The 67,923-nt window shown below is 37.1% G+C and overlaps 2 protein-coding genes and 1 pseudogene across 4 annotated transcripts; 1 reads left to right on the forward strand and 2 right to left on the reverse strand.

Moving 5' to 3' along the window:
- Positions 1 to 9,102: 9,102 nt before the first annotated feature.
- Positions 9,103 to 29,407, reverse strand: LOC110933018. 3 transcript variants are annotated; one of them, XM_035980378.1, is made up of 7 exons: positions 28,959 to 29,407; positions 28,120 to 28,367; positions 27,916 to 28,037; positions 16,875 to 16,928; positions 14,155 to 15,301; positions 9,920 to 9,973; positions 9,103 to 9,406 (listed from the first exon to the last, which is right to left on the reverse strand). In XM_035980378.1, the coding sequence occupies exons 5-7, from the start codon at positions 15,299 to 15,301 to the stop codon at positions 9,390 to 9,392; spliced, it is 1,218 nt and encodes a 405-aa protein (XP_035836271.1). In that variant the 5' UTR covers positions 16,875 to 16,928; positions 27,916 to 28,037; positions 28,120 to 28,367; positions 28,959 to 29,407; the 3' UTR covers positions 9,103 to 9,389. The 3 variants fall into 3 exon arrangements, 1 of the variants encoding a protein (XP_035836271.1); XR_004873391.1 differs by lacking the exon at positions 14,155 to 15,301 and having other exon boundaries at positions 27,916 to 28,367; positions 28,959 to 29,393; XR_004873390.1 differs by lacking the exons at positions 9,103 to 9,406; positions 9,920 to 9,973; positions 14,155 to 15,301 and adding an exon at positions 16,058 to 16,361 and having other exon boundaries at positions 28,959 to 29,387.
- A 3,112-nt stretch (positions 29,408 to 32,519) lies between these two features.
- LOC118484344 lies at positions 32,520 to 38,601 on the forward strand (annotated as a pseudogene).
- A 20,643-nt stretch (positions 38,602 to 59,244) lies between these two features.
- On the reverse strand, positions 59,245 to 66,464 carry LOC118484345. Its single transcript, XM_035980379.1, has 2 exons — positions 65,940 to 66,464; positions 59,245 to 59,428 (listed from the first exon to the last, which is right to left on the reverse strand). The coding sequence occupies exons 1-2, from the start codon at positions 66,396 to 66,398 to the stop codon at positions 59,351 to 59,353; spliced, it is 537 nt and encodes a 178-aa protein (XP_035836272.1). The 5' UTR covers positions 66,399 to 66,464; the 3' UTR covers positions 59,245 to 59,350.
- Between the last annotated feature and the right edge of the window lie 1,459 nt (positions 66,465 to 67,923).

The following is a 67,923-nucleotide window of genomic DNA, read 5'->3' on the forward strand; positions in this document are numbered from 1 at the left end:
TCAAGTATCACAACCAGTCAAAATAGATCCACAGGCGGATCAAAATAAAAAGGAATAAATTGTTCAACAGATTACGCATCCCAACAGCTTGCGAGACTCTAAGATGCTCAGGAGAAACCAGCCTATTGCGTATAGCACCTGCACTTAATCTTTTTGGGGAAAATACGTCAGTTTGCACTGGTAAATACAATTTAACCGACTCATTTTGAAAACATTTGAAAATTTGGTTTTAAATGCACAAGGCACAAAACATTTTCATAACTTGGGAATAATTAAACAGAGTTAAACTTGTAAAAGATTTACATGTTTGTTGACCGTTCGGTCGCCCGAGTCGTGTCGGGTTTAAGGTTAAATGACACACCACATGGTATAAGTCCGCGGCGGTAAGCCAACGTTAATACCTTAATAATAATAGACAAAATACCGGGTGTACGCCTACATCCGGCAGTCGAGGTCGTGGCCATAAATGATGCCAAGGATATCCGGGACATGGTCATTAAGCTCCCAAAGGCACAAGAAACAAACAACACTAAATTTTAAACGGGTCCCATTGGTAATACCCAACTACTAATGAGATGGAACCAACCGCCCGACCAAGCGGTATTTTATATACCGTACCCCCAAGCCCGTATAGGGAAAATAAGTTAAAAGTATTTACCTGAGCAAGTATAACCACAAAATCAAAAATGCACGTGTCTTTTACTGGGCTCCTATTCTGGAACGAAGGTTATTGTTGGTGCACTTGTGTCTGTACTTTGTCTGTATTCGGTCTGTATGTACGATGTCCTATTTAGTGTTGTAAGTTGACCAAGTCAACCATCCTCCGGTTTGACTTGGACAACAGTTTGTATATTGAAAGATGTTCTGATCGAAGGATGATGTAGAGATCGAAGGATGATTTGGATCCTTCGATCTCATCGAAAGATATGCTTCGAATGATAGACCTCGAAAGACTATCCTTCGAGGTCCTTGCTAATCCTTCGAAAGCATTGTATCCGAAAGATGATCCTTCGGACCATCTATCGGATCCTTCGATCTGGCATCATGGGCTGGGTATATATATACCCATGCAGTGTTAGTGTGAAGTAGTTCTGCCATTTGCACATCCGAGAGATAGAGAGCTTTGAGAGCATTCTGTCCAGGACTCACACTCACACACTTAGAGAGTTTATAGAACATTTCTGTAAACATTGAGCTTGTAACCGAACCCTCATTGCATTAATACAAGTTGTGTTAATCGGTGAACTTGTGTGTTTGTTTCTCTACTTGCTACTAACTCGGTTTGCTTGCTAGCTTGGATTCCGCACTCGCTAGTAGGTTTGTATAACAAGGTTTAGGTTCGAAATCCTCCGCGAAAAGGGACCTACAAGTGGTATCAGAGCCTCGCTCTTTACCTTGTTTAAAACCGGGTTTTTACAAGTTTTGGTGTGTTGAAACACTTGGTTTTGCACCTGTTTTTACTTGTTTTCTTGCATTTTCTTTGAGTAAAAACGTGTCTAAACTAACCGGGAGTGTTTTAAAGTGGGTTGGGTAACTTGAAAACTTGTTTTTGAGTGATTTGGTGAATTCCGGCAATATTCCGGTTAAGGTTCCGGTCACCGGTTTCTGGGTTAAGTTTTCCATTTTTGGCATATTTTATTTCAAAATCTTGGTTGGTAAGAAAGTTGTCAGCCTGCCATACTCTTTGCCGAAAGTTGACCTTACCAACCTGTCACCTTTTCACCAACCTTTCACATCAGATCAGTTTGTGTCAGAACCTCTCGAAAGATATCTTTCGACATCGAAAGACTATCCTTCGACAAAGACTATCCTTCGACATCTGTCGATCAAGGAAGGCTCGAAAGATTGTTATCCTTTGATCCATCCTTCGAAGTCTGAATCATATCCTTCGAGAAAGGAATCTAATCGAAAGACAAGTGTCCGAAAGATAAGGATCTTTCGTATTGGTGAATCTTTCGAGATCTGTTGTTCGAAAGATAAGGATTTAACACGAAAGATAAGGATCTTTCAAAAGGGAATCTTTCGAGTTCTTGAATCTTTCGAAATCATTGTTCGAGAGTCAACAGTAATCCTTCGAGTACTGTTGATCCTTCGAACAAGGTTGTATCTTTCGATTGTGGTCTGTTTATTGTTAACAAGTTTCTGTGATTTCAGATCTTTCGACCAGGATCTTTCGGTTGTGTTATCTTTCGGATCATTCATTCTTAGCATTTATTTTGCTTATCTATCATGAATCCGAGTTGGTGGGGAAATCCGGCTCCAGACAGTGGAAAATACATGAATACCAGTCAATCTCCATCATGGGCAGAATCTCCGGTATCTACATCCTCACAAACAAATGCCACTCCAGCTGGTCAATGGGCGTTTGTTTCAAATCAAACTCCGAGTATTCAAAGTCTTCTTCTAAGCGAAAGTGAAACCGGAAGTTTGAACAGGCCTCCAAAGTTGATGCATCTTAATGAATATCCGGGATGGGTTGATCGTTTCCATACATACATTCTTGGTCAAAATACAGAGTTGTGGTTGCGGTTCACTACGGAATTCGATCAATCTATCGAGATTGCTGCTTCTTCGACAGCTACATTTGCCGATCTTCCTGATGATCAAAAGAAGACGTATGACTTAGAAAAGAAAGCATACGCTATTCTCACTCAAGCACTGAGCAAGGATATTTATCATCAGTTCGTCAGTTTCAAGACTACGAAGAAGCTGTGGGATGCATTGAAGACAAGAGGAGTAGGTAATGAAGCCACACGTCAACTACAACGAGATCTACTGAAGAAAGAATTCGATGGCTTCACATGTATGGATAAGGAGTCCTTGGGAGATATGACAAGCCGTTTCTATCACCTACTTACTGAGCTGACCAACTTTGAAGTCACAACGACTCCAACAGAGGTGGTAAAGAAGTTTGCTGATGCATTGCCTCCTCAATGGAATAACTTTCTGGAAATCTTGAAGTACAACGGAACGTTGAAAACTACAAATATCAACGATTTCGTGCAGCTTCTGGAGAACAAGGATCAGGAAGAAACGTTGAAGGCAAAGAGAGTTGCAGTGCCACAGAATCCAGAGATGTATTATGGCACCTCCACTACTTCATCTGCAAAAGCCGGTTCACATGCTCCACTTCAAACGGCGTTTGTCACAAGCACAGATATGTATGGCAATCCAGTGCAAGTTCCTGTAAAGCCGCCTCCAACCACAGATCTGTATGGAAATCCAATACAACCACCTCCTCCTCCTCCTGCTCAACAATCACAATATGCGTGTTATGGAGGAACATCATCTGCTGCAGGTCAACAATCAAAGTCAAGTACAGTACAGCTCGACACGTCAAGCTTCTCTAAAATCAGTGTAGAAGTAGCTAAGGAACACATGGAGCTGCTTAACACTGTAGTGAGCGCGTACTGTGGGTTGATAGAAGGTCAGATTGGAAACATTAATCTGACACAAGAAGATTACAGGCAGATTGATAAGGAAGAGATGGACTTGATGGATATCAAGTGGGCCTTTGCGAGTGCAGTGAGAAGAGCAAAGGATTGGATGGAAAGTACTGGCAGAACCAGCTTGGAAAGTAAGCGAGACACCAAGTATGGGTTCGATAAGCAGGCTGTTAAGTGCTTCAACTGTGGTGAACGGGGCCACTTTAAAAGGGAATGTACAAAGCCAGCACAGCACGGGAATCAAAATCCCTTCAGAAACCGAGGCAACCAGCAGAATCAGAACAGAAACACTGAGCGTTCATTGGTGCCTGCAAATAACCAAACCAACCGAGCACTTGCAGTTCAGGTGGATGAAGGTTGTGACTGGTCAATCCAGTTGGGTGGTGATGCTCCTGATGAAACAGCATGTTTTGCTCAAATTGTGAAAGAGTTAGTTCACACCAGTGGTAGAGAATCTTCTGCCAGTGGTGGTGAATCGTCTGAAGATGAAGACTCTTCTGGTTATAGCAGGAGTGCTGATGAAGAATCATCCAATTCTGGTGATGATTATGTGGGTGAGACATCGAATGCAGCAATCGATGCAGATATTGATGAACTCTTGGAGGAAGCTGCAGCAGAAACTCAAAGAAGATCTATTCTGGTGGATCAAGCTGCTTATACTTCGTCTTCTCTCCATTCAGCCTTTATGGCTAATGTCGACGGTTCATCAAGTCAGGTATGTGTCGATGAACCCACTGCTGTTAATTGTGATGAATGTGCTAGGTTGCATGCTAGATGTGCTGATCTGGAGAAAAGTATGTCTGAGTTGCAAGGCAAACATGATGCTTTACAAGCTAGTTTGTTTGACTTGCAAGACAAACATACTACTGTGAATGAGAATTTGAGTGACTTGCAAAGTAAGCATGACGCTTTGCAAGAAAAATATGATGCGACCTTTCTCCACAATCAGAAATTGACTGTGGATCTCTCAAAATGCACAGAAGCCAACATGTTTCATGAAAACCATGAAAAAGAATTTAAGTCAATGATTGAAACATTAAAGAAAGATAAAACTGAATTGACAAAAATGGTTTCAAGAAAACAGACGGACATTAATTTGTATATCTCTCGTCTTGAAACAATGCAAAAAGAGATGGCTTGTGTGAAAACTGAAAGTGATGCGATCCAACTCAAGCTAGACAGTTATTTGAGCTCTAGCTATGTGTTAGATCACATCATTGATGTTCAGAAGGAAAAGAGAGATGTCACATGCATAGGGTACAAGAAGTGTCCACCACCAGTGAGACATAATTATGATGCCATGCCTGATGAAGAGGACAGGGTTTTCTTTGAACCTTCTGTGCCTCTGGATGTTAAGGAGTTTGCTGCAGGACTCGGATACCAAAAGGAAGTATCCTCAGATTCAGATGTGTCAGCAGATACATTTGTGAGTGCTGAACAGAATCAAGATCCTCCAGTTGTGATTGAGGATGCTGATTCGTCTGATGATGAATCTGACGATACTGTCCCAGCAAAGTCTGATGCGGTAGCCAAAAATGAGGACATACCTCTTGAGAATCACATTCTATGTGATCCCCCTGTTCAACCCGCTAAGACTGTTGCAACTGAGTCCTCATCTGCAGCAGAGCCGGAGAGTGTGAATTTGCTGTACACTCTAGTTGGTGATGATAAAATTTACTCAGACAAAGATTTTCCCATTAAGAATGTCAATCAATCCTTAATCTGTAAAGTCTTTGAGAATTCGACGAGTAAGTTCTTGGGAAAGGCAGGACCTAAAGTTACAGTTACACAGTGTCCTCCTATTCCAAAAGCTGAAATCCGAAAGCAATTTGGCAACAAGAAACTGCCAACAGTGCCAACACAGCAAAATCACACCAAACCCAAAGGTAAAACACCGGCTCAAGCTAACAAGAAGCCGAACCAAAAGAAGAGGAAAAATGTTAACTTTGTGAAATCGACGGGAACAGACAAAATTGAAAAGTTTGAAAATCAATCTAACTTAGATTTTGTAAAGAAAACTTTTGTCGAGAAAAGAAATGAACCAAGTAGTTCAAAGCCTAGTACCTCGGGTTCACAAAGTTCAACATCATCGGCTAGACGATCACAGGATTCTTCGGGGTTTGTAGAACGAAGATCATGTTTTGAGTGTGGAACCATTGGGCACATTATTAGAAACTGCCCATATCTTCATAAACAAAAAGGAAAGGTTGATGATCCCCGTGGCAAAACTGACCGTAAGCCAACTGTTTCCACAAAACAAGATCCCCGCCTTGTAAAAGAAAGGGAAAAGAAACAGAAACGCCAACAGGTCAAAAAGATAGAAAAAGCGATTAAAACCGATGCGGTTCAAAAACAATCTGTAGTTGTAAAACCAGACAATTCTAAAACTTCAAATCATCAAGAAGTTAAAATTTTAAAGAAAAACACTGGTGAAACCAAACAGACTTGGAAACCAAAAACGGTTGTTGAATCAGGGGGGACCATCACAATTCACCAACCATCAAAGACAAGAAGTTATTGTCATTGATGAAAATGGAAGACCCAAGACCACAATGGCTTGGGTCCCCATCTCCAACTAATTCATTTGAGTTCATGTGCAGGGTGCTTCAGGAGGAACTATCAGTAGTCATTGGATTGTTGATAGTGGGGCATCCAGGCACATGACAGGCGACATGAAGCTTCTCTACGACGTTAAATCTATTAGAGGAGGTTATGTTGCTTTTGCTGGAGATAAAGGTGGATATATAACGGGTGAAGGAATGATATCTAACGGGATTGTCAGCTTTGACAAGATCAATTTTGTGCAACAACTTGATCACAATCTTCTTAGTGTTTCTCAAATTTGTGACAAGAAATTTTCAGTACACTTTGATGCTAATGGATGTTATGTGCTGAAACCCGGCTTCAAAATTCCAAAAGAATGGATTCTCTTGTCGGCTCCAAGGATAAATGATTTGTACGTCCTTGACATGAGCCAGGCTATTACTACGTCTGCACAAGCAACTTGTTTCGTTTCCAAAGCCACAGAAAAAGACACTATCTCTTGGCACAGACGAATGGGTCACATTCACTTACGAAAAATGAATCATTTGGTTTCAAATGAATTGGTGAATGGTGTTCCCCTCAAAAATTTTCATCTTCAAGACGTCTGTGTTTCGTGCCAGAAAGGAAAGCAAACAAAGAAGAAGCACCCTACAAAGAAGATCAACACAGTGGCAGTTCCTCTTGAACGTTTGCACATGGATTTGTTCGGTCCTGTCAAACACAAGAGTATTCGGGGTGATCAATACTGCCTCGTTGTTACTGATGACTATTCAAGATTTTCTTGGGTTGCGTTCATGGCACACAAGAGTGAAACCTTTGGCATTATCAAAAACTTGATCATTCAGATTGAGAATTTGTATAAGTTGAAGGTTAGGCGGATACGTAGCGACAATGGTACTGAATTTAAAAATCATTCCATGGCGGAGTTCTGCACTTCAAAGGGTATTCTTCATGAGTTTAGTGCAGCCTATACTCCTCAACAGAATGGTGTCGCTGAACGTAAGAACCGCACATTGATCGAGACTGCTAGGACAATGTTGGTAGAGTCGCAGCTGCCCATTCCATTCTGGACTGAAGCTGTGGCCTCTGCATGCTATACGTTGAACAGAGTCCTTACAGTCAAAAGACACAACATGACCTGCTTTGAGCTTCTTCAAAAACGGAAACCAGATTTGTCCTATCTCGAACCGTTTGGAGCTCCTTGCACAATCATCGATCCTAATGGAAAGTTTGGGGCAAGAGCAATTGATGGATACTTTCTTGGGTATGCCACCCCTAACTTACGAGTCTGGAATCTAGAGACCAAAAGGGTCGAGGAATGGTCTGAGGTCAGAGTACAAAGGCACACCTTGCCAGTCAAAAATCCGGGTCAACCTTGGATGTTTGAATACGATGACTTTTTCAATTCGATCAATGTTGAAGCCGTTGAAGAAAATGCTGCGGCTAGGATGTTTTTCGAGAGTGACAATGCAACAGTTTCACCGGTGGTTCGTCCAATTCTTGTTAATCAAGAACCATCTTCTTCGGTGAACAACAATACTCTCAACAATGAGGATTTTCATGATGCAAACGAATTGAACGAATCTTCAGAGGATGATGAATTTCTAGATGCAGATCAAGAAGCCCCAACAACAGCAGTTCATGGTACCTCAGAGGGTACTCCTCCAGTGGATACACATCGAACAGCTGAGACTACTGCATCATCTTCTTCGTCAATTCCGGGTCTTGAATTGGTTGTTGATCTTAATCTTAACAACCTGGGTATAAATGTTCCAGTTCCAGATAATCCAGAAACAAGGATTCATAATACCCATCCTCAACAAAACATCATTGGAAATGTGCAAAGTGGCGTACAAACAAGAAACATGTTGCGAAACAATAACAATGCAGGCTTGTATGCAGCTATTTGAGAATCCGGGCAACAAAACGATTGGTCTTTCGCGTGTTATGTTTCACAGGAAGAACCAAGAACGTGGAAAGAAGCCTTGAAAGATAATGCTTGGGTTGAAGCAATGCAGGAAGAACTGCAACAATTCCAGAAGCTGGGTGTCTGGAAACTAGTAGAGAAACCTGCTGGATACAAGAAGATTGGTACCCGTTGGGTTTTCAAATGCAAAAAGGATGACCGCGGAGTTGTTATCCGAAACAAAGCACGTTTAGTCGTTCAGGGTTTTCGTCAGATTGAAGGGATTGACTACAACGAAGTCTATGCACCTGTTGCACGTCTCGAAGCAATTCGAATCTTTCTAGCCTATGCGTCCTTCAAAGGATTCAAGGTCTATCAGATGGACGTGAAAAGTGCATTTTTACACGGTGTGGTCGAAGAAGAGGTGTACGTCGAGCAGCCTCCAGGTTTTGAAGATCCTATCCATCCCGATCGGGTTTGGTTGCTCAACAAAGCTCTTTATGGTCTTCATCAAGCACCACGAGCTTGGTATGCAACCTTATCACACTATCTGCTGGAGAACGGTTTTCGCAGAGGTCTTATCGACTGTACTCTTTTCATCAAAGAACAAGATGGAGATCTTCTTCTGGTACAGGTATACGTTGATGATATTATTTTTGGTTCTACTAATGATGTCTTGTGTAGGGAATTCGAGCGTATCATGCAGGATAAATTCGAGATGAGTGCTATGGGGGAAATGACTTTCTTCTTGGGCCTACAAGTTCAACAAACAGAGTCTGGGATATTCATCCATCAGACTAAATATGTTGGTGACATCTTGAGCCGGTTCCAGATGTCTGATGCAACGCCCATTGGTACCCCATTGCCAACTAATCACGGAATTACTCCAGACTTGAAGGGAGAAGCTGTTAGCCCTTCAATCTATCGCGCCATGATCGGATCTCTCATGTACCTCACAGCATCAAGGCCAGACATAATGTACCCAACGTGCCTGCTTGCTAGATATCAAGTTAATCCGAAGGCCTCACATCTTGCTGCTGTTAAAAGGATTTTTCGTTATTTGAAGGCGTACCCTGACACCGGTCTGTGGTACCCTAGGGATAATAACTTTGAATTGGTAGCTTTCAGTGATTCTGATTTTGGCGGATGCAAATGTAAGGACCGCTTTTCAAAAATAATAGAATAACTACATAAGCAAGATTTTTAGGAGAATTGAAATACCACTTTGACGCTTAAGGGAATTTTTACAAAAATTGGGCATGACCCGTTTGTAAAACGGACATACTCCCTGTTTTTACATAACATACAACATTTACCTACGACCCAATTTACATAAAAACCATTCCAACAAAAGTAACAAGTTTTTAAATCTAAAACACTTCAACAAAGTCTACAAAGTGGCAAAACAAAGACCCAAAAGTTTGCATATGAGTTGCGGAAGCGTTTGGTATTTTAAGGCTTGAACATGTGCTCGTCCCGTAACTCCAAATCGCCTATAGAGGTGCTTTACCTACATTAACATTCACAAATTTAATAAGTTAGTTGTCTCATAGAAAATCATAACCTTTCGAATTAGCTTTAACCACATAGAACATTCTTACTCTTAAGCATACAACGACCCAATAGTTGGGTTAAGCATAACCACTCTCGTAGAGAGTTTGACATACACATTCGACCCACAAAATTGGGTTTAGCATAAACACTCTCGTAGAGAGCTAAGCATACACATTCAACCCATGAGATTGGGTTTAACATAACCACTCTCGTAGAGAGCTAAGCATACATATTCGACCCATGAGATTGGGTTTAGCATAACCACTCTCGTAGAGAGCTAAGCATTCACATTCAACCCATGAGATTGGGTTTGCATAACTCAACACTACTTTCATTAGCATACCCAAATCCACGAAGGATTTGTCGCTTGCTTACTACACCGTCAATCTCGTTATATAAAAATAGCTTTAACAACGAAAGTTTATATAAATAGGAAACGTAATAAAGACTCGTATGACACGAAGCATACCTCGATCTTGTGCTCCTTCCGCTTGCTTAGTGCTTGTACCTTCTTCTTTCACGCCTACATTAGAACATTCGTTCACTTATTTAGTTTGTGGCATCATTATACTATTTCCACATAAATTCTTCTTTTAGGCATTTCATCGAACACTTGGTAAGCATCATACATAAGGCACAAGGTACAAGTTTACTAAGCATGTCCCTACTAGCTCATCACAACACATAAATCATCTTCCTCTAAATTCATATAATTTCCATTCCAAAATCAGTTTATCTAGCATTTGAGCATCACAACAATTTCACATATCAAATAACACATGATCCTAATTCTCATGAATTTCCTATTAGCAACATAATCTTTACAAAGTGGGTTTTTCACTATACTTTTTCTAGAACATAATTTCAAGCATGATTCCTATTCTAAAAAGCAATCTTAACTCAGATTCATTACATTGGTTACAAGGAATCAAGATTTGGTCTAACCCCTCATTCTAAAAATCATAAATTCAGAAAATCATGCTTACCACTTACAAAATTGAGGTTAGTTATCCAGATTTATGGACTCATGCATTAGATTATCTTGAGAATTTGGATCCAATTGCCTGTTTTTGCTTGAGCTAGGGTTTCCCCCTTCTCTCTGCTTGTTCGATCGTTCCCCCACCAACACCAGTGTGTTGGTTTTTGTTATATTATTATTGTTATTAAGATTTTGTCACAATCACACTTTTAGTCCCTAGGGTTATAAGTGTGGATAGTTATCACACAAATTTTCTTTCTTAGTTAACAATTACCAAAATCTTTTGACTTGGTTAATTATTACAATTTATACACCTTTAATAAAACAAGTAAATGAGTAACATATTTTGGGGTGTTACAAGTCTACCCTCCTTAAAAGAGGTTTCGTCCCCGAAACCTGATCACATAACAATTTAAGTATTGACATACCGAAAAGATAAGGGTAGTGCTTCCTCATTTCGTCTTCAGTTTCCCATGTAAGATCTGAACCTTTTCGGTGTCGCCATTGGACCAACACTTGTTTAACAGCTTTATTGCGGAGATTCTTCACCTTGAAGTCCTTAATGGTTACGGGTTTTTCGACATAATTTAACCCTTCATCCAACTCGATATCATCGAGTGGTACTAGTGCTGTCTCATCCGCAAGACACTTTCTTAATTGCGACACGTGGAAGGTATTGTGAATCCCGTTTAGAGCAGGCGGTAATTCCAATCGATACGCAACCCTTCCAACCCGAGCCAAAATTTTAAACGGCCCAATGTAACGAGGACCTAGCTTTCCCCGTTTGCGAAAACGGATTATACCCTTCCATGGGGACACCTTTAGCAAGACAAAATCACCAATTTGGAACTCGATAGGACGCCTTCTCTTGTCTGCATAAGCTTTTTGCCGATCTTGAGCTGCTTTCAACCTTGTTCTAACCATTTCGATCTTTTCATTTGTTACTGCTATTAAATCACTTGGTGCAAGCTCCCTTTGTCCCACTTCGCCCCAACATACGGGAGTCCTACATTTTCTCCCGTATAATAGTTCGTAAGGTGCCATTTGAATACTACTATGGTAACTGTTGTTATAAGAAAACTCGACCAGGGGCAATTGGTCGTCCCAACTTCCTCCAAAATCTAAGGCACACGCCCTTAACATATCAACGAGCGTTTGAATGGTTCTTTCTGACTGGCCGTCAGTTTGAGGGTGGTAGGCGGTACTTATGTGCAGCTTCGTACCCACATTCTCGTGAAACTTCCGCCAGTAACGAGAAGTAAATCTAGTGTCCCGATCTGAGACAATCGACACGGGCACTCCATGACGGGATATGATCTCGTTCATATAAATTTCTGCCATTTTCTCGGAAGAGTAAGCTTCTTTGATGGGTAAAAAGTGAGCGCTTTTTGTAAGTCGGTCTACGATTACCCATATTGTATCATGCCCTTTCTTTGTTTTAGGAAGTTTGGTTATCAAATCCATCGTTAGTTCCTCCCACTTCCATACCGGTATCTCCAAGGGTTGTAATTTCCCATACGGCTTTTGATGTTCTACTTTCACTTGGGAGCATGTTAAGCATTTCGCGACGTATTTAACTATGTCACGCTTCGTTCCCGGCCACCAATAATTGGCTTTCAAATCCCGATACATCTTTGTAGCCCCGGGATGGACCGAATATCGAGACTTATGTGCCTCGTCGAGCAAGGCAGCTTTGACTTCGCAGAATCGCGGAATCCAAATTCGGCCGAACCGCGTCTTAAGCCCGGTCGAATTTTCTTCTAGATTATTGATCACACCTTTTAGTCGTTCCCTCTTCAGGTCTTCCGCTCCGAGCGACTTTATCTGGGATTCGCGTATTGCCTCGAGTAATCGTGGCGTAACTACCATCTTCATGGATTTCACTTTTATGGGAGGTGGATACTCTTTACGGCTTAAAGCGTCGGCTACTACATTTGCCCTCCCCGGGTGGTAGAGGATATCACAATCATAATCTTTGATAAGTTCCAACCACCTCCGCTGCCTCATATTCAGGTCTCTTTGTTCAAAGAAATATTTAAGGCTTTTGTGGTCCGAGTAAATGGTGCATTTTGCCCCATATAGATAATGCCTCCAAATTTTTAATGCAAACACTACCGCCGCTAATTCTAAGTCGTGTGTGGGGTAGTTCATCTCATGAGGCTTCAATTGTCGCGAAGCATAAGCGATAACTCTCCCTCTTTGCATTAGAACACAACCCAATCCCTGGTGTGAAGCGTCTGAATAGACCACCAGGTCTTCGGTTCCGTCTGGTAACATTAGGATTGGGGGACTTGATAGTTTTTCTTTCAACGTTCGAAAAGCCTCCTCCTGTTCTTTTTCCCATACAAACTTCTCTTTCTTTCTGGTCAGCTTTGTTAAGGGCAGGGCTATCTTGGAAAAATCTTGTATGAACCTCCGATAGTATCCAGCAAGACCCAGAAAACTTCTTATCTCTGTTGGGTTTTTCGGAGGAACCCATTTCATTACAGCATCGATCTTTGAAGGATCAACCATAACACCCTCTGCATTTATCACGTGCCCCAGAAACTGTACCTCCCTAAGCCAAAAGGCACACTTTGAAAATTTTGCGTAGAGCTTCTCCTTACGGAGAGTTTCAAGTACTTCACGCAAATGTACCGCATGTTCGTCCTTACTTCGTGAATAAACCAAAATGTCATCTATGAATACAATTACCGATCTATCCAACATGGGTCGGCATACACGGTTCATAAGGTCCATAAATGCCGCCGGCGCATTTGTTAACCCGAAGGACATAACTAAAAATTCATAATGTCCGTAACGGGTTCTAAATGCGGTCTTTTGAACGTCTTCTCCTCGTACTCTAACCTGATGGTACCCAGATCGCAGATCTATCTTGGAGAACCAACTCGCCCCTTGTAACTGATCGAAAAGGTCGTCAATTCTAGGTAAAGGGTAGCGGTTCTTTATGGTTAGCTTATTCAACTCCCTATAGTCGATGCACATGCGCATCGACCCGTCTTTCTTCTTAACAAATAAGACGGGCGCTCCCCAAGGAGACACACTCGGGCGTATAAAGCCTTTGTCTAAGAGGTCTTGTATTTGTGTCATTAATTCCCGCATTTCCGTGGGAGCTAATCTATAGGGAGCCTTCGCGACTGGTTTCGCATCTGGATTCAATTCGATTTTGAACTCCACTTCTCGCTCGGGAGGGAGTCCCGGCAATTCCTCCGGGAATACATCCGGAAATTCGTTCACAACCTCAACATCTTCAAGCTTTGGGAAGCTTTGTTGAGTATTTACTACGTAAGCTAAGTATGCTCTACTCCCATTGAGCACGTACTTAGCGGCTTGAACGAGAGTACATAGCTTCGCTTCTATCTTTCTTTCGCCTTGTACATTTAATCGTCTTCCACTTGGGGCCCGGAGATGTATGGTTTTGGTTTCACAATTTATCTCCGCGCGGTTTTGAGACATCCAATCCATACCCACTATTACTTTGAATTCCCCCAAGATCATGGGGATAAGATCAATAGCAAACTCCTCATCCTCAATGGTCAATTTACAATTTTTACATATTTCGTGCAACAAGAAACTTTTGCTATCTGCTATCTCTACTTCTAAGGGCATCGACATTCGCTCAATCTTAAAGGATGGACGTTGAACAAGTTCACTAGAGATAAACGACATGGTAGCTCCGGTGTCAAACAAAACGTAAACCGGTATAGAATTTATTAGAAAAATACCTGAAACCACATTTGGTTGGGACTTGGCTTCTTCAGACGTGATCTGATACATTCTCCCCTTTGTCCTGGAACCCTCTTGCTTCTTATCTTCTTTCTTTGACCCTTGTTGAAGCTTTGGACATTCCGACTTGATATGCCCTTTTTCGAAACAGTTGAAACAAGTCTTTGGGTTATCCGGGCATTGATAGGACGAATGCCCCTCCTTACCACATTTAAAGCACCCCTTCTTACCTAGCAAACACTCTCCGGTATGGAGCTTCCCACATGTCTTGCATGGTGTAATCCCACCCTTCGACTTACCCTTTCTTCCTTGATCCTGAAACTTCCCCTTTTTGGATGGACTAAAACTTGCACCCTTTTCACTCGGCCTCTTTTCACCTCGCTCCTCTTGCCTTTTAATTTCGATCTCTCTATCCCGTGCTAAATCAATGAGCTCTTCAAGAGTTTCGCATTTCGAGGGAGTGATGAACTCTCTAACTTCTGCTTTTAACACACCATAGAAGCGACTTATCTTCATTCTCTCGGTTGTTACCAATTCTCCACAGAACTTCATCTTATCCATAAAATTGTTTGCTATTTCATTCACTGATTCGTTTTTCTGCCGGAGGCGTAAGAAATCCTCCTGAATCTTGTCGATCGCCGACTGAGGGCAATGATATCTCATGAAGGGCCCCTTGAACTCTTGCCAAGTCATAGCTTGCAGTCTGTCTTCGCCTACCTCCTTGCTGTGAGCATCCCACCAATCCTTCGCTTGATGGGTTAGTAAACCGGTAGCGAACATCACTTGATCCTCCTTATCACACCGGCTCCGTATAAAGACCGCCTCTATATTCGAGATCCATCTTTGACATTCAATAGGATCTATTTTACCGTCATACGTCGTCGGATGACAAGCCATAAAATCCTTGTAAGTGCACCTTCGTTCCTTACCTCTACTCTTGGATCCTTCGATTAATTCTTTCAACTCTTCGAACCTACTCGTCATCATAGCATCCACAACCCCCAGAACTCGGCTTTCTACTTCTTGAGCTAACCGAGGTAGATTGGCTTGCATAACCCCTTCCGCTACTTCCGTGACTCTGTTTTCGAATGCTTCTTGTCTAACCGCATCATTGTTATCATCATTGATATTTCTTGCATCAGCCATCTACACAATATCATGCTTCTCATTTAATACAAATTACAAACTTTCCGCATATCATTTCTCATTAATCATCATTCACTTAGTTCATTTCATGTCATTCGCTTCATTTCTTTTGATTCTTATGAATCCATTCTCGTTGTAATCGCTAATTGAGTTTACACACACTTGCTAAACCTTGTATGGACATTATGTATCCATAAAGTAAGCTTTCGGGCAACCCGGTAACACAAGGCACGAGAAACAAAACAAGTTCAGCGTTTTGGCACTACGTAAGCCGTCGGCGACGGCTATGTTCCCGTCGGCGACGGGCTCATAATAAGGCCGTCGGGTAACTGTTCCCCGTCGGCAGTTATTTAGGGCGTCGGGCAAGAGGTTGCCGTCGGCGACGGGGGTTAACCCGTCGGCGACGGGCTTCCGTTTTGCAAAAACGCTGCAGCTTTATTTTTTGTGTTTTAGCCCACTTCCAGGTCCGTACCAGCTGCCCGGGTTCCGGAATTACTTGTTTTGATGCCCATAATTGTTACTTCACATTTTTAACTTAACCTTACATCTTAAACTCATAACATATACTAGCATTTATCGAAATCATACTTTATTACCTCATTGGCGATCCGGGAGCGAGCACACTTTCGAACGAGCCACTGGTTTGAGTTCAAGCATCGCGTTACAAGCTCGAATCCCTCAAACCTTGGCTCTGATACCAACTTGTAAGGACCGCTTTTCAAAAATAATAGAATAACTACATAAGCAAGATTTTTAGGAGAATTGAAATACCACTTTGACGCTTAAGGGAATTTTTACAAAAATTGGGCATGACCCGTTTGTAAAACGGACATACTCCCTGTTTTTACATAACATACAACATTTACCTACGACCCAATTTACATAAAAACCATTCCAACAAAAGTAACAAGTTTTTAAATCTAAAACACTTCAACAAAGTCTACAAAGTGGCAAAACAAAGACCCAAAAGTTTGCATATGAGTTACGGAAGCGTTTGGTATTTTAAGGCTTGAACATGTGCTCGTCCCGTAACTCCAAATCGCCTATAGAGGTGCTTTACCTACATTAACATTCACAAATTTAATAAGTTAGTTGTCTCATAGAAAATCATAACCTTTCGAATTAGCTTTAACCACATAGAACATTCTTACTCTTAAGCATACAACGACCCAATAGTTGGGTTAAGCATAACCACTCTCGTAGAGAGTTTGACATACACATTCGACCCACAAAATTGGGTTTAGCATAAACACTCTCGTAGAGAGCTAAGCATACACATTCAACCCATGAGATTGGGTTTAACATAACCACTCTCGTAGAGAGCTAAGCATACATATTCGACCCATGAGATTGGGTTTAGCATAACCACTCTCGTAGAGAGCTAAGCATTCACATTCAACCCATGAGATTGGGTTTGCATAACTCAACACTACTTTCATTAGCATACCCAAATCCACGAAGGATTTGTCGCTTGCTTACTACACCGTCAATCTCGTTATATAAAAATAGCTTTAACAACGAAAGTTTATATAAATAGGAAACGTAATAAAGACTCGTATGACACGAAGCATACCTCGATCTTGTGCTCCTTCCGCTTGCTTAGTGCTTGTACCTTCTTCTTTCACGCCTACATTAGAACATTCGTTCACTTATTTAGTTTGTGGCATCATTATACTATTTCCACATAAATTCTTCTTTTAGGCATTTCATCGAACACTTGGTAAGCATCATACATAAGGCACAAGGTACAAGTTTACTAAGCATGTCCCTACTAGCTCATCACAACACATAAATCATCTTCCTCTAAATTCATATAATTTCCATTCCAAAATCAGTTTATCTAGCATTTGAGCATCACAACAATTTCACATATCAAATAACACATGATCCTAATTCTCATGAATTTCCTATTAGCAACATAATCTTTACAAAGTGGGTTTTTCACTATACTTTTTCTAGAACATAATTTCAAGCATGATTCCTATTCTAAAAAGCAATCTTAACTCAGATTCATTACATTGGTTACAAGGAATCAAGATTTGGTCTAACCCCTCATTCTAAAAATCATAAATTCAGAAAATCATGCTTACCACTTACAAAATTGAGGTTAGTTATCCAGATTTATGGACTCATGCATTAGATTATCTTGAGAATTTGGATCCAATTGCCTGTTTTTGCTTGAGCTAGGGTTTCCCCCTTCTCTCTGCTTGTTCGATCGTTCCCCCACCAACACCAGTGTGTTGGTTTTTGTTATATTATTATTGTTATTAAGATTTTGTCACAATCACACTTTTAGTCCCTAGGGTTATAAGTGTGGATAGTTATCACACAAATTTTCTTTCTTAGTTAACAATTACCAAAATCTTTTGACTTGGTTAATTATTACAATTTATACACCTTTAATAAAACAAGTAAATGAGTAACATATTTTGGGGTGTTACAGCAAAATCGACGGCAAGTCCACAACGGCTGGATGTCAGTTTTTAGGAAATCGCCTAGTTACATGGCAATGCAAGAAGCAGACGTGTGTCGCTACATCAACATGCGAAGCTGAATACATTGCTGCCTCAAGTTGTTGCTCCCAAGTTCTTTGGATCCAACAACAAATGCGGGACTACGGTTTTGAATTCCTAACTACTCCTATTTACGTTGATAATTCTGCTGCTTTAGATATCACTAGAAATCCTGTGCAGCATTCAAAGACCAAACACATTGAAATCAAATATCACTTCATACGTGATTGCTTTGAGAAAAGGCTAATCGATGTTGTTAAGGTCCACACCGATGACCAACGTGCCGACTTATTTACCAAAGCTTTTGACAAATCAAGATTTGACTTTTTATTATTGGTAAACGGCATTAAGGTCAAGCAAGAGTAAAACCAACATCGGAAAATCATTTTCGTAAATATCTTTGTGTGTTTTTAAATTTATCTTAGTTTATTGATTTTAGGGGGAGTAAATCCAAAAATCTGAAAATCCAAAAACATCGAAAAATTTCAAAAACACAAAAACAATAGAAAAACAAAAATGAGTTTCCTGGCGAGCAAAAGAGAAAATGATAGTACATCAGTGGTCTATCCAAACCTCTTTAAACCTTAAATGAAAAACGATAAGCAGCTCTATATAAGATGTATCGGTAGGCTCACAATCATTTTAAAGTGTGCAGGGTGATATAAATCTTAATCGACTGAAGATCAGGTGGGAACCATTCATTGGCATATGGTCTTAGTACCGAAATTTCGTTTGATAGATTGCCGAGGTTCTGAGATATTCGGTCTTTATGCTGCTTATCATCTGGGTATCATGGTTGTATCTTTTACCGAAAAATAACGGGGACGCAAGTCTAGATCTTCCATGATACTATACATACGTGTACATATTGCATACTGCATTCGACCTTAATAAGTGATAAACAATCACATGTCCAAAACAAATAAGTGATAAAAATATCACATCTATCCGGGTGTCAAGTTCGTCTCTCTGCTGTACGGAAGTACTGACCTGTTCACGGACTTGCACCTGTGCCCTCATGCATATGAAAATCAAGTTCCTCATCAATAAGTGATTATATCACATAGGGCTTGTTTTCAATTCAAAATAAGTGAGTATCTCACATTTTATACGGTCAAACAGATGATAATTGGTATACTCACCGGTAAGATGAACTCTCGTGCATACCTTGATACGGGAATGTGTCGTGATGTGGATGAACATCGGTCGGTAAGTATAAATCATACCTTAACGTATCCCCTCTAAACATGATTACATCTGATCAGTTGAGCTTAAGTGGACAACAATACCGATAATTGTTATAGGATGCTTATCTTAATGTTAACTAACTGAACAACAAGAGTGTTTTGGCATGACCGTATACTGATATGATTCTCTTACCCTCGAAACTCGCAAAAAGAATGTTTGTATATATTTATTTATTTACTGCTTAACTTTTATTGTTTTTCTTTTAAACAGTTTCGTCGTTTGGTGCATATCAGCACGACATTAGCGGTGATGTCGTTTGATAACACTCAAAGGATTTTAAATTGTTGTCTTTTACTTTCAAAAATACCAAAAAGATTTTAGGAGTGTTTTAATATAAACTTTATAAAAGCCAAAAAGATTTTATTTCTGCTTTATTTTCGATCGTACGATGTTGGAGCTCAAGTCTTCGTTACCTGAAACCTGACTGAAAACCGAACTGACTAAATCTTCATAAACGGTCGAAATTTGCATGGTTTGAAAGTTAAAGACTTAAATTGACAAATTTATTAAACTTTCAAACTGTCGGACGGTGTTTGATTATGACATGGTCATTCGTGTGTCATTTGTTTATACTATATTCCAAGCAGTTGTTCTCATTACGCGTTTAGATTTCTTGCATGTGCAGATTCTAAAGGCTAGGAGAACATGGTCGATGACAAGCTCTGGAATGAAGACATGACGAGAAGGCACTCAAAAGATGAAGATGATCGAGTTGCCGCTGGCCATCATCAACACCACAAGGATCTCACTTCATAAAGATAAAGTCTTTTCACGAGCATAACTCAAGGGGGAGTTTATGTTAAGGGGGAGTTTGTCAACACACTTCCTACATGATACGGGTAGTTTGTTGATACACTCTCTGCTTTCAAGACGTGAAGACTTTGAAGATCCTCCGACATTGAAGACTTGAAAGGACATCAGAGTTTTGGTAACTCGAAGACCAAAGACCGTCGAAGTTCGAGACGAGTCTACAACTATAGAAGATAAAGACAAAGCTACAGCCAAGGGGGAGTTTGTTGGTGCACTTGTGTCTGTACTTTGTCTGTATTCGGTCTGTATGTACGATGTCCTATTTAGTGTTGTAAGTTGACCAAGTCAACCATCCTCCGGTTTGACTTGGACAACAGTTTGTATATTGAAAGATGTTCTGATCGAAGGATGATGTAGAGATCGAAGGATGATTTGGATCCTTCGATCTCATCGAAAGATATGCTTCGAATGATAGACCTCGAAAGACTATCCTTCGAGGTCCTTGCTAATCCTTCGAAAGCATTGTATCCGAAAGATGATCCTTCGGACCATCTATCGGATCCTTCGATCTGGCATCATGGGCTGGGTATATATATACCCATGCAGTGTTAGTGTGAAGTAGTTCTGCCATTTGCACATCCGAGAGATAGAGAGCTTTGAGAGCATTCTGTCCAGGACTCACACTCACACACTTAGAGAGTTTATAGAACATTTCTGTAAACATTGAGCTTGTAACCGAACCCTCATTGCATTAATACAAGTTGTGTTAATCGGTGAACTTGTGTGTTTGTTTCTCTACTTGCTACTAACTCGGTTTGCTTGCTAGCTTGGATTCCGCACTCGCTAGTAGGTTTGTATAACAAGGTTTAGGTTCGAAATCCTCCGCGAAAAGGGACCTACAGTTATAACAACCTATTAGAATCCTAACGGGTCTTTAAATATAGCCTAAGCTTAGACCGGTTAGTTTCAAAGAGTAATTATGGTTTAATCGCGAGGAGTGCGAAAACCGGAAAGGAATATAATTTAGACCCTACAAGCTTGGATACTTGTATAATATGGGTAAACTAAATATATTCTGAATTTTGAGACTTAGATGATATGGGTTGACCCGTTTCGGCTAGTATGCGTGAACTAGTCACATAAGCCGATCCGAACGCGAAAATGCGTAACGGGTAACCATACAAGTCATATGCAAGTTTCCTGAGATTATATGCACCAAATATGTTGTAACATCAGAATGGTATACCCAATTATGCCCCAATTGTTTTTATACGCCAATTACGCTTTATAAGGGCATTTTAGTAATTTTACATAGGCTAAAAAGGGTAAAATGGGAAATCTGAGTTTCTAACTTTAGGCTACTGATAATATATATATTTTTATAAAATATATCAGTAGGTATTAGACCTTTTATATAAAATCTTATTTTGACATATACAATGTCGTAAAAATGCCTAAAAAGGCGATTTGAAGCCATTTCCGGGTTTTTATAGAAAAGCTGATATTTTTATATTTCCAGAAGGCTCAAAATATTATATTTAATATAATAAATCAGTAGGAATTGGTTTGAAGTTAAAAGGATTAGTAAAACTCATTTTATGGCTAAAAAGGGTATAACCGGCATAAGCCGAAAAATTCTTAGAACACTAGGTTAAACCCATCCTAAAAATGAATAAAAATCTTCAAAAATCCTAAAGTATTATCTTATGACAGAAGGCATAAGATTTGGTATAAAAATTTGGGTTTAATAGGCCATACGTAATTTACGCTAATTAATTAGTAAAGAAGCTCTTAATTACGCTAATGGGCATAACTCATGATCTAGACCTCAAATTGATGCCAAATTTCGGGGACAACTTTATATTTCAGTAACTAAGGTGTCTACCCTTTTACATTTTCAAAAGTTATGATTTTTGGACCTTCGGGCATAATGGTCAACATATAGGCGTTTAGCGGAAACATGCATACGAACTAGATGTCCAATGAACCACATAGTATAATCACAGGAGGATATACTAACATGTTAATAGGTTCAAAAGAAGCTCTAAGGAAGATTCAAACTTGACTAAAACGGGTCAGAACTGAAAGTCAAAGCGAAAGTCAAACTATGCGACTTTCGGTTCCGAACCGGGTCTAAACAGAAAATTGTCGAGTCGAACATGTTGGAACATGTTCTTATACTTATTACCAAGTTATATAAATTTTCAAACAGGTTACATACAACCTACATTGCTAATTATGCGATAATTCAAAGATAAGCATTTTGTTGACTTTTTCTAATTAGCTTTGACTCGACAATTAGTATGTTTAGAGTGGGAATCTGGAAATACCCTTTTAAGGGTTTGTTACCCACTTAATTACCTTCCTAAAGGTACTTTTAATTCGTGATTAGACAAAGCACATTATGCTTAATCACGAAGTCAAACCTTAATTACGACGGTTTGACTTTTGCTTAATTAACTAAGCTAGAAAGGATTAGAGAGGGTTAAGGACACTTACAAGAGTCCTAAGAAGGATTATAGAGCCTAAGAAAATGACTTGGTGACCAGAGAAGCTCCAGAAAACTTGTAGCCAAAGTTCCAAATGAGTATGATCAAATGATCATCTTCAAGTTCTATTTATAGTGAACCAAGAGCTCCTAGATCATGCCAAGAAAGTCTAGTGATGACACAAGATCAAACCATATGTCCCTAAGGGTCTAAAAACAGCCTAGGAAGCCCATAGAATTCAAATTTTACGTTTTAAGTCGGTTACATGCTTTGGACAGGCAGCTGTCCAAAATAAACTGCCAGCGACGGTCTTACGGACCGTAAGCTTCGGGCCTTACGGTCCGTAAGGACCCATGCGGACCTGATCCTTAAGCGCCCTGCTTACGGACCGTAAGCCATGAGCCTTGCGGTCCGTAAGCGATGGTCAGAAGACAAAAACTTTTCAAACTTTAATGTCTTGACCATGCAATTTACTAAAACCGAAACATGCTTTGATTTTTCAGGTGTGGGGCCTTCAAGACCAGCCATTGCATGAGGAGAAGACTCTTACATGTCCCCCATTTCAATTCTTCATAAAAGTTTTGGCATTTGACGGATATTTCAAGAGATGGTCTTGCAACTTTATAATCACTTGGTTAATTATGCAACTAATATTAACCATGAGGATTCTATTAGATTTAGGAGTAGTGACAAACTTCACTTCCATTATCCTTTATAAAGATGAACTTTATTTATTGAGAGCAACCGGTTATTGAATGAGATGATCAAAAATTGATTTAAGGATCTTGGGATTTATAAAATGTCGGGTCGCTCAGAGGTGATTTAATAACATGTCGCCCTTGGGTCGTTCAGCGGTAATTAAAATACATGACGCCCTTTTTAAATAAATCCTACCACATATCTCTTTTATTAAACCCGGTTTCTCTGACACGTCTGTCATAGAGGACACGTGTCTTTATTTAATTGGACAGTAATTTTCGAGGTGTCACATTTCATGAGTATTTGGTGATACCCTTTGTAAGCATCAAGAAAGCATTTGAAAGGGTAACCGGTGAGCGAGTCAACCTTAAGGTCAATTTCTGGTACTGGTAGCAGTCCTTAGGACAAGCTTTGTTGAGATCTTTGAAGTCTATGCACATTCTCCAGGAGTTATCAGGTTTTTTGACCATGACCGGGTTTGCAACCCATGATTGGTACTTGACTTCTCGGAGAATGCCAGCTGAGACGAGTTTCTCAACCTCCTGACAAGCAGCCAGGCTTCTTTCTGGTGCTAAGCTCCTTTTCTTTTGTACAACAGGTTTGACATTAGGAGGTATCCTCAACTCATGTTCGGCAATACTTCGAGGGATTCCTGTCATATCTTCTGGACACCAAGCGAATACATCGCTGTAGTGTGCCAACTACTTTTTCAAATAAGAGAGGGTTTCTTGTGAAAGGTTTGGGTTGACCCTTATTCTTTGTTCAGGGTACTTAGGGTTTATGATAAGCCTTTGCTCGTCTTCTTCATTTCTGGGACTTTCACCTTCGATCATGTAGGCCTCCTGGGAGGGTTGAAGGGTTGCTACCCCACTTTCGGTTGGGAATTTAGCCGTGCCATGCCCAACGGATACTGCCATAAAGAAGGCACATTGCCCTGGCCTTCCTATGATTACATCATAGTTCGAAGGTATGTTGAGGACTACGAAGGTAAGCGGCTGGACTCTCTTCTTCTGACCTTCACTGAAGCAAACATCCAGTGTCAATTGCCCTAAAGGCTTGAGGGGTACATCGGCGATACCTTTTATGGAGGTTCCAGAGGGTTGAAGCCTCGAACGTTCTTCGTTGCTTAAGCGGTTGAAAAATTTTTCGAACATGATTTCAGTGGCTGCCCCAGTATCTATGTATGCCCTATGTGTTTCCAGCGTCCCAATGGTAGCTACTACAACTAGAGGGCTTGAAAGGGGGTCTTTTTCAGTTGGGGGAAAACAAACACATTGAAGCTCCCAAGCTTCCAACCGCTGCCTCTTATGAGGAACCTTTTCATCAGAGTTTACCATATTAACTTCCTTTCCTTTGCCTTCAGCCATCTTGTCTCGAACCCCTTTTACCAAATGGGCGAGTTCGCCTGACTTAACAGCCTCTTCAATTCTTTTCTTTAGTTGGAAGCAATCGTTGGTGTGATGTCCCTTTTCTTCATGAAATTCGCAGAACTGTGTGGAGTTCTCATTTTTTCTACTTTTGGGGAGAGGCCTGGGAGGCCTAAAGTTTTGTTTGACTTCCTCGGTTGCCAGGATTTCTTGAGGGGTCTTTGTGAGAGGTGTGAAACTCATGCCTTTTTCCCTGGTTGGAGGGTTCCTGCCTTCAGACCTTCGATGGTCTGAACCTTTTTGCCGCCTGTCATAGGAGCCGTAATTCCCTCTTTTTCTGACTGGGCTATTACTTCTCCAGTTAGACCCTCTCTTCCTTTGTTCCTTGATGTCAACCGCTTCCTCTCCCCAAATGTGGGCTTCTGCTCTTTCCAGGGCGTCCTCCAAGGTCTTAGGCAGGGACTTATTGAAATCTCTTGTGAGATATTTCGAGGTGATAGCGTTCATGAAATCGGCTACCCTCATTTTTTCATCTGCCCCTACATAGGTTAGACCTTCCTTTTTGTATCGTTCAATTAACTCACGAAGACTTTCATTGTCTCGTTGTTTTATTTGAAAAATGACTGTTGCATCTTTGACATATCGTCTCTGCTGAGAGAAGTTGGCCAAAAAACCCTTGCTGAGATCGTCAAAGCTTCGAATGCTTCGAGCAGGTAAATCGTTGAACCAGATCCTGGCAGATCCGATAAGGGTTTGCATGAACATTAGACAACATTCAGCGTTTGACCATTTCTCTATTCTTGCTACACCGGTGAAGATCTGAAGATGGTCCTCTGGGTCCTCAGACCCATCATACGTTCTGATGTGGGACGGCATCTTGATCTTTGTATGAAAATCATAATCGGCTAATTGCTGCGAGAAGCATGAAAGGTTACTCGGCTTGTAGGGTTTAGCCAAGTCTTCTTCGACCCTCGTACCCATATTGTTATTACCATTGTCGTTCCCTTGAGTGGCTAGCACTTGATTGATAAAGTGCTGCCACAGGAAACTGGCCATCACCTGGGTCATCATCTGGGACATAGGGTTGAAACCTTGGAGGCTTCCGGATGTGACCGGGCAGCTAACCCCAAAGGGGGTGCTCATTACCGCACTCCGTGCTAATGGAAGTACTGACAGGGCTTGTTCCCACGAAGTGGAGGTGGAAGCTGGAAAGCTCGTTACTGGGAATGTAGGAGCTGATCCCAAGTCAGCTCATGACCCAGAGGAGCACCACTTGTAATTGGTTGGGATGAAAAGAGGGGATATGTTGTAGGATTTTCCATGGTGGGTAAATATGGAACGGGGTTTGAAGGATTACTAGGACCAGCCTCATTCCTGGTTGTAAAAGGTGGAATGGGGGGTCCGGGAGATAGTGTTGGTTCAGGCTCGTCGTAATCTAGGCGAATCCTTACTCCCTTGTCCTTCTCTTTGTTCACATACTAGTTGAGGAGGGTTCTTAACTCAAGAAAATTGTTAGCAACTCCCTCTGGGGTGAGTTCAATACGTGTGGGGGTGTCCGTGACACCGACGTTAGGGGAAGGAACTCCAGACCTAGAGGGGGTTGGAGTGTTAAAGGTGAGAAACTCGGGTGTGCTCCCCGGAGTTGAAAAAGAAGTTGGGATAGCCACATGGGCTTGGCTACTACCCGGAGTTGAAGTGTTTGGTACCTGGTTCACTTCACCTGGTGATCCACTTTCAGACATGACGACTTTGAGAGAGAAGAGCTACACTACTAGGTCTTTTTTGAGGAGAAATAGTGGCGTAGCCCCACGGTGGGCGCCAACTTGTTGAAACAACAAAATATAGACCGAGGATAGTGACAGGGGTGGTTAGGCAGAAGGGTTAAAGGGTTTAACCTTGCCTAACGCGGGTCGTGGGGTCCCCCCATGTTTGCAAGACGTGGAAGGAGGTTCACTGATTTTAGTTTCTTGTTTGAAGATCCAATTCTGAAGTATTGTTCAGTAATGGATTAGTAATGGATTGAGGGACAGAAAGAACAAGTGTAATGTCACTTTGAATGAGGGACACTTTGAGTGAAGTGAATGTACGATGTAAAGGACCAGAGTTTGAGAGAACAGGTCTGATCCAGGATGTCTTTGTTAATTAATGAAGTGTCGTTTTATAGGCAAAGACATGTCCCAAAGGAGTATACATTTGACTAGTGAACCAGCTTGCAGTGAGGGGCTTACCCTTTCGGGGGTTGAAGCCTTTTGACCCCCGGATAATAGCGTGTATTCTGTGGACCTGCATTGCTTTTACGACTGTGGTTGGTGAGACTGTTTGGGGATGTGACTTGTTCACTGTTCCCGTGTTACTTTACTCCATCTCTTCAGCTTTTTCAAGTGTCGAACCTTTTAACCTTTTAGGTGTTTATATACTTGGTCGTTTTTTTGGTCTCGGGCTACCCCCGTCATCAATGTCCTTTACTTTTAAAATTGACAGAAATCGTACTTAATGTTTACAAAATCTTACACGTTATGTCCTTACACGAAGAATACTTGAGTTTACATATATTGAAATCGATAATTTACTATATGGAAATACATTAAGTTACAAATATGTAACTCAATATTATTAGTTCCAAAATACTAGAGTTGCATATATGTAAACACTAGCCTATATCCCGTGTGACACACGGGTTTAAAAAATCAAATTAATAACCTATTATTTAATATGATCTTTTATATCTTAACAAACAAAATAACATCTAAGAGCATTGACATTCGTGCCTTTATATTCATTTAGATAATTTAATATAAAATTTATTTTTCTCTAAATTATCTTTAGTTTTAAATAAAATGATCAGTGAATGTTAAAGGGATGACATCATGATGTCATGATGTCATGACAATGTCATCAACGTAAACTCGCACTTGTCAATTTGCTCTTTAATTTCAGGATCTATGCCATCTCCTATTATCCCTGAGGTTTGGCTCCTATAAAACAACAGCCTATTTGTGTCCATACATACAGATAAACTTTTTCATCAAAAAAAAAAAAATCGGGTTGACCGGCCCGTGTTCTGGTCAACCCAAGAACATCCGTGTTCAGATTCATATGCATACACGATTTTCGGGTTCGGGTCGTGTTCGGGTTTGTTTAAAATTTTCGAGTCCGGGTTGAACCCGCCAACCCACAAACACGACCCGTTTAGCACCCCTAATATTTAGGGTAGAGGAAGGTTAGCTAACCGACTACATTATTAACTAAAGAACACATAATTTAACTTAAACCCAAAAAAGTCTAATATTGATTTCAGATAAAATAATTAACTTATCTCAGTAAGAATCGATCTGTTTTGTCAAAAATAAAAGATTTGGATGTTTTATGGATATAAGTTACACTTCAGGCGATTTTCGACTCATTCGACCCGTTTCCTCTTTAGCTAATTATTTCTGTTGTACCCATTAATAAAGCATAACTCAAATTAAACTATTAAACTCTTTGTAATAAATGGGTCAAAGTTGCCACCTCCTTAATGAAGCGACACGTTATATGAAACAACTTACCTTATGATTTTTTTCATGTTGCGTCTCATGAGCATACACCAGCATCTCTAATGCCTTCTCACTTTTAGAAAATATGTTCCTAAACACAAATGCCAAACTGGATATCATAGCCCCCATAAAACCTGAAAACTCATCAACCAGTAAAAAATGAAAACATAAATTTATATTTTACACAGAAAACATGTAAGAAACCCATATTATTACAGTGTTCAAGTTATGAAATTGCCAATCATGTTGAAGTTGAGCTCAGTAAGGGCGGCGAGACCACAACCACCGATGATCGGTAAAAGAGACAAGTAAACCGATGTTGGGAATGTTTCACCTAAAATAAACCTTGAAACCAAAACACTAAAAGCAGGTTCACCGCTTTTGATTATGTGAGTGAAAGAAACTGCAACCTTAGACATGCTTACAGTTGCTGCTACATGACCAATTGTATGTGCCAATGCAACCTGTCAATTGTCAAATATAAAAATAATTAAAACACCTTAAATGCTATAAGTCAAATAGAACATACCGAGATGATAGAAACACAAATATAAAAACCACATTTAAGTAACTAACAAATAACAATAAAAAAAATCATTTATCACATGGAGATAATTTCAAGAAAAACACGCAGGAATAAGAGTTTGAACCATAAACCCTAGAACTAACATAACTAAAAAACCCCAGATCAATGTATCACAATTAAATAATACCCAAATTGATTAGTGCATGATTAAGAAAACCCAAATTGATTTACAAATAATTGAGCAAAACCCAATTTGATTAGCGAATAATTAAGAAAACCCTAAATGAATTGTTTGTAAATAATTAAGCAAAATACATATCATTAAACCTAAAAACCACAAATTGAGCAAAAACCCATATTCATTAGGGAATAATTAAGCAAAAACAAAATCATAAACCCTAGAACCGACAAACTAAAAAAATCAAAAACCCAAATTGATCAGTGAATAATTAAGCAAAACCCAAACTAAATTAAGAATAATTAAGCAAAAAAAAGATCATAAATCCTAAAAAAACCATAAATTTCTTACAGGAAGAAACAAAGATTTCCAGAACTCAAGATCAGTATCACGAATCTCGATTTCATGGCAGCAGTCAACACCTTGCCGACGAATTCCGTCAAAAGATCTTCAAATGCGATGATCGATGGATCCGTGGAATCGGCAACCGCATTAACGTCGATAGATCATGATTGTGAAGGAAGAGATAGTGATTCCAGCCGTGCTACGGCGGATTCCAACCGCTGTATCAACTTCTCGTCCATCGGTTTCTCTCTCTAGAAGTTTCTCGCTCTAGAAGTTGAGCACATAAAGGAGATTCGGAATGACTGGTTTTGAGAATTTGAGTCGTGGTGTGTAGTGGTCTTTTGTCTTTTGGTGAGTTGAAATTTGAAATTTAAAATGAGATTTGGGATTTGGTTTGCCCGCCATGAAAAGCTGAACCTTCCTATATAATAAAAAAACCAGAAAATGTGATAGCTTGCCACCTAGGAGAGAGATAAGAGGGGAAGCTTGTGGTGTTGACAAGTGTGTTGGTTGAGTGAGGTGATGCCAAGTGGCAGAACCTTGTTGTTTTATTAGGTATAGAGATATAGAAGCTGCACATATGTAAACAATCACACACAATATGTAATTATAAAATAATTTTTAACGTAACTAATGAAATAAAGGTAATTAAAGATATAATTTGATGTATTGATACATGGCATAAACACAATGTATAATTTTGTGAAGAGTAAACTACCATTTTGGTTCCTGTGGTTTGGGCACTTTTGCCATTTTTAGTCCAAATCTCAAACTTTTTAAATCTGGGTCCCTGTGGTTTCGTTTTTGTTGCTATTTTGGTCCAAAACTCAAATCTGGTTAGATTTATCAAAAAAAAACCCAGCTATTTTGTCCTTTTCTGATGGAGCAAAATGGTCATTATATAAAAAATGTTATTTTGTCCTTTCCTCAAACTCTCTCTCTCTATCTAAACACCACTGTCTTCTCTCTCTCTCTCTTTCTTTCTTCTTGATCTTCAAAATCTTAAATCATTTGCAGTAGAACCCTCTTTATTTCAAGAACCCAAATCACAAAATCTTGAAGACCATCATCTAAAACACAGAGCATCTGGATATACCATTGCAGACCGCAACGGCTGATTCAGAATTAACCGAATTCGACAAAATCGAGTTCAAGTTACTGCAACCCATCATCACCAGTCATCTCAGCACTTCGATTTGGAACAAGACAATACTACTTCAGGATTTAATGGTGGAAAACAAACTTCATGGCTTTCCGCGCGAAGATCTCTGCCCTAATTCGCTGTCGCACCACCAGAATCCTGCCGCCAATAACGTCGACCGGCTTCTGTACAATGATCTTGTTCAGATTGTTCTGTACAACAGAAATCACCATCATCCTCAATGATCAGAAAAATAAATGAAACAGGGGAAGAGATATGTGTGAGGGGGTGGGGGTTTACCGACGATTTATGAACGATCTGATTCCGTGTTTACGTCGTTGAGTGTTACATAAGTGTGAGGAGGTGCGGATCGTTGCAGAGGATTGATTCTGATTCGTGTTCGAGCTCAAGAATTGCTTTAATGGCGGATTCGGATGCGGTTGAAACTGTGTTGTTATCGGTTTGTGAGGGGTTAGGGTTTTGGTGGAGGTTGTGTGAAGCTTGTTTGAGAGCTTTGAGGATGTGGAGGACTTGTTGTGAGTCGTTTTTAGGGTTTTGTTGGGGAAGATGAATTGGGTTTTTTGGGGGAAGATGAACTGCTAAATGGGGGGGGGGGGTATAAAGGAATTAAAAGAGTATAATTAATTTAATGATTTAACTGTTATAAAAAGCTGGACAATTATACCCCTGAACAAAAAGACAAAACTACCATCTTTTAATAGTAAAATAGGAGTTAATTTTAATTTTGGACTAAAATGGCAACAAAAGTGAAACCACAGAGACCCAGATTTAAAAAGTTTGAGATTTGAACTAAAATGGCAAAAGTGTCCAAACCACAGGACCAAAATAGCAGTTTACTCTTTTGTGAAGTTAATTCAACAATACAAAAGACTAAAAGACAAAGTTTAGGCTATTTTGTCAAACTTGATAGAAGAACGGCCAACCATTTTAACTATTTATTTACTTTAATATCTTAAATGTGTCAATGTTCAGGTTATACAACTTAAAGAGTTTGATGTTTTTGACACAAACAAAAAATATGGGTTGTGCTCTGAGTTAAACGATTTAACCAATCAATCAACCAAGTGTAGGGCCATCTCTGATAATTCTCAAAAATTCAGAGGCCTAGGAAAAGTAGCAAAATGTATAACTTATTCAACAATGGGCCCGATTGGATCTGGGCGGTTGTTCACTCTATTCCTCCCTAGAGCCGTGATCAAATACATAACCCATCAAACCATCAAATTCAACACGTTTAACACAAGGGATGAGTTTAGTGTACCGAAAGTACCGCTACAAAAAATCGTCAAATATGGGTACCGATACCGGTACCAAAAACATTCTATACAGTACTGTAATGGGATGGTACCGGTACGGTACCGGTATTTGTTTGTAAAATTCGGTGGTACCGTACCGAAAACACCAAAAATAGGTATCGAATTGGTACCAAAAAGATTTTGATACGAAAAAATTGATAAGAGTATTAATACGGTACCAGTTCGATACCAATTCCAAATCCCAAATACTCTTCTCTATTTTAACGTAACAGGGTGTAGCCTTACGATGCGGACAAATGCATCAATTGTTTTTTAACTTTTTATCTAAATCAATTTATTTATTTTGTAAAAAAAAAAAAGTTGAATGAATCGTAAAAAGACAAATTATCTAAATCAATTTATTTATTTTGTAAAAAAAAGTTGAATGAATCGTAAAAAGACAAAAAGTCGGCTATTATATATTTATATTTCACCAAATTGATCGGAAGAACTCAAAGAGAAACAACTCTTTTCTTATGATATTATATTCTTTTTAACCTGCAACGGATCTTCCAAATAGGTTACTGACGAAATTCACTATGTCAGGATACATTCGCCTCCGAAACGAGAAAAACCCTCATCTAGGGCCGAAGCCCATAAACACTTCACCCAAAAGTATGACAGTGCGGTGAAATAAAACCTACTAAGACCACCCGTAGTGGGGGGTTAATTTTTCAAAAAAAGCCAAAAAAAACGCCCCCGCTCCCATTACATAGGACGTTTTGGGGGGTTATTTTTGAAAAAAAATTGTGTTAGCGTTATTATTAAAACGCCAAGAAGGAAGTGTGATGGGTTGACTGATCTTTGACTGGCCAATAAGAAATTAGTTAGTTTTTTTTAATAATTGGAAGAGGCATTATTTGGGCATTATTTCCACTACGCCACTTTTATAATAACGCCTCATGCTGACTGGGTTGCTACGTGTCGGATAATGCCCCATAATAGAGGCATTATTTTTCTTAACCACTACATATAGTCTAACGAAAGGGTAGAAATCGAACTTGGGTCCAAACCATCTTTAAACTCGATCACGACGTGGCAAAAGTACCTTTAAACTCATGATATTATATAAACCCAACTCATCTATATTCAACGTTTCCTCTTCAACACAACACTCATCATCCCAAAAACAACCAACCTCAAAAAACACAACATCATGGAAGAGAGAGACATCGATGATCTACCCAAAAACGAAGCAAACTACACATCACTCACTCCACTTTGGTTCTTGAAACGAGCTGCTCTGGTTCATCCTAACCGTAGATCGGTGGTCCACGCTTCTGTTCAGTACACGTGGCAGCAGACGTACCGTCGATGCTGCCGCTTAGCCTCCGCTCTTTCCAATCACTCCGTTGGGTTCGGTTCAACGGTAATGATTTCTATTTTAAACTTGTTGTTACTTCATGCGTTTGATTATAAAGTGTGTGATTTTAATATTTTATTAATTATTAGAAGTTTTTTAAAGTTGGATATTATGTGATTACTGATAGATTTTGGTAATTAATAAGGTTTAGTTGAAAAAAGTCAAAAAGATTGTTTTGTTTTTTGATGATTTTGGGATTATTATTGGAATAATTTTGGTGGGGGGAATTTGATGATCAAATAATTGATTGAAGGTTGAAGGTAGAATTAGGTGGTGTTTGGAGGTTATTTTTATTTATTTAATCTTCTTATAATTTTTTTTTTTTTTTTGATGAAATTTGTCATAACAAGTTGGTGAATAACAAAAGGGAATTGTTACTTGATGTGTTTTAATAGTAAAAGTTGTGGGAAGTTGTTAAAGATGGATGTGAATGTTGGTGATGCTAAAAGGGGTAAAAGGGTGTTGGAATGTTTAAGCTATGATTTTGGTAAATACCAAGGTTTATGGTAAAAAGTCAAAGTAATTGTTCTGTTTTGAGGATTTTGATTTTGGGTAATTTGTTTGACCTAGGGTGTATTTGGGTGTGGGGTGATTATTATTGGAATAATTTTGATGGTTGGAATTAGATGATCAAATAATGAGTAAATTACAAAAATCGTCTTTTATGTATATCACTTATTGCAAACTGTGTCCTTTATCTTCAATAATTACAGAAAACGTACTCGATGTTTGCAAACCCTTGTAAGTTATGTCCTTTAACCCTAACTCAGTTAATTTTGTGTTGTTAAATCTGACCAAATGGACCCCACATGAGGGTATTTTGGTCATTTTACTCTCATGTGAGGTCCATTTGGTCAGATTTAACCACAAAATACCGTCATGTGAGGTCAATTTGGTCAGATTTAACCACAAAAATTAACTAAGTTAGGGCTAAAGGACATAATTCGCAAGGGTTTGCAAACATCGAGTACGTTTTCTGTAATTATTGAAGACAAAGGACACAGTTTGCAATAAGTGACATACATAAAGGACGATTTTTATAATTTACTCTCAAATAATTGATTAAGAATTAAGTGGTGTTTGGGGGTTATATTGATTTATTCAGTTTTTATATAATTTAATTTGTTCTCAATAATTTTTTCTTGATAAATCTATAGGTTGTCAACACAAAAAGAAATTATGAACTTGAAAGAATTTAATAAAAAATTCGATCACACAAGGGAAGAAAATAGTGCTTAAAAATGTTTGTAAAATATGCCAAGGGATGTTATAGAGCTCCCCAACCTGAATTTTACTGTAAAATTTTTACATCTTTCTTTTTGAAGTTTTTTTTAAAAGTTAAGGGGACGTATAAATAGCGCCATTGTATATTGTTTCTTTAAGCCATAGCAGTGGCGAAGCTTGAGATTTCCGACCGTGGGGTCGAAAACGTATACACCTAAAGAAAATTATAAAACCGGGGGGTCGAAAACATATATACCTAAAAAATTTTATACGAAAACTACATACTGGACACTACGAGCGAAAAGTTCGGGGGGTCGGCGCCCCTCCGTGTCCCCACTATGCATCGCCAATGAGCCACATAGGGACGGTCGGGGTCAGAAAGAAGTGGTTTAGTGATTATGTTAACTTTAAAAATACTTAATTAAGACCTCTGAATTATGGAAAAAAAAAACATGTAAATCTACTATGGTTTGGAATACTAAGCACTACCACCAGGTTTACCTAGAACTCAAATAGTCTATAAGATGAAATACTAAAAGCAGCTAAAATTTATAGTTTACTAAAATAAGCATGATGTTATTGTTGGGATAATAATGGAAGTTCAGCTACTCTTTTTAGCATAAAGCTACTCTACTTTGGGCATAATAGAAAACTTTCTGATTTCAAAAAAAAATTCAAAGTTCACAGTTCTTTGACAGTAAATTTTACATGCACATATTTTCTTAGGGGTGTGCACGGTTCGGTTCGGTTATTAGCATTATCCGTAACCGTAACCGAAGTCATTGGTTAATCGGTTCGGTTAATTTGGTTAATTTGTTGGTTTTCGGTTCGGTTCGGTTAATTTTCGGTTAATAACCAATTCAAACAAGGACTAATTTTTTTTGCTTAGAAATACATGTAATGGAGGCATAAATACATGAAATAGATGTATAAATACATGAAATAGATGTATAAATAAATGAAATGGAGGTATAAATGCATGAATAGATGTTTAAATACATAAAATGGAGGTATAAATAAATGAAATGAAGGTATAAATAAATGAAATGAAGGTATTATTACATGAAATGAAAGTATAAAACATGAAATATATGAAATAGAGATATAAAAGCTAGAAATATATAAACAAAATAAATGATTCGGTTCGGTTCGGTTAATTTCGGTTAACCGATGGTAAAAAAATATCCGTTAACCGACTTTCGGTTAATTCGATTTCGGTTAATTTCTGTTCGGTTTTGTCGGTTTTCGGTTCGGTTTCGGTTAACGGTTCGGTTATTGCACACCCCTATATTTTCTTGCATAACTCTTGCAGTTTTTGAGTTTACTTCCTTAGGGGGGACGGTATGCATGCGGGGAGTTTATCGGGGAGTCGAGTTAACCGATCGGTGAATGGATGCCGGGGTTAAATCGGGGAGCGGGGAGGAGGAGAGAAGTGGTGTGGGCGGTGAGTATTCACCGACTCGGTGAAGAAGAGGGAGAGGTGGGAGAGAGAGGGTGAATGGTGGGCCCCAACCCCTTTCAACCAATCACATTTTTTTAAAAAATTCTTTACTGCTCTCCATGTGTTTGACCATTGCCAGTGATTGAATGCAAAATGGGGAGTGGAGTGAGGACTTGACGTGGCATGATATTATTGGCTAGAAAATAACTTAAACACTCACCAGTGATTGACCACTCCCTCCACCCTTAGTGCGTTTGGATACAAAATTTAACAAGTTCATTGACATGAAATCAAGAGTAATCTTGGTTTCAACTTTCTCTATTTTTTTTAATTTCTGCACGGTAATGAGAAATTGTAAACATACACTTAGCGGCCGACCCCCCGGACTTTTTGCTCAGTAGTGGAGAGTATGTAGTTTTCGTATAGAAATTTTTGGGTATATACGTTTTCGACCCCCCAGTTTTATAAATTTTTTTGGGTATATGCATTTTCGACCCCTCGGTTGGAAATCTCAAGCGTCACCGCTGCCTAAAATACACAACAACAACAATACAAAACTAGAACACTCGCGAACTTCAATCAACGTTGTCACTGATATCTTGTAACGACTGCTAATGGGACCAGTTTGACTTTTAAGGTCAATTGAATTAGTTTTCATCGTCAAGAGATGCGTTTTTCTTAAATTTCTAAGTATAGTTTACAACTGCTTTCTTATGCATGAAAGTCAAAATTTACAAATGGTTTTCAAACTGTCAGGTGGTGGTGATTGCACCAAACACTCCAGCAATGTACGAAGCCCATTTCGGAGTTCCAATGAGCGGAGCAGTCCTAAACGCAGTCAACATCCGTCTAAACGCTTCCACTATCGGCTTCCTTCTAGAACACTCATCATCCGCAGTCATAATGGTTGACCAAGAATTCTTCAAACTTGCCGAAGAAGCTTTAAAGATTCTAAAAGACAAAATCAAAACCAACTTCAAACCTCCGCTTCTAGTTGTCATCAAAAGACGAAAGCGTCGACTGTAATCCAAACAATCTCCAATACGCTCTAGCAAAAGGTGCGGTTGAGTACGAGAAGTTTCTAGAATCCGGTGACCCCGAGTTCGTATGGAAACCGCCGCAAGACGAGTGGCATAGTATTGCATTGGGTTATACCTCGGGTACGACGTCTAGTCCTAAAGGGGTGGTGTTGCATCACCGCGGTGCTTATCTGGCGGCTACTAGTAATGTTGTCGTGTGGGGTATACCTGAAGGAGTTGTATACTTATGGACGTTGCCGATGTTTCATTGCAATGGTTGGTGTTTCGCGTGGACTCTTGCTGCTATTTGTGGGACCAACATATGCCTTCGACAGGTACTTCTTTTCTTTACATATGAGTGGTTCAGGTTACAGCCTACAGGTTCGGTCGAACAAATTACTCGTTGTATGACTCAAAATGGTAGGGGTCAGGTCGGGTCGATCTGAAAGCATGATTTTGTCTATTTAAAGAAATGTTAATCCTTTAACTATATTAACATTAATAGTCGGTATAATTACAAGAGTAAAATGTCATTTTCGTCACTGAGGTTTGGCAAATTTTGCGACTTTCGTCGAAAGGTTTGTTTTTCCGCATCTAGATCCAAAAGATTTGAATCTCGCCATTTTCATCCGGCTCGTTAACTCATTCATTTTTCTCCGTTAAGTCAGGGATATTTTCGTCTTTTTTGCTAACTTAAAGGGCAATTCAGTCGTTTTCACTTTATGTAAAAAAAAGACCAAATACTTCTAAAAAGACCGAATTGCCCTTTAAGTTAACAAAAAGACGGAAATACCCTTAACTTAACGGAGAAAAATGGATGGAGTTAACGAGCCGGATGAAACTGGCAAAATTTCAAACCTTTTGGATCTAGATGCGGAAAAACAAAACTTTGGACGAAAGTTGCAAGACTTGCCAAACCTCAGGGACAAAAATGGCATTTTACTCAATCTAAAAACAGAGATCAAAAGCACCCCAAAGTAGCTTTTTAAAACATAAAACCTTGTAAATCATTTTGTTCATCAGGTTAGATGATTATTGAATAAAATACATTGCAATGATTTTGACCCGAACCCATTTTAAACCACCACATGGCCCGCATATTTCGAGGTGTATGCTACAAAGTTGGTATACCATAACTTCTTGTTGATGTTTTATGCAGGTAACCGCTAAAGGTGTTTACTCGGCCATAGCCAATCAAGGCGCCACCCATTTTTGTGCCGCCCCCGTAGTCCTCAACACCATAGTAAACGCCCCACCCGAAGACACTATCCTCCTGCTCCCCCGCCTGGTCCACGTCATGACCGCCGGAGCCGCCCCACCGCCATCCGTTCTCTTCAAAATGTCCCAAAACGGGTTCCGTGTGACCCACACATACGGCCTCTCAGAAACCTACAGCCTGTCAACTATATGCGCATGGAAGCCCGAGTGGGACCTCCTCCCTCCCGAAACCCAAGCCAAACTAAACGCGCGCCAAGGTGTCCCACCGCACTTGAACACCTAGACGTTGTAGACACCCAAACCATGAAACCGGTCCCGGCCAACGGGACAACCGTCCGTGAAATCATGTTTCGTGGAAACATGGTAATGAAAGGCTACTTAAAGAACCCGAATGATAACGCTGAAACTTTTGCGAACGGGTGGTTCCACTCGGGTGACTTAGCGGTTAAACACCCAGACGGTTATATCGAAATTAAAGACCGGTCAAAGGATATTATAATATCGGGTGGTGAAAATATCAGCAGTGTAGAAGTCAAAAATAATATCGGGTGGTGAAAATATCAGCAGTGTAGAAGTCAAAAATACTATGTATCAACATCCGTAAATATCTGAAGTGTCGGTGGTGGCAAGGCCTGATAGTCGATGGGGCGAATCGCCGTGTGCTTTTGTGACATTAAAGAAGCCGGTAGACAAACGAGATGAGGGTAATATCGCTGAGGATATAATGAAGTTCTGTCGCGAGAAGATGCCGGCTTATTGGGTCCCCAAATCAGTTGTGTTCAGGCTGTTGCCGAAAACGGCTACCGGAAAGGTTCAGAAACACTTGCTAAGGGCTAAAGCAAAGGAAATGGGTCTTGTTAAGATAAGTAAGTTATAAACATGATTTTGGGAGATGAATAAAGGGTTATAATATGATTCTGTATTGTATCATGTCTGTGAATGTGAATATTTATATCTTTAACCTAGGGGTGAGCATAATCTGGGCCGGGCCGAAAATACCCGATAACCGACACTAAAAATATTAAAATCTAAAAGAGTAAAATGTCATTTCCGTCCCCTGAGGTTTGGCCAGTTTTACGCTTTTCGTTCAAAGGTTTGTTTTTCCGCATCTGGATCCAAAAGGTTTGGAATTTGTCATTTTCATCCAGCTCGTTAACTCCATCCATTTTTCTCCGTTAAGTGAGGGGTATTTTTCTCTATTTTGTTAACTTGAAGGGCAATTCGGCCTTTTGAATACTTGTACATTATGCTAAATGCTTGTACATAAAGTAAAAAAGACCGAATCGCCTTTTAAGTTAACAAAAAAGAAGGAAATACCCTTGACTTAACGGAGAAAAATGGATAAAGTTAACGAGCCGGATGAAAATGGCAAGGTTTCAAACCTTTTGGATCTGGATGCGGAAAAACACATGCCGAATTCAAATAAAACTTAGATTAACTAATCTCATGCTCATTACTGTAATAGAGTTCTATTACCATCGCATCAAAATTCGACCTGCCAGTTTGACCAAAAAGTCAACACTTGAATTTTTTTCTCAACTTCCAAAAAAAATTAAGCGCAAGTTTACATTTCTAAAGTTTGTACCTGGGAATGCGTGCTGAATAGAAGATACAAAACCAACCCAACAGGAAATCATCTGCTTATTTCCAGTGCATTGTCAATTGTACCTTCTGCTTCACAAGTTGTACCCAAAGCGGAAAGCAGTTTTGTTTATGCTCTCACTCATCTATCCTATCTAATAAATGAAGATATTGGGTTGCCATGTGGCACCCTTTACAATCCAAAGTTTTGGAGGAACAATTCTCTAATTTTTTTTTTGGTATCACAAATTTTTTTTGGTTTATTAATTATTAAACAAAAGAGTTAAATGCCATTTTAGTCTCTGTGGTTTGTGCCATTTTGCCAGTTTAGTCCAAAGGTTTCATTTTTAACCTGTGGGTCCAAAAAGGTTTCACAGTTGCCATTTTAGTCCACTGGGTTAACTTCATCTATTTTTTCTGTTAACGAGAAGGCTAATTCGGTCATTTTATATGGCTGAATTGCCCTTTTAGTTAACAGAATTACATACAAAATGACCGAATTGGCCTTCTCGTTAACAGAAAAAATGGATGAAGTTAACCAAGTGGACTAAAATGGCAATTGTGGAACCTTTTTGGAGCCACAGGTTAAAAATGAAACCTTTGGACTAAACTGGTAAAATAACCCTAACCACAGGGACTAAAATGGCATTTAACTCTAAACAAAATAACTAACAACTAAACAAAATAATATGAATGCATTATCTCCTACGATTCATCTCCCCTCTAGTTATTTAAACAAAATATCCTATCTAATTATACAAAAGCCAAATAATATATAAAAATTCCGCAAATCATGTTCTTCATTTGACGTTTTCCATTTTGCGCCATTCCTTTCCCCCCTTTCACGATTTTTTATCAGAAAAGTTAGGGTAAAAAATTCACTCTCAATCGGAGATGTAAAGGTAAAGCTGAATCCTGCGTTCAATTTTTTTACGATTAAAGTGTTCACTATTTTTCATCGCTTTTGGTTATAGATATATTTGAGATTTCAAATTCAAATCCAAATAAATTTTTTCTTTCACTCAACTAATGGAGCTATTATGTGATCGGTGTTATTATCTAACTATCTGTTGCATAATGCTTGTGTCAATTTTATTTTATAGATTTACTAAAATTTTGTGCACCAGTTTCACTAAATTATTTTTTTCCTCATCTACAGTTCAATGGCTCTAAATAACATCACCCTCATTGGTGATCTTGATGTGTTAAAGGAAAGCTACACACTCAAGGTTCGGATCATTCGTTTGTGGAAACAAACTGTACGCTTAAATCCGAAGGAAACCTATATTGAAATGATCATACTGGACGGTCAAGTATATCAACAATTATTAGACATACAAGTATAGTTTGAAGTTACTTCCTAAAAGTTATTTTTACTAATTTAATTTGCTTTCAGGAAAATAAGATTCAAGTTAAAGTTTAAAAACAATGTGTTTTAAAATTTGAGAATTTACTTCAAGAAAATGGTGATTTTTACATTCAACCTATGTTACTATTGATTAGGAAACCTAGGGTTTCGTGTTAATGCTCTGTTTATGATACACTTAAAGTTGCAGTTAAAAGAAAAGCATAATCATGTAGGAGAAATTGCTGGTATGACAAGATTATATGAGAATATGGACAGTGTATATGATGATTCTGAAGTTGGCACATCAGCACTCGACCTACCTGGTGATGCCGCTTTGATGGATGCAACCTAACATTCTCAAATGTAAGAAACATATTATTTTTACTATAAAACAATCTAAAACATGTTTGCAAATCTGCAAGTTTTTTATTAATTCTTTTTATTACTGTTACAATTATTTACACTAAGTAGGTTTAAATCCATTTTCTTAGTTTAGTCTTCATTAAATTATAGGGATAGAAATGCGAGTGTTCTGGTTTTCTCACAAAACAATGCATGTAATTGTGTTTATATTACGTCTTATGGCATCAAGGTTCTTATGTATAAGATGAACATTATTTAATGAAACAATGATAACATGAACATTATCCAATGAAACGATGCTAACATCATATTTCGTTTAGATTAGTTAGTGTTTGAAAATGATAAACATAAATTATATATTGTTATTTGTTTAACCCGTGTAATACACGGGGTTTTAACCTAGTATGGTAACATAGTAGAATTCCAACTTTGACTTTATAATTCATGTTGTTTTGGAGTGTTTACCTGCATTGACCTCTCATGTTTCAAGTGTTGACTTTTGACTGCATTGACTTCTGGTTGACTGCGGCCCACCTTTTAGAAGCGTTGACCAAATCCAGATGATCAAAACCCATATATGTTCTACATTCACTGCCAGGATCAGGGTCATTCATCCCTTGTCCGTATTTTACTTTCAGATAACTTATTAACCTGCTTCTCCCTTTATCATTTTCATAGCAAACTTTGACCCAATAACTCCCATAAAGTTGACCATTGACCACAAGCATTTGACTTCTAATATTTTTTACCTTTGACTTGAATTGACCTGCATAAGTAAGCCAATGTCACAAGTAAAATAGTAGATGGCAATCTGCAAGAATTCCAAACCCACATAACGCAGCCAGAGACACTGATGAACAAATGTATAAAGCGCCAGCCTTTATAGCTTTTACTTGATGCAACACCTCCATAACACCCCTTGGCACTATCCATTTATCTATTTAGCACGGTAAGTTAAACGTGCTATGAGTATCATAAACGGGTTGAACCCTTTTGGATACGTTTTTAATCTTGTGAGTAATATGTGGTCCTAAACCCATTTACCCCAAACACTAACCCGTTTAAGCTTGCAACTCCGACCATATAATTAATCAAACTCTCACATGGGGTCCTGAAACTTTAACAACAGAAACGGGAATTTCCAGTAGCGCATAAGTTTTTTTTCCTTGTATAGCATGTAGCAATTTTCCTCTACTGAATATCAAGTTTCATATAAGCAAAATATATAAGTAGAAATATAACACGTATGACAGAAAGAAAAAAGTTGTGGCAACTAATATTCTGCATACTAAAAGTAAAAGGTATGAATGTTAGTGAAGTTACTTTGAACAGATTCTACGACATACTTAACAGCCACTGTTTGATATATATTTAAGAAACTGCATAACTACTGGTTCCCAATGACACATAGTCACATAGAGCTAGGAAGCAATGGGTGGAGGGCCAAAGTCAACAGCAGTTGGAATATAAAGTTTGTAATAGTCAAAATCAGATTTCTGCTAGTCAATATCTGATGTATATGGCAGGAAATCTTAATAATGATATGGTCAATTCAGGTCATAAGCAAAAGTCAACTAAGAAATCAAATTGGGCTTATTATTTGATTGACAAAAGGGAAGGCATTGTGTCACCTGACAGGTTGGCAATCTGGATTGTTTATTTGGAAGGTGCAAATGGAACCAAATCATTACAAGTGGATCAAGTTTGGTATTTTTATGACATGGGTGTCACACTTCGGTCTATCTAATGTTATTTTTGCGGGACACTTTGGTGAGTTAATAAATTTTTTAACTGTTACAGTTACAAGTACTCTGTGTGCTAAGGATAATAAGGTTAGTTAAATCCATTGTACTGTTTTGCTGATACCCTGTTTTGATATTCTTGAAATACTGTATGACGTTATACGTATTTTTTCTTTAGCAGACTGTGCACAAACTGGAGACAGAGGTATCAAACGCAAAAAGAAGCAAATCAGATGAAGGATGGAATGGAATGGAAAATGACAAGAAAACGGGAATCAGAAACCTACACAGGAAAAAGCAAATATACAAAAGCCACCAAAGGACTAAAGTCATTTTAAGCAAGAAGGGTCATCTACCTGGAGCCGTCGGTGCTACCACAGCAGTAGCCATGCCGCCATTTTGACCCAACCCGTTTTGACCCCAATCCATTTTACATGTTTTTCTAAAAGCTGCCGATTCAGAGACGACCCGAATTTGACACTTTACACAACCAAACCCAACCCAACCCAACCCGTCCTGACAGTTTGGACACATTACACAACCTGACCCACCCCACCGTTTGCTAGTCGTATTAATGACATTCTAAGACATGTAAAAATGAATTAGACCTTAATCACACCTTACACATAACTGTTACGAACTACCATGCTGCACAAGACTGGCCCGACCCGAGACCTAGAACCGGACCCTTTTGTATCTTCGGATAGGCAGCTGACTGGTAAAGGACCGTGACCAATAAGAATCTGGAAAACGGTGTGTGGAGGAACAGTAGCGAGCTGAATTATTAGAATTCTATTGAATTGAGCTTCTGCACGCACAGGGGCGCAGCTTTGTAGCGGCCGGGAGGGGCGCCCGACCCCCGAACTTTTCTTATAGAAATTTTTACATATATATGTTTCGACACCTGGTTTTATATTTTTTTTAGGTATATACGTTTTCGACCACAGGTCGGAAATCTCAAGCTTCGCCACTGTGCACGCATACCACCTGTTTGATGAAAATCCTGTGAGTTTTGACTCCACTTTAAATTAGCATTGCTGGGTAAGCAGATCCGCCGTCTAAACAGAGTACGCTATAACTTTCATTGAGGAATGTGGGTAAGATGTATGTAAATGTGGCTTGGGCTCAAAATAAAACAGAATCCAATTAAGCCCCATCTGTTATTCTGATCCATTTTAGTTATTACTTGACTGGCTCTACATGTTTTTAGGCCGAAAAAAATGTGTGCGTAAACAGCCTACATGCGTAAAATATTTTCTAAAATCTAACTAATGAGACGCTTCTTATCACCATTGTGAAGTACGATTCTGTTTATTCATGTGTAATTTCTAATATTTAATTAATATATAATGATGCACATCACCTGTTTGCTTAAATGCCTAAGTGAGTCATTGGTTCCCGTTTGATGCCCGAGACTTCAAATGGTTTATTTTTTTTAAGATTGTTTTATCTCTTTTTTTGATAACTAGATTAGATTTTGTGCATTTTGTGTTTATACGGCATGGGTTCTTCGATATTGATTATGTCAACGTGATAACCTGCTATGCATGAAGCCTTCTTCAATGAGATATAAAGTGTCGATTGTATTGTTTTGAACCTGTTTTAAATCTTCAAAATGCAAACTAAGCAAACATGTAAACTTAGATCTAGATTTTTAACTTTCTTTGCAAGTGATTTTAGATTTGGAATTTTATGGATTTTTTATCGTTTGGAGAAATTTAACCTTTTGTCCATGTAAGTTGAATGGTAACATTTCCTATTTTCATTCAGCAGACAACCCTCACAAACCCTGACAAAAACATATGGTCCCTACTCCCTAACTATGATTCATAGATGTCCCAAATATTAAACGTCCAATATATATGTTAAACTACTAAATTTTGTGAGCTACATGTTAATTTTTTTATAAAATCAGTCAAACCAAGCCGAGCCCGAGCTTAGATTTTCAGCTCGTTTCAAATCCGAGCCGAGCTTGCCCCCAGCTCAGCTCGACTTATGAACAGCCCTAAATATGTCTTCCGACCTCTAAATTAAACATGTTTTAAGAGCATTTCCTTATATTTATGTATGATCTCCAATAATAAAATCATTCCGTTGTGTATGTTACTGATCGTTGAAGCATATATCTCAAACTTCAATTTATTATTGTTCATATTTTTATTTAAATTTGTGATTGCATTTGCAAATCCTATTGTCTGCATATATAGCCAAAGCAGGTCCTGTTGGAGGAAAATTCCAAATAATCCCCAATTATACAAATAAAACCAAGAAAATGCAAGCATCAGCCAAAGATTGCTTAACTTTAAGCTACAATCAATGCAAATAAAAACAATGAAATGTGAGCATCCCGATAAAATTATTTATACATGGATTGTGACAGGTGAAGCAATTAAGTGGAGTTAATAGTATGTGGGCTTGCAAATGTAAGCATCGGTGAATGATAAACTATTTATGTGATGTGTAATACTATATTGTTAGTCCCTCCTTGATTGACTTATCTATTTCTGTGCATGTTTATCCTTTCTAAACAAACGTCCCTACAATATTGTTCTATCAATTGGTCATCATAATATATACTTCTTGCAAATATGTATATCAAGTGAACAAACAGATAGATTTTCACAAGATCCAGGTAGGGAAGTAAGGAAGATAACTGATCTATGATCTATCCAAGTCAACGTTAATGTTTTCAAGATCAAGAATCGTTATATTGAACTTGTTGAATGCAATTTCAAGTCCCAAATGGTGTCTTCATCTATAAGTGATGTTTTGATATATGTAATTAAGATAACTGCCTATGCCTTATGTTCATTACATAGGATTTAACGTCAATTGAATGGCTAATCCTTCTAATTTATGCATGTTATAAACAAATTATTATATAAAATAATTGTTATATAAAATATTGTAGTGTGTGTATACACAGAGGTAAAATATTAGAGGTTCCCCTTCAATGAAATTTCTTTGAAGAAAAACGACACAATGCAAGTGTCACTGGGATATAAAATTAATTCTATACCTAACCACACTAACGATTTAAAAATTTGAGTAAATTGTTTGTATTAATCCATACGTGATATAATATACTGAAGATAAAGTTACTGTATATCTAATCGCACTAACAATATACAAAATAGTGACTTTCAAAAAATTCTGTAGTAAATTTGTTTGTATTAATCCATAGGTGATATAATATTACTCTTTTTAACCAGAAAACAAAACATATTTATCTATATCTATTGTATACTTACTATATAATAAATTAATATTTGGTGACACTTATGGGGAGATCTCAATTGTTTTTTTCTGGCTAAATAAATCTATACTATATAATAAAAGAAACCACTTTTGAGACACTTGTCATTCTCTCATTTAATTGATTAAAATTATTAATAATACTAATAATAATAATATTTAATTTAATCTAATCTAATATAAGTTCTTATTATTAATAACATTTAATCAAATCTAAAATCTATTCTAATACAAATTATTTTGTAAATTCATTTAATTTGATTTAGTTTAATCCAAAATGTCAAACACAGTCATTTGCGTATTTATTAAAAAAATCAACATTATCTCATAAAGGGATATTTTGATTCTTGATCCAAATTTGGTTATTGATTTTAGTTGGATTAAGAAATTAGGTACGGAATTAATATAATATAAAACTTGATGTCAATATACTTTTTGGTATATCTTTATCTATCTATACTATCAATGGGAGAATGTCAAATTTAATCAATTAAATAGAAGAATGAAAAATGTTTCAAAAATGATTTCTTTTAATATATAATATAGATACATATAGATATATTATATTGACATCAAATTTTATTGACAAGTGTCTCAAAACATGTTTCTTTTATTATATAGTATAGATTAATAATAATAATAATAATAATAATAATAATAATAATAATAATATTTAATCTAATCTAATACAAATTCTTATTGTTAATTAATCAAATCTAAAATCTATTCTAATACAAATTCTTATTATTAATAATATTTAATCAAATCTAATAAGAATTCATACGAATTCCAAAGTTGATATTAACTTTCAAGTAATTATAAAGAGTAAATTACGATTTTGGCCCCTGTGGTTATATCACTTTTACCCTTTTAGCCAAAAAAATATTTTTTTAACATCTGAGCCCTCACCGTCTTTTTTTCTTTCTAACCCTTTTGGCCACCAACATCTTTTTTTCTAACCCCTTTGGCCCCTAAAAGTAAATGGATGGGGTTAGTGTTAGGGGCTAAAAGAGTTTGAAAAAAAAAACATTGGGGGCTCAAATGTTAAAAGATTTATTTTTGGGCTAAAAGGGTAAAAATGATATAACCACATGGGCCTTTGTTCATGTGTAGTTTTTCACTTCAAATTATTTATAATTAATGTATACTTCTCATTTATAATATTTTTATTTGATTTATTATATCATATTATCTTCATTGTTTATATTACCTAACATGTCATATAACAACTACATTTTTTGTTGGCTTTTACCCAAATTATTACTTTTTTTTACAGACACTTACTTTTTGTTTGTAACATACAAATTTACTCTTATTCTATTCGATAATGTAGTTATCTCTAATAAACTTTAAACTTTTACCATAGTATATATAATGCTAGACATAAAATCAAAAAAATATTTCGAATGATATCAATAACTTAAGTCATAATATAATTATATGTATAATATGCACTTTTTAATGAAATAATACCCAACAAAATTACAAATATAATTCAAAAATATATAACTAAAAACATATGACATTATAATAGAGTTAACCGATTTATCATCATACAACCCCCCACCTATTCAATCATATGATTTTTCAATCTTATATTAACTAAATAAATAAAGATTAATATTCATTCTTATCCTACTTTAAATATAAAAAATCCGTTAGTTTTTTTAAATATATTTTTTTATTATTTGGTATATAAAATCATATTTATTCAACCCATGTAATACATGGGGGTTTTCTAAAATATGACTTTTTTTTATTTATTGGTAAACAATATTACATTTATTCAACCCGTGTAGTACAAATGGTTTTAAAGATATATATTTTTTTTAATTATTTGGTATATAAGATTGTATTTATTCAACCCGTACAATACATATGGTTCTTATAGATATAACTTTTTATTATTTAATATATAAAATTACATTTTTTCAACCCGTGCAATAAAGGAGACTTTTAAAAATATAATTATTTATTATTTAGCTTATAAAATTTATTTATTTAACCCGTGTAATACATGGGGTTATAACCTAGTAGATATTATTAACTAATTTAAAGTCACTATCCATAAGTTGGTTGAAAACACAAATTTTAGAGATAAGAATAACTTCTATATATTATTTTTGTTAAACAATTTAAATTTACTAATTTAAAGTCATCATCTATAAGTTTGTTGAAAACACAAATTTTAGAGGATAAAAATTAACCCCTATTAGGTCTAGATTTTTAACTTTCTGTGCAAGTGATTTTAGGCATCCGGAGATGTTTTGAAGTTTAATTTTACTTTTTCCATCAAGTATAGTAGAAAATATATATCAGTAGAGGATATCTGTTTCTTACATCCCCTCAGTTTTAATGTTGGGTTTTGTGGATTTTAACATAGTCTAATCAACACATAAAGACACCGGAGAAGATTTTGTGCATGTATATTGTATGGTAAATTTCATATCTGGATGAAGTGATCAACATCATCAGATTTGCATGTTACTTTTTACAGTGTAAGAGTCCGTTCTTATGCTATGTTGTTGTTTGTGTGTTGTTCTTACAAGGACGGTTCAACCTTCCGAATTGGATTTTTTCGGTTTTATGAGATGATATAAAATGTGTTTTAGTTTTTTGCATGCTAAATAAATGGTTTTGTCCTTTTAAGTTTGATAGTTGAGTTGAAACTGATTCTTAGATTTAACTCGATAATCAAGACTAAGAATAATGGCACGCTACGCTTCAGATTAAGACGTCAGTCCAGGAAGGTATAATTAATTACCTCTTTAAAGGTCTCATAGAAGTGTATGTGTTTTACACAGAAAATGTGATTTTGAGTCTATCCAAATCAAACCTCTTTAACCTCACATCATCGTTGAATGTGATTTTAAGTCTTATACTTTTGAATGGCGTCGTCACTTATTAGTGATGTTTATTTTGTGATATATGAAATTATATATAGGGTTTATCATCACTTGAATGGTTAATCTCTCTAATTTACATATGTAAAAACAATTATTTTACAAAATATTGAAGCAATACGTATCTATGATTATATATATTAGCTTGTGAGTAGGTACTCTTGAAATAAAAATTACTGGAAACCCTTAGCCCACTCATCATGATTCCCACTTTTAGACCAAAGGAAGAAAACAACAAAATGTAAGTATTTATGGATTGTGACCCGTGAAGACATTGGTTACGAAGACTAATTTGTCCTACAAATGCAACCATCAATGAACGATAAACTATTTATGCATTGATTGTGACTTGTAATACTATATTACTTGATTGTTTGTCCATGACTGACTTGTTTATTTTGTTAATTTCAACACCAAGGGCATGGTGCACCATAGTTGACCAATGGGGAGCCAAAGTTACAGCTTTTGAACACAGGGTTAGTGTGCATATAAAAATTCGGGTTTGTGTTCCACACATCACCCGGACAGATATCAAACGATTGTTAAGACAATCCATTTGAGATCTAGAATGTGTTGACCAAAAGATAATGCAATCCAGAGGAGTATTCCACTAGCAATGGTTTCATAGATGAAATTTACGTGACATGTGCCAGGCTAACTTTAAGAATTATGTTTAATGGAATAAACAAAACTAAAAAAATAAAATAAAACGTATACTTTTTGACACATTTCATCCGTCACAATTAAGAGAATTGTTGTAGCTCAAATAAAATAGTTAACGTAACTGCCTATTTTTTTAGTGATGGACATGTGATATTAAGTCGTATGCTACCACTAACCATTCATTGTGTAAAAGTCATCACTACTTAGACAGGAACTAAGTTTTAAAAGTGTTCTAATTAGGTCACTCAAGTTTCAAAAGTGTTCCAATTAGTTCACTCAACATTCATTTTTCGTTAAAATAAATGGTTTTTCATCCATTTCATAGGTAACCGTTGTCATGTGGATTTTTGTTTCTTTTTCACCTTTTAGTTGATGCTAACGTCGAGTGATGACGTGGGTTTTAACTTGTTTTTTTTTTATTTTTAATGTGATTAAAGTGTTTTTATTTTTAATAAATATAAACTTATATAATAAAATAATTCGACCCAACATCTTATGCTCCATTTTTCTCTTGACACATGTAAAAAAGGACATAGCTCGATTTGATTGTTAAGTTATCTGATTGGGACAAAAAAGATACAAGTGACCTAATTAGAACACTTTTGAAAATTGGTTACTATTCTGTGACATTTTCCCTATCTTTTTTTTTACTATTTAGGTGATAAAAGACTAGACTGATTTCTACTACGGATCCATGAAAGATCACGGGAATACAGTTTGAAGACAAAAGCTCTGGATGACTTTCTATTGAAATGTCTTCGTATATCTTAAAATTATAAACCAATAAAACGAATCACAAAACAATATTCTTTAAAAACTAATATAAATAAACTCACAAACGAATCACAAAACAATATTCTTTAAAAACTAATATGAATAAACTCACAACTCATAATAATTTAATACTTTTTACTTTCTAATTACGTAATACACCGAAAAACATTAAAACAAATAATGTAATAAAAAATCACCAAAAAAACATTGAACTTTTCAATGGTTTCACAATAAAAGAAAGTGACCGGTCAATGGTCAATTTATAATATTTCTGAAAGAAAAAAATAGAAAGACTTTTTAGTGGTCGATTAAGACTTAAGCCATTTATAATATTACCCTGATAGGTTGAGCCAAAAAAGTAGATATGCCTGAAAGTGTCTTATGATAGATTAATGACATCAACTCACAGCATATAAAATTATAAATCCAAAGAAACAAAGAGGAAAATTCTTCATAGCTTCAAATTGATATAAATCAAGATAAACATTACAGTAAAGTAAAGACTTAAGGTAGTGTTCGTTTCATGGAATGGAATGGAATGGAATTTGGAAGCTTTTCTTTGTAAAATTGATTTTGGTTTGGGGAGGGAGGAATTTGAAATCCAATGAATTTCTTTAATCAATGAAATTTGTGACAATTTCAACATTCCATTCTATTCCTTCGTTAGAGTGGAGGATTTCTAAGGAATGTTGAAATAGTCACAAATTTCATTAAAGTGAAGGATTTCAAATTCCTCCCTCCCCCAACCAACATCAATTTTACAAAGAAAAACTTCCTAATTCCATTCCATTCCATGACATGAAACGAACGCTACCTAAAATTATACTAACTTAATTTTGGTTTCCTATGAGTGTATTCCTTTTAACGCATAATAATCATCGGTAGTGATCTTTAATGCAATTTCAAGCCTTATAGTCCTAAATGGTGTTGCCAATTATAAGTAATGTTTATTTTGTGATATATGCAATTATATTTTTGTTTTAACCTCACTTGTATGGTTAATCTTTCTAATCTACACATCTTAATCAAATTATTATACACAATATTAAAGTTATTACATATCTAAAATTATATGTTTAGCCTGAGAGGTACTTTCCCAAGAAAATTATTGGAAGCCCACTTACCATAATCCCTTCATAGACCAAACCAAAGAAACAATGAAATGTGAGCATCTGTAAAAGATAAAATTATTTATACATGGATTGTGACCGGTGAAGCAATTAAGAGGAGTTAATAGTATGTGGGCTTGCAAATGTAAGCATCGGTGAATGATAAACTATTTATGTGACGTGTAATACTATATTGTTAGTCCCTCCTTGATTGACTTATGTAGCTCAACACATGGGAGCAAGGCTCACACCATTTGAAAACAGTGCTAATGTGTTTCCATGACCTGTTCGCCTAGACTGGTGACACATGATTTTGAGGGTTAAATCAGTTGAAATCCAAAAGGTGTTGACAAAAAGTATTATGCAATTGGCCAGGGGATCGGATTTCACTTGTGAAATTGATAACCACATCTTCCGGTTCATGCTGATATTCATGGTGTCACTTTGTGTTTCCATGGGAAGTTCAAAGTACCCAAAGCAATTGCCTATAATGAGGGTGACTTGTTAGAAAGAGTACAATATTAAAAGAACAAAACCAAACCTATTTATTTAGAAAATACAAAGCACATGAAAAAAGAATATTACCCATGACCCATTAGCTGATGGATGACCGGTTGACCCGTGACCCGTTATCTTATGGATCGAAACCATTGCAAGGTATGGGACTTGTCCCACATCGGTTGTATATGGGCAATCAATGTGGGGTTTATATACCAAATGGACTCTCTCACCCACCAGACTAGTCTTTGGGTTCACTTCTCTCGTTTTTTATGTAACACGTCAAACCAACCGATTAACCCAACATACCGTTCGGCCAATATTATCTAGTGTTGGATGATGCAGGTGGCAGTTGGTGCCAATATTATTTGCAGTTGACTCATTTGCATTATGTTGGGTGTTCTTGGATGGGGGCTCTGGTGTTATTGAACAAATTTTGGGTTAATGATGGCAATTGGGATAGTCTTGACACCCTACAACTCATTATTTTGTGGAGAAAATATGGCCACATTTTGATAAAGGTCAAAGCTGGTCAAAGTAGCATAATGACTGTGATTGACCATATTTTGTTGTTGATTAATAGGGCTGCAAATAATCTATTTCTGGAAAAAAAAATCGAAGAAAGTCAAAGTCAGAATTTGGTCTTAGTCCTAATGGGCCAAATTTGTATACTATGCTGATGCTAGAGATTGTGACAATTATAGAAAGTCAAATGCTTCTGATAGGTCAAAGTCTACAGCAGCTTGTGATAGTTAGCAGCTGCTGAGGATGTTGATATTCTGGGTAAAATCCTAGGATGTCAAAGAATAAGGTAATCGATCCAACAAAAATGTGGTGTTGTTCACTGTCAACTTTATAACGGGCCTTTACATTGGCAGGTAGAAAGGGTTCATTTGATAAAATGTCTTCCATCTATCTATTCTCTTGGTGTTTCTATGAGTTATGATGGGAGTCGATGTTGGTCAACCATTACTCGAAGGTCAAAATCAATGGCAGTTGGATCACAAGAAATGATGGTGATCTGTGTGACACGTACCATGCTGGTAATCAAATACAAAAAGATCACTGATCCGAGTCGCGTGTTTCTTTTGTAGTACTTTAATTAGTTTCAGTTTTATAAAGAAATTCTAAAATTGATGAAGTGGTAAATGTTGACGCAATTGGAAGTCTAATGTGTCTAATGGTGTGTGTAAGTCCAAATAAAAACTATGTTAGTGTGGTTAACGAATACGTTGCAAATATAGGAAAGAGGCATTGGGAGGCTATTAAGTGGATCCTTATATACTTAAATGGTACTAAGGATGTTGGACTAATGTCAAAACTTGTTAATACACGTTACTATTTATAAATAGTTGTGCTCAGAAACTTCATCATATATATTTTAGGTACATAAATATAATAATACATTTTAAAGATAGCTTCTTCAAACTAGACTTTATATTAAAACGTCAAGTTAATTGTAGTGTTATCTAATGGGTCACCATGTGAGTTCTGACAACTAATTTTAAAATTCAAAAACAAAAATCAATACTTAAATGAGCATGAATGAATGAACCTATGGCAATGTCATCTTTTAACTAACATACCAGAAGCCCGAGTAATGGGAACAGAGTCGGCCCATTAGTGAAAAAAAGGTAGGGCTTTGGCCAGTGGGCCTGGCCCAATAAACGATTATTTGTTTGATTCTATTTCATCTCACCCAACACCATTCATATTAATTAGATTTTGTGCATTTTGTGTTCATATTGATTATGTCAACCTGCTATGCACACCATTTGTTTGATGAAATGCTTTAATGAAACCCACTTCAATGAGATATGAAGTATCCATTGTACTATTTTGAACCTGTTTTAAATCTGCAATGCTTCTGTTGTTTGTGTGATGTTCTTAAAAGGACGGTTCAACCTTTTAAAATTGGATCCTTCAGTTTCATGAGATGATATAAAATGTTTTATAGATCTTTGCATGCTAAATATTTCTTTTTGTCTGTTTAGGTTTGATCGTTGAGGTCAAACTAGTTCTTAGGGTGTAAGGGGCGCTTTCCTATTAGGGAGTGGTAAACTCTCCACCACAGCCAATCATCTCTACTTTCCATTTTGCACTCAAACATTAGGGGTGCTCTCCTCGTGGGTAGTCCTTTTTTTAAATTTTTGCATCAATAATCGAAACATTTTTTAAACAAAATAAAACTACGTTATAATAAAAAACACATTTACCAACTATAAATTAGTAACTTGTTTTGGCATTAAGGTGTTATACCCTATGCATGGGGAGTTTTCCAAAAAAAAAAAGTTAATTTTTCATTTGTAACCCAAAGGTTTTCTTCCTTTTCATATTATCCCCTTAGATTTTTTTACTCTTAATCCAAACTTTTCATCTTTTCAAAATTAACCTATCAATTTCTTTTTTCCAACTTTGGTCCCCAAACTTTTAATCTTCACAATTTTTTCGTTTTACGTTTCGTTCTAAATTTTGTGAGTTAACATGCCGCAATGTGCGTGTGAGATTCCACGTTTTTTTCGTATATTTTTTTCCTGTTTTACAGGTCCGTTGCAACGCGTTTTTTTTCTTCCCGTTTGACAGGTTCGTCGTAACCCGCTGGTCCTAATTCGACTTTGTTATTCTTTTCTACATTTTACGCTTACGCTTCGGTCTAATTTCTTAGCATTGACACGCCAAAACGGGTTGTGCGGTTCAACGATTTACGTCTACTTTTCGATAGGTGTTATTTTTTCCTTTTTTATTTATTTTGTTTTTACAAGCTTTTCCGATGTTGGTGGTCGCTGGCAGTGGTGTGACATTCGTGCTACTTGGCACACTTTTAGGTAATTTTATTAAGTTTTATACTAATAGTTTGTTTCAAGTTTAGCCTTATACTTCATTTACTTATAAAACTATTTTTTACGAGCATATTTTTATGGACGCCTTAGTATAAATTCGATTTGCTCTACGTTTCGACGTAAACGTTTTTAGGAAACGAGTTAGGTCAAATATAATACATTTTCGTTAAAAATCATTTTTAACGTGCATAGTTTATGTACGTTTCGGTATAAATTCGAGTTAGTCTACGTCTAAATGTAAACTTCTTTGGGTAACGAGCCAGAGGTTTCCTTTTTCCTTTTTTTTCAAAATCTCTAATTCATCTCTTTTGATTACATGTGTCAGTTTTTTCTTTATATCCGTTACGTATTAATTTGCACTTGCTTATAATATATTTGTGAGATCTGTTGGTATTTAGAGCTTAAACACTAAATATTGTAAGATAGATGAACCAAGTTTTGAGTCATTCTTCTTCAATATCTCAAGTTGTTGTTGGTAAGGTATGAGGCCGATAATGATACAGATCTTGCCACCGTCTATCAGTTTCGTAAGTTGATTTCTAACCTTTAGGTTAATGATCGATGGTGGTTCTCTTCCTCGATTGCACAACCAGTAAGCGAAATGTAACAAACAATTGGCTTCTAACTTATGTGAAACCGAACGCCGAACATTCTTCTATTGTTCTTCCTTTGTAAGCCCCGACCGCAACGCGACGGAGGGTTAAACCTAGTTGCATTAAATTTTAAAAAAAGGCATTACATTAAATTAAAACAAATAAAGTCACAATAAACTAAAATTAGTAAAAAAAAAAGACGTGTCCCCTTGGGTTTGAACTCGATCCTCGACTAGCCAAACTTTTTTTTCTTGGCATCACCCTTGTCTGTTTATCCATGGTGTATGAGGTTTGTAGTTTGGTTATGAATGTTTTTGAGTTATGAGAAAATTAAATGTGAGAGAGGAATTAAATTTAGAAAACAAATTATTTTCTTTTAAGTTATAACGAGTATAGAGCCATTGGAGATAAACAACGGAAAAAAAAAGCATGGATTCTGTGCGGTGAAAAATACCCGAAGGGACTTGTTCACCGGTCACCGATGGGGTCGGTAACGGTGTCGGTGTGCCCGCACGGCAAACCCGCTCACCGAACCCCCTCCCCGAGAACACCCCAGGTAACTCAATCAAGAATAAGAATATTGGCACGATACACTTTTTTCCATGATTATAGACTTTTCTTGATTAGACAAATTTGTCTCTACTTATCACCTAGCACTTCAAAGGTCTTCTAGAAATACATGTGTTTTAACCAGAAATCATTCTTGTCGTCAAATTTCTCTAAATCAAACCTCCGATTAATATCGTGATCATTGGCAGTGTGACCTTGAATGCAATTTCAAGTCTTATAGTTTCGAATGGTGTCATCATTTATTAGTGACGTTTCTTTTTCGTGATATATGCAAGTATCTTTCTAATCTACACATGTTGAACAAATTATTATAATATTGAAGAAATACATATCTATCATTTTATATTAGCCTAAGTAGGTACTCCGTAAAAACATTATTGGAAGCCCACTCATCATGATCCCCACTTGGACTCAGGGAAGAAAAACAACAAAACATAAGCATCACTAAAATATAAATATTTATGGATTGTGACCCGTGAGGACGTTGGTTATGAAGACTAATTTGTCCGGCAAATGTAAGCATCAAGGAATGATAAACTATCTATGCATTGATTATGACTTGTAATACTATATTGATTGTTTGTCCATGACTGGCTTGTTTGTTTTGTTATTTTCAACACCAGGGGCATGGTGCACCATAGTTGACCAATTAGGAGCCAAAGTTACAGCTTTTGAACACAGGGTTAGTATAAGTGTGCATATTAAAATTCAGGTTTGTGTTCCGCATATCACCCGGACAAATATATCAAATGATTGTTAAGAGTCAGTGGCGAAGCTTGAGCCGAATGACCGGGGTGGGGGTCGAAAACGTATATATCCAAAATTTTCTATTGAACCGGGGGGGGTCAAAAACGTATATATCCAAAAAAAATTATACGAAGATTACATATATAACACTACTGAGCGAAAAGTTCGGGGGGGTCCCCCCCTACTTCGCCCCTGTTAAGAGTAAAACCATTTGAGATCTGGAATGTGTAGAGCAAAAGGTTATGCAATCGAGAGAAGTATTTTACTAGTGAAACTAATAACCGATGGTTTCATGGATGTAATCTATGTGACACGTGCCACACTAACTTTAAGAATTATGTTTAATGGAATATTCAAAAGTAACAAAATATAAATAAAATGTATACTTTTTGACCCATTTCATCCGTTACAATTAAGAGAATTGTTGTAGCTCAAATAAAATAGTAAACGTAACTGCCTATTTTTTAGTGAGGACGTGATGTCGTAGGTACACGCAAATTTAATCCAAATAACAACTATAGATAGTGGTAAATGGGTATCGAACTCAGGGTATGTGGAAAATGTGTTGATTTTATAGCGTTGCACTTTAACTAAAATTAACCTAATTTGCAGAAAGTAAAAATCAATAATTTGGATTGTTGGTTTTAAAACTAAAATTAACTAAATAACTCAAATCAAAGGTTGGTTGTAAACAGATTAGGAGAAAGCGACCATCCTAAACTTCCGGTTTGCTTTTGACAATTGTGTTAAATTCACTAGAAAGAATCACATAGACATGATTCATGTATGATTGTTTGTTCGTGATAAAAGGGAACTAAGTACTCGGATTATGAAAACGCGAGGTTGTTACCCGATAACCAATTGACTAATATCCAACCCTAATCCATCCCGTGATATCTCAATTGTCAGCGACACCAAGAACGTACGGTTTAGAATATGATCATAACATCAATCAACAATTTACAAACAAACATTCACACATCATAATAAACAAACAATGTTGCAAGTCTATTATTCTAGAAATACGAATTCAAACACAAAAGTCATAGACAAACCTTCAATTTAGGATGAAGGTTTGTTGACACAGCAAGGTGTTTGTTGCAGACGACTGGGTCAACACAACCTTGTGTTGACCCATTTAGCTAAACTTATTCACATAGTTGACACAAGACTAACGCGAACCCGTTTAGGCTTTAGAATAGTCACTAACCCGCATAGTTTGTAATGGATTCGTATTGTGTTGTGTCAACCTAATTTGAAAAACTAAAATGCAAATTTTGTTGAAAAAGTGAACAGAAGTTAGCAACTAACTAGCCCAAAACTGAGTGATTCAGTTCATTTCAAGTCAAAATGAGTGACTGCTGCAAAATAAAAATAGTAATCCAATTTTCAGTAATAAGAAAAAAACTGTATTTGAACTTTAGAAAACAGAATTCTACATGTCATGATGAATGTACACCCAAAACAGAATTCAACCATTATTGTTAATAGAACAAATGTGTGAGGTCAGGATCATTTAGGTCCAGATCTTACCATCCGTGCATCCGCATGTATTCGATTTAAGGGTCTGGTGGCTTTACCACACGAGGTTTTGCGGGAACATGGCCATGAATTCTTTCCAAATATTTGGCAAGCCAATGCACATATGCAAAGTTCAATTGCGGTGCAACCTTTAAACTTCCTCATCTCTTTCCTTTGCCTGTTTGTTTCTCAATTTTCGGTAATAAGAATCAAATAGTCTTCTATTGTGGTCGTTAGACGGACATCGTCCAATACATAATCAATTTTTTAAGTAAATAACTGCGTATATACATGCCTAGTGCCTTATTTCTCTCCCCCACTATATCCAGGGATGTTCAGTGGTTCGGATATCGGTTTATTGGGTTTAGAAACTTTTCGAGCCTAGCCGATAACAGAACCAACCGGAACTAGAAATGTGTCTAACCGAACCGAAATCTCAATTTTGACCGATTAAACCAATAAATGATTAAACCGGTTATTATTTGTTTTTTACTCGATTGGATAAGCAAGATTTGTGGAGTTGATAAGCAAACCCAAAAACCAAACCAAATAAACCAAAAAGATTTGGGTTTGTTTTTTCGATTGCCTGTTGGGTCTTTTCCTGGCTCGGGATTTACACATAATTTTGCACACCCCTACTGAGTAAGTTATGGCTCGGGATTTACAGATAATTTTGCACACCCCTGCCATCTACCCTTCTATCTCCAGCCATATACCCCAGCCACCACCACCACCCATCACAACCTGCATTATAAAGCCCGAAACCATATATCGATTATTCGTGCGTCCCCTTCTGTGTTAATATCAGATACAACATATATACTATATGTTTACATACCATATGACTCCTATAACATGTCAGAATCGTTCCCATAAATATAACAGTTCAATCGATTATTCGTGCGTCCCCTTCTGTGTTAATATCAGATACAACATATATACTATATGTTTACATACCATATGACTCCTCTCCTATAACATGTCAGAATCGTTCCCATAAATATAACAGTTCAAATGCTGACCAAAACAACAATCAACGGTGTCAAACAATTAAACAAAACTACAACTTAAAACACATTCATGAAAGATATTCAATAAATAAAGGGAAATACAAATATGAATTTTCTTTTGATCTTACATTTAAACCAAACAAATAACACAAATTAAAATCAGTAAGATGGATCATCTAACACGGAGTATTCATCATCATCCTCCACATCGTATGCCTCCGGGTTAACCGGCTTGAACTGTAAGAATAAATAAATAATATATTTATTTATATATATATATGGCCATTATAATCATTTACATTATATGGATCAAAATATATAACAATCCATTAAATAATTAGTTGGTAATTGTTGATGGGCCTTATTACCATTATTAACTAATTAGGGTTTCCTCCTGGGTGCATATATAAGGAGACTTATGTTGAGGTTCTAAGGTTAGACACATAACCTAACTACTCTCATAACATCAATCGACCTCCTCTCATAACCGATTCCCCTTTATCGGTTTCATCATCACCATCATTAGATTGCACCCTAAGGAGGAACAAGATCAAGATGACAATCATGTCAAACCTTATTGCTGTGTTTCACGTCTGGATTCTCTGTTGGCCTGTGCTGAAGCAATCAAAGGTATGTTTTCATGTTTTCCATTATGCCTAAAACAGAACTGACCAACATGTGGTATCAGAGCATATGTTGATTAGTCAGTTCTGTTTTCGTATCCATTAATTCTGGGATTGAAATCTGGAAAACAGAGTTTTGAAAACCTAATAAAACTAACAGCTAGTTTCGAGTCATTTGACACTGCCAAAATCTCTGTTTCGGGAAAAGAAAAAGAAAAGCATTAACTGTTGACTCGAAATCAAAATGGTTAAAATTAATTGTTCCGAAATCATTAAAATAACAGATTTCGGGTTCCAGAATTTATGTTTTAATTTTTTTAGGGTTCATCATGTTCTTAGGAAAATTCGAAATTCCTTTATGTTTTGGAATATAATTTGGATTTTGAGTGTTATTTCCTGTTTTGATCTGTTTTGCATTCTAAAGATTTTCGAAACTGTTAATTGATAATCAGATGAATTTTCGAAATATTATGATAAAATTAGATCATCACTAAAACAGGAAACCATATCTCAAAATCCCTAGCAATTCGAATTTTCAGTTATGTTTTCACAACAACAGCTGTAACAGGAGTTTCGAGATAAGTTTTAACCACCCGAGACAAAGGTCTCGACTCGAGACCACAAGAACTCGACTCGAAATCATAAGTGTTCTCAAATGTTTATAACTCGAGACAACAATTTCGACTCGAGATCATAAGGTCTCGACTCGAGACCACTAAGGTTTCGACTAAGGGATTCAATCTTTACAACTCGAGACAAAGGTCTCGACTCGAGACCATAAGATCATAACTCGAGACCACAAGGTCATAACTCGAGACCATAAGGCTACAACTCGAGACCACAACATCACAACTCGAGACCATGGTTGCGACTCGAGACCTCATAAGGAGTCGAGATCTCATAATTCACAGCAGTCGAGACCATGATTACGACTCGAGACACTGAGGTTGCGACTCGAGACCATTAATGAGTCGAGATCTCATAATGTTATAAGCTGAGTCGAGACTTGACTCGAGATCTCACTCGAGACCTCATAACTGACTCCAGATCTCATAACAGACTCGAAACCTCATTATTTTAGGCTGTTTAATGTGAACTAAGATTTAGCTCGGGGCTCCGCCCCGAACCCCATGCGGGGGCACGCTGTTCCCCTGCAACCCCAGCAAACTCATCGCGGAGTTCGATCCGCGCTAACAGGTAGTTTGCTACTAAATAATTGGTTTTTGTAAATACTTAGTTAATTAATAAGGATCAAATAATGTTTTACAAAACCAAAATGACTTAACTTAAATGAGCTTCTGATGTATCACTTCTGGCCAAAGCTGATTTGATGCATCTATTTATTGTTCAAATATTATAAAAGCTATGTTGAGTATGCATTACAAACGTGAAATGTCTTAATTCTGGCCAAAGCTGATTTAATTCATTTATGTTTAGCATGCTTGACAAGTGCATAACTAAAGTGATTGTCGCATTTCTGGCCAAAGCTGATTTGTCACGATTACTTTGCACACATGCTTAAATGATTACACTTCTGGCCAAAGCTGATTTGTCTTCGTTTAAGTAGAATTTTAAATAAGTCTATTATTTTGATGTTAGTAATAGACATATCACAACCTCTTCACACAATGATCCTTATATTAATGATCCTTAATTAATTTTACGATCATTTCGTCTGCCTTATTCTTAGTACCCATAATTTTTTACTCACTATAATTTTCTTCTATAAATCTATATCTCATCCACTCTAATTCCTAAATCTAATATGTTTTGCTTAAAGTTTCTATAATAATTAGCTCTTAAATTAAATCCTTGATTATCTCTTAAGACACGATAATCTTATTGCTCCCTTCTGATAAGGCACTACAGAAGAAAAGTAGAGCATGATGATTAGGATAAATCGAACATGATGTCTCTTATGATAATCAAGAACTCCCTAACATAACTGCTATCACTAAAGTTATTCCAGATTAAGTCTTTTCTAAGACTAATCTATAATGGTGGAATAATCACAAGAGCTCCTAAGATGCATGCCTTCATTTAAAATTATAAATTATAAAGCTAAGTGTTATATGTGAATACATAACAATGTACAATACCATGACCCATAAAATTAAGGGCTTACGCATGAAAATAAGTACATTTTCTAGTACATTACATACTAAGATTTTCATTTGTACAATTTGATGTCTTATAAATCAACTATAACACTCAAAAATACCAAAGTATAACGAGTGTGTTGATAAGCAACATATGTACAAAGAAATAAATGTTTGAAGCTGGAAAATAAGTTGTTACTCACCTTACAACCACTTAAACTTTAAAAGAGGATTTTTCTAAGGTCCATAGACAAAATACAAGTACAAAATCCCAACTCTAAGGTTCTTAAAGGGAAAATCTCAATGCATAATTATGTCATTAGACTAGGCATAAGGAATGAGACTATCCATTATTCAGAAGAACAGTTGGATAAGTTAATTAGATAGTCACTTACTAATGATATTTAAGTCTAATAATTCTTTAATATTCCTATTAACACATGATTAGTTGACTCTAGTTTTAAACGTTTCCTTACCAGAAGTCAACAAATAACTAACGTGAGAGTTAGTGACAAAATTAAATGTTAAGACTATAAGGACCATAATAAGCAGTCTTCTAACAACGCTTGTCGATACCTTACATATTCTGAAGATTAATCAGAATATAGTATCATTACTTAGGCTATGTTATGAAGATTGTGAGGTTTGCATAGTCAACATAAAGTCACACTTATCTTAAACTCTCATCTTATTTGTTCTAAATATCTGGATTGAAACATTACTAAGATAAAACTAGATGATACCTTACATTTTCACAACTTTTGTTATCATGCAAATGAGAATTTGACAAAAGGAAAATGAGACTTATAAATTCCATCCATTACAACCAAAATTCATGAGAAATCATGACATGGTTAATGAGGATGATCATTCATTTAATCTCAATTTAAGTGATTTTAAATCATGACGTTACAGCCCTAAATATTACTTGGCTTAAAGAATAAGTATGGGTCCATCATAAGTCATTCATTGACATTCATGTAACTTATTCCAAATGGAATATTCAGACATAATTTATTTATTATTTAAAAGACTATCAACTTGTATCTAAATTTTGTCGCATATGGCTCACTGTCTTAGAAGAAATCTATTCATATATATACTTAATAAGATTTCTATTAAAAATGTCCCTAAAGTCTCTTATGATATATGGACAATAAAGAAATCAAATAAAGTCTAACGTATATATGATAGGTTCCCATGTTAGGTAGCTCATTGAAATTTCTCTTGTAGCATTCTAGAGATATTAAAGATCAGTGGGAGCATTAAGTGTCTTAATAATAACTTGCAATAGTTGCAAGAGGCGGGGGTGTGAAAATTTTACATTACCTAAATTTACACCTCTTGTACAAGACACTGCTCCATCTTGACACTGTTCTATCATAACTTGTCTCCTTAAAATCTAATGCTACTCTTACAAAAGTTTCATTGTTGCTTACTTGTGGGCACACTTAGATTTCTTACCTAAACTAACATAATCCTCAATAAGAGAAATCACAACGACTAACGTCATTAACTTGTTTCTCTATTAGAATTTGTTGGTCGTTAAATATTGACCCTAAGCATGCTGAGTTCCTAAAGATTTCTAAGGTCGGTGGGAGCAGTCAAAAGTCCTTATCATGATTTGCAAGGAATACAAGAGGCGGGGGGAAGCGTGTCATTAAATTTCACTCCGATAACACCTCTTGTACACCATACTACACCAACTCTTACAAATTTAGAATGAAAATGATAGCAACCTAACCAAGAGCTAATCCATAAAGCTGAAACTTTTAAAACCCAATAATCAACTCAGGAGGTCATCTAGGTTTAAAAGCCTACTAACTTTGATGATTACATAACCTCCCTAATGAAGTTGAAATGGATTTTGGAAAAGTTTACTGATCCTATCTCTTAAAATCAAGCCATTAGCGTAAATCAATCATCTGAATGGAATAAAACAGTTTTCTAGTAAAACTGATTTTATGTGTTCGTATAACGTTTGGGATTTGATTGAATTACCTAAGAGTGTTCATAACTAAACCAAATCCTGATATAAGCGTTAAGACACTAAGAAGCATGATTGATTGTCAAAGGTCATACTTAGGAAGAGATAAATTATCTAAGATTTCTTTGAGGATCATCATTGTTCTAGTAGCTTGTAATAGTTTAAAGCTACATTAGATGAACATTAAAACAATTTTCCCTAATAAACGGCTGACATATTTACATGTTCATAAAACAACCTAAAAGTTCTAAACTGAAGGTTAAAGAACACTTTATTTGTAAGCCAATAAAATCCGTGTATGGGTTAATGCAAACATCATAATGTGATGAAATCTTAATGTAATTATTTTCATCAACAACCAAGTGGATTAATGTACCTACCTCAAGATGAGTGGGAGCAACTAAGATAAACTTGTCTATATAGATAATATTCTTTTGACAAGTATATGTTACATAAGTCAAAGCATTGTTAACACAAACTTTGATATAATAGATCTCAAAGATGTCTCTTATGTAATAGATATCATAACGTACCGAGATAGACCCAATGGGACATTAGTTTCGTTCCATCAGTTTAACCTTAAATGGGTCCTTACATATGTAACAAACAATACTGCTCTTTTTTAGAGGATAATAGGATAAGTGAGATTATTTCCTTATGCTTCATTAATTAGAAGCCTTATGTAAGTTCAAGTCTATACTCGTTTAGATATTGCTCACATTGCAACACACTAGATATGTCTAGATTAATGTGTAGCATCTAATGGAGTATTAAAATATCTTTAAAAGAAACGAGAGACTACAATTTAAAGAAGAAGTGAGAATTAAAACCGGTTTATTACTCTAACTTTGTAATGTTCAAAGATGACATAATGTAATTTCGGGTATATCCTTATGTCAGCAGACAAAACCTATCTCATGGAGGAGTCATAATAAACTGATAATAACAACCTAAGTTATAACGACATAATATAGTCCCTAAATGTTGTTAGAAATTTATCAGTGGACTCATAAGTTTATTAACTCCATATAATGTTTTGAAGACTTAGTGTGATAAAGTCAGCTACCATGACTACTTGAACAGTAACAGTTCGAGAGGTGCTGCATTAAATTTCGATACGCAATTAATTTTTCGTTTATGAACGAATTGAAGAAACTAAGTTTGTATCGAATACATTCATGATATGCTTAAGGATCCTATAACTGAAGGGCTATTACCCATAAGTCTTATTAAAAGAGCTCATAGACGGGTATTAATTAATGGTCGTGCGCAATTGCATATCGTACTATGAATGACTAAGTATTAGTTAATTTTCCTCATCAGTTTGATTTTGTATGTCTCTAAGAATATGTCAAGTCGACATAATGGCATATAGACAAATAAAGTTACAAATCAAACAAAGGGCTTATGCGTATTTTGATCATAACGATTAGGTTTTAAATTAAGGCTATAGTATGATTAATGGGGGTCCTGAGTCACATAATGATTCAACGGCTGTATTTCTCTGCTATAGTACTTGTTTAAAGCTAAAATGAGTGTAAACACCTGATCAGGCTTATCTAATACTCATAGTAAATGATTACTCGGCCAAGTGGGAGAATGTAAGAATAAATAAATAATATATTTATTTATATATATGGCCATTATAATCATTTACATTATATGGATCAAAATATATAACAATCCATTAAATAATTAGTTGGTAATTGTTGATGGGCCTTATTACCATTATTAACTAATTAGGGTTTCCTCCTGGGTGCATATATAAGGAGACTTATATTGAGGTTCTAAGGTTAGACACATAACCTAACTACTCTCATAACATCAATCGACCTCCTCTCATAACCGATTCCCCTTTATCGGTTTCATCATCACCATCATTAGATTGCACCCTAAGGAGGAACCAGATCAAGATGACAATCATGTCAAACCTTATTGCTGCGTTTCACATCTGGATTCTTTGTTGGCCTGTGCTGAAGCAATCAAAGGTATGTTTTCATGTTTTCCATTATGCCTAAAACAGAACTGACCAACATGAACTTCTTTCCAACCATACTAACCCCGACAAGGTCCTGTTGATCATCATTATCCGCCTCAGCTTCATCGGATTCTCCCTTGTTACTCCGATCTCGTTCCGCAACATCGGTCATTGTGGGCGCTTTTGCTTCACTAGCAACCTTGCTGGTGACTTCATTCGCAGACATGATATTGTGCCCAGCACCTGAAAGCCCCGGTGCTTTACCACTGAAACTGGTTGAACTCAACCCACGATCGCTAATTTGATTGGTTGACTTCATTATTGGACGTACATCTGACTGTACCGGAGACACCCAATGCTGACTGGTTGCGGTCAACTGAGGTTCCGAGTGTCCGTTAAGAACAGATGAGATGGTTGGAGCTGTTGGCTCGGGAGCGTAGCTTACGTGCTTCGTGGGATCGATGCTGGCGGAACGTTCGAATGTAGCTGAGAGAGTAGGTGAGGAGCCGCTGTAATTCATTTTTAGCCGGAGAGGAAGGTTTTCCGGTGATGTGGGGTGTCATGAGTTCAGATGGTATGTGTGTATATATGGGAGTAATTAGCTATGAGAAGTCAAGGTCAACTTAACTTATAGTCTTTTGATATTCGAACAATTGAAGTATTCACAAGAAACTTCCTATATATTTATATAATGAGAAAAATACCCGGATAGTCCCTGTGGTTTTACCTTTTTTCACCTATAGTCCCTATCTTTCTAAAACTACTTGAATAGTCCCCAAGGTTTTCCGTTTTGTTCTCGGATAGTCCCTGGGTCTAACTTCAGTTACTTTTCTCTGTTAAAATGATGTGAAATGACAAAAATACCCTTTCCTTTAAAAGGCCAAACCACAGGGACTATCCGAGCATCTTCTTCATTTTTGTTTATAAAACCCCACCACCATACCCTCCTCCACCCTCCACCGTGCCGCCGCCGGTCTCCGCCGCGCAGAACCACCGTCGTTGACTGGTTTGACTTTGTTTGACCCGAACTCCTCGTTGACGGCTATTGACCGAGCCCGAAACAAAACCCAAACCACCACACTTCATCTTCAACCTCCGCCGGTCTCCGCCGCGCAGAACCACCGTCGTTGACTGGTTTGACTTTGTTTGACCCGAACTCCTCGTTGACGGCTATTTACGCAGACTTTTGATCAGATTCAGTGAATGTAGTCAAATCTGCGAATGAACTTACAACCAGCGGATGGACAGATTTCAACAGTTTCTGCTAATGAACAAAGATTCTGTTCAGCAGCGGATGAATCTGTTCAATAGTGAATGAACTTTTTCAAGTGACTGGGCCTGTTTTGGGCAATATTAACAGTGAATAGATTTTGTAATGCAAATGGACAGCTTTCTGGGCAAATTAACAGCAAATGGACAATTCTTCGCATGTACAAATTTCTGTGAAAAACATTTCTGCAGTGGATAAACTGAACCAGCTTGTTTTAGCGATCAAACACTTCCAATTCTCCAATGCACTTTTAATTCTACACTGAAACTGCAGCGAATGAACCTGTTATCTGCAGATAAATCTGTTCTCAGCAAATAAGACTGTTCGAAATCAGATTTCCAGGCCGTGATTAATTCTTGATCTGTAAACAGTACAACGAATGCAGCAAATGGACTGATTTCTGTTTTGCGCGGATAAACCGGATCGAATCGGAAATCGATTCTGATAGGTTTGAATCCGCTTCGAATAACGGTTACATTCTAGAACAGATCTAGAAACTGTTGACGGAGATTGAAAATCTACATTTGTTAATGGATCCAGACGATTTTCTCCGGTTGAAGAACCAGTTAGATGTTAAAACAGAATCGGAATCAGAATCATTTTGTTTCCGATCAAAAGCGTTGATAGAGATCACGAAACGTTCGAAGAATTTAAGGCATAAGGTACCGTACATACTCGGTGTGGAGGTGGATCCGAACGGAGGACCGAGGATTCAGGAGGCGGCGATGAAGCTGTACCGGAGGAAGAACGCCGCCGTGAAGATTCATCGGTTGCA

Source organism: Helianthus annuus, chromosome 11 (genome assembly GCF_002127325.2).
Source record: "Helianthus annuus cultivar XRQ/B chromosome 11, HanXRQr2.0-SUNRISE, whole genome shotgun sequence".
Classification (NCBI taxonomy): Eukaryota; Viridiplantae; Streptophyta; class Magnoliopsida; order Asterales; family Asteraceae; genus Helianthus; species Helianthus annuus.

Coding starts and splice junctions, on each gene's coding strand:
- LOC110933018 (XM_035980378.1), bottom strand. CDS start 15,301: ATGGCTGATGCAAGAAATATCAATGATGATAACAATGATGCGGTTAGA. Junction 9,974..14,154: donor CCAACCAAATGTGGTTTCAG/GTATTTTTCTAA, acceptor GTTCTAATGTAG/GCGTGAAAGAAGAAGGTACA.
- LOC118484345 (XM_035980379.1), bottom strand. CDS start 66,398: ATGAATTACAGCGGCTCCTCACCTACTCTCTCAGCTACATTCGAACGT. Junction 59,429..65,939: donor TTAGTATGGTTGGAAAGAAG/TTCATGTTGGTC, acceptor TTATTCTTACAG/TTCAAGCCGGTTAACCCGGA.